The sequence below is a fragment of the Centropristis striata genome, chromosome 14 (assembly GCF_030273125.1).
Source record: "Centropristis striata isolate RG_2023a ecotype Rhode Island chromosome 14, C.striata_1.0, whole genome shotgun sequence".
Classification (NCBI taxonomy): domain Eukaryota; kingdom Metazoa; phylum Chordata; class Actinopteri; order Perciformes; family Serranidae; genus Centropristis; species Centropristis striata.
Genome location: NC_081530.1, coordinates 34,786,155 through 34,858,243, shown reverse-complemented (window position 1 = coordinate 34,858,243; position 72,089 = coordinate 34,786,155). Strand labels below are relative to the sequence as shown.

Here is a 72,089-nt window from a genome sequence, read left to right as displayed (position 1 = left end):
TGTCTTTTTTTGGGTAATTTTGTTTCTTTTTTAAAACAATTCCGTGTATTTTTTGGTCATTTTGTGTCCTTTTTTTATTTATTTTTTTTATTTGAGTTTGAGACCCCTGACTTAAACTTCAATAAAACTACTTGTGATATATCATATATGCTATAAACATTTCGGGATATATATGGTATATCTATATTCAGCCTAAATATATCCAGATATGACTTTTATTCGCCCAGCTCTAAGTCAGCCATAGTTCAGTGTGAGATTCTTCCATCTCTTTGATGTCTGTCTCTGCTGACTGTCCCTGTGTTGTGTCTCAGGCGTCCTCATCTCCAGCATGGTGCTGCTGCTCTCCCAGAAGGCCTTGTTCAAGTTCTACACCCTGTTCTTCGCCGTCCTGCTGGGCGTGGCGGCGGTCCTCATCAACTACTACGCCACCTCCCACATAGACTTCTACAGCGCCTACTACAAGGCGGCGCTGGGCTTCAGGCTGCTGCCCCGGAACGGCCCCACGCTGTGGCTGGGCATGGCCGCCGTGCAGCTGCTCTTCGGCGTGGGCTACGTCTTCCTGCTCAACCTACAGTCGGTGTTCGCCGCGCTGGTGGTCCTGGACATCATGATCCCTCTGTGGGGGCTGATGATCGAGCTGCCGGCCGATGTCCGGCAGCTGGTGGCCGTGTTCTCGGGCCTGGCGCTGGCGCTCAACACGGCCGTGTGCCTGGCCGTGAGGCTGAAATGGTTCTACTACTCGTGCCGCTACGTCTACCTGCTGGTGCGCCACATGTACCGGATCTACGGGCTGCAGCTGCTGCTGGAGGACACCTGGAAGAGGATCCGGTTCCCCGACGTGCTGCGGGTGTTCTGGCTGACACGCGTCACAGCCCAGGCATTGATTCTGGTGTATGTGGTGCGGGCGGTGAGGAGGGAGAGTGGGGACGCCACCGGTGGCGCCGCAGACGGGAGCTCCGACTCACAGGTGAGACTACAACCACTCAGGCCTTAGAGGAGGGGTCTGAAAGTCAAATTACCTGGGGGTCGCTGGAGGCAGTATCAAAATGACTAAAAGAAGACACAAAATGACCAAAAAATACACAGAATTACCAAAAAATACACAGAATTACCAAAAAATACACAGAATTACCAAAAAAGACACAAAATTATTTAAAAAAAAGACACAAAATGACCAAATAAAGACACAAAATGACTAATACAAAGACACAAAATAACCAAAAAAGACACACAAATATTAAAAAAAGACACAAAATTATTTTAAGAAACCCACAAAATTACCAAAAAAGACAAAATTACAAAAAAAGACACAAAATTACCAAACAAAGACACAAAATTACCAAAGAAAGACACACAATTATTAAAAGACAAAATTATTTAAAAAAGTAATTAAAGGGACCTTCCACACAACACGGTAAAGTGCCATTCATATTAAACTCGCATTAAACTTTCATATCAAGGTGGGGGCCACAAAATATCGTCACGAGGGGCACAATTGGCCCTCGGGCCGCGAGTTTGAGACCCCTTCCTTCGAGTGTCTTGAACATTTATTTCCACCTGCTGTAGACGAGTAAAGTAAATGTTCACAAGCTGCTGTAGGAGACTTTACACATCTTTAACTGTAGTGTCAGGAGTGTCTGCTTTAATCTAATTAAGTCCTGTAATTGACAGTTTTATACAGCTGGCTGAAATGTTAACTGTTCCTGAAGTCATATTTAATGAATAATTATAAGGCTTTCTGTCTGTTTCCCGGCAATCTGAGACCGGTATGACTGTAAAAAGACGTATTAAATTGCATGAGGTGTGATTTTAAATGGAATTAGTTGAACGGTGCAGAAAGAAAATGTCTGGGACTAACTCTATTTCGTTGTGAGGCTTAGAGAAATTAAATGTGCTGCCAAAATCTTGCAGCAGTAGTGCCTCAAACCCTGCAAAAACACAGGTGCAGCCACAAAGCATGCAGTGTAATTGTGTGAATAAAGTGATATTTAAGTTCTGGTGGTCGTTTCCAGGGTTACCTGCTGAGCTGGGACGTGTTCTGGGATCTGACCAGTAACCTGATCATCTCCGGCTGTGATTCTACGCTCACCGTGCTGGGGATGAGCGCTGTTATCTCCTCCGTGGCACATTACCTCGGCCTCAGCATCCTGGCCTTCATTGGTACGGCTGTCTGTCTGTGTGGAAACTTTCATAATCTGCCGTGCGGCTGTCTGTCTGTGAAAACGTTTATAATCTGCCGTGCGGCTGTCTGTCTGTGAAAACGTTTATAATCTGCCGTGCATGCAGGATGTAAGAACGCTCCTGGAGTTCAGTGTTTTGTCTCATTGTGGCTCCTCAGGTTCAACAGAGGAGGAGGACAAACGTTTAGGCTTTGTGGCTCCTGTTCTGTTCTTCATCCTGGCTCTGCAGACCGGCCTCAGCAGCCTGGACCCTGAGGAACGCCTGGTACGTCACTGACAGATGACACATTATTTATTTCCTTGTGAACACCATAGGGGCGTGGCACACTGTTTAAGATTCTGCATACTTATTATTTCTTATTCTCCGTCTTCCACCACACATTTTGCCGAAGTACTACGAAGTAGTATTGCAAAGCAATTATCTGTTGTACTTGAAGCAACAAGTATGTACCAGGACAAGGCTGTTTTTCAAAGTAAAAGCCCCACAAAGTCATTGTATCTTAATAGGAAGTTAAGGGTGCGGCTGTATTGTAAAACTCAAGATTTCATGCTGAAAATGTCCTAGTATTGTTAAATTGTTTCCACTGGGTGTTTTGTTGGTGGTTGTTTGTTTATGCCCACCTATACCTGACCTAACCTGTCCAAAATTGTCAAATTTTGAAACACCTAAAAGTGCTTCAAATGGGTCAATTATAGTCTGTTATACATGTAGATTCAGAGTCAGATTTTCCTTTTTTTGTCATTGCACAGAGTAACAAGTACTAGTACAAACAAAATTAGCCATCCACCTGTCCAAATGTATACTTAAAACACATATAATACGATAGAGATGGACAAATCCGGTTGATTTACTGATATATTATAAAGAAAATCTGCAGTATTGCTTGCTGTTAAACACTTGCAGAGGTTATGTTTGATCTTTCTATATATAAATGACTGTTGTTTGATCTGAAGGTCCGTCTGAGCCGGAACATGTGCCTTCTGCTGACGGCTATCCTGCACTTCATCCACGGCATGACCGACCCTGTCCTGATGTCCCTCAGCGCCTCCCACGTCTCCTCTTTCCGCCGACATTTCCCTGTCCTCCTGGTGTCCCTGGCGCTCTTTGTGCTCCCCGTGGCGCTCAGCTACGCCCTCTGGCACCACTACGCCCTCAACACGTGGCTCTTCGCCGTCACCGCCTTCTGCGTGGAGCTCTGCCTCAAGGTGAGGATGAAGAAGATCTGATGTTGTATATTAGTTTGGAAAACTCCAGGTCTCATTAGCCCCCTTCACAACAACTTTTCTTCTCTAAAAGCTGGAAATGTCAGATATTTTCTAGGATGCTGTTTGAAGGTATAAATAGCTTTGGAACAGCCGTGGATCATTTGCAGAACACACGTGTAGGTGGAGACAGAAGCTGTAAAAGTATCAGAAGAACAGAAGTTTTTTTTTCTGTGGGTGTCGTTACCTAAAGGGAGAACTACTAAAATGAGCCAGAAAGCATTTCTCTTTATCATCTGTTCACTTCATCTCCTTAGTTATAGCCGTGTTTCCTTTAGGGGGAAGAGTGTCCACCAGGAAAGTCTCAGGCCACGCCCTCTCTGATGTCGCTCACTCAGCGTGTCTCCATTACAAAAAGGCCTCCAGAGGGATTTAGAGACTCTGGAGGTGACGTATGGTTTTAGATCGTCGCGACGGATTAAACACGGGAGACGCAACTGTGGCCGCCGTCGCTAACCGTGCACAATGTCAGCAGCTGATCATAAACAAAGCAGCATGGCTAATTATGCACATCGTCTCCGCTGATCATAAGCATAGTGATCGTAAATGAACCGGCATCACTAACTGTGCACTGAGTGTCTGGTGCTTGTTGTATACAAACAGAGATCGCTAAGTGAACACCTCCTGCAGCAGCAGCACATACACACTATACCGCTACAGAGCTAACTGTTAGCCTGTTAGCAATTTGCAGACTGGACACTAAGGGGTTAACATACCCTCTGGCCCTGCAGCTGGGAGAGACTGCTGCAGGAGGACTGTGCCGCTTCCACTCGTTCTTACTCTTCTTAACGTTAAGAAGAGTAAGAACGAGTCTCCAAAAGTCTCCAATAACACCAGAAAAAGTCGCTGGATTTGTCTCCAGTCGCTTTCTTGAAAAATAGTTGCTAAATATAGCAACAAAGTAGCTAAGTTGGCAACACGGCTTCGCCGGCTTTTACAAATGGCGCGTGTTGTTGTGGCGTCGACTACTACGTCACATCCTGCTTAGCGTTCTATCCAATCAGCAACCAGGCTTTTTTCAGGGGAGAAAAACGGCCCTGCTCTTCTACAGGGACAAAAAAAGTTCCGTCAAAAGACCCTCAGTACGGCTCGTGTTCAAATTAGGGGCGTTTCGGTGATTGAGACCTGCCTCAGTGTGGGTATTGGACTGTAGTGGAAACAGCCTTATTGTTCCTATTGATCTCTCAGATGTTTTTAGTGTCTGCTTCGTCCTCCGTACGGCTCACAGTACGATGTATCTGATCTGTTTCCTCCCCTCCAGGTGGTCGTGTCTCTGACGGTCTATGGCCTCTTCATGGTGGACGGCTTCTCCAACGTGCTGTGGGAGAAGCTGGACGACTACGTCTACTACGTGCGCTCCACGGGGAACATCATCGAGTTCCTGTTCGGCGTCATCATGTTCGGGAACGGCGCCTACACAATGATGTTCGAGTCGGGCAGCAAGATCCGCGCCTGCATGATGTGCCTGCACGCCTACTTCAACATCTACCTGCAGGCCAAGAACGGCTGGAAGACCTTCATCAACCGCCGCACCGCTGTCAAGAAGATCAACTCTCTGCCGGAGATGCGCGGCGACCAGCTGCGAGACATCGAGGACGTGTGCGCCATCTGCTACCAGGAGTTCGCCACCTCGGCGCGCATCACGCCGTGCCACCACTACTTCCACGCGCTGTGCCTGAGGAAGTGGCTCTACATCCAGGACACGTGTCCCATGTGCCACCAGAGGGTTTACGTCGAGGATGAGAGCCGGGACAGAGCCGCCTTTTCTAACAACAACGGGGGCTACGCGGCGCCGCAGGACGTCGCTGCCGCAGCCCCGCCCGCACCGGGCGACGACCCACATGGACAGCCGGACGCCGAGCTGCCGGCGGAGGGAGCGGTAGCGGCCGGCGGCGGCGTCCAGGCAGCGGGAGGAGGGACGGGGGAGCTGGACAACGAGCTGCTGGAGGACAACGACAGCATAGAGTACGACGAAGACGAGTGGGGGACTCAAAACGGCAACACGCCGATAGAAGAAGACTATATCAACGATGACACAGACTCCACCGAGGACTGACAGGAAGAGATCTATAGAAAACAAATATATACATATATCTTTATTATATTTAAGTTAAAAAAATAATTATAAAACACAACAGCATCTTAATTTGTTCTTGAAAAATGTCAGGGATGTCATTCTCTTTTTTCTTGATAGTTTCTTTTCGTTTGATTTTTTGAGTTTGGGTTTTACTCTATAAGGGCTCGTGGAAAGAGTAACTGCTGCTCTCATTCTGTGTGTGTGTCCGACTGTGCGTGTGTGTCGACTGTGCGTGTGTCGACTGTGCGTGTGTCGACTGTGCGTGTGTCGACTGTGCGTGTGTGTCGACTGTGTGTGTGTCGACTGTGTGTGTGTGTGTGCGCGCTGGGGCTGCATGACGTAGACCAAAAACTCATACTGTTATTTTTATTATGTTTGCGATGATCCCAAATTTATTGGAGATCCCGCAAAAACAAATCTCGCCGTGTTGTCTCTCCATGTTTAATTTCCCAAAGCCTCAAAGCCGACACACACACACAAATCTGTAAGTGATTTATCTGATTTTGTGCAGCGTATATCTTCCAGATTCTGCATAGCACAAGTCTACCACGTTGAGATTAACGTGGAACTATTTTTTTCTTGGAGAAAGTAAAAAAGAAGCAACACTTTCACAACTTTGTTTTGGTTTTGTCACTTATGTTGCCCCGATGTGTATTTGTGTGTGTGTGTGTGTGTGTGTGTGTGTGTGTGCCTGCCGACTTGTAATGTGCTTAGACGATGTCTTAAAGATGCAGTTCATGTTCCCTAGCAGTAAATTATCGGGGAAATGCTGGAGTGTGTTAATGACACATGACATGTGTACGGGCTGAAATATGTGCCACCAGAAACTGGATTTGAATTATTTATATTTGAATTTGAATCGCTTAACTTGAATAGTTGCATTAAAAAAAATATGAATTTCACATCATTTGAATTTGTATTGTTCAATGCGAATCATTGCATTGAAAAACAAACAAAAATTGTAATTTGAAATTTAAATGTATTAGTTTGGAACTGAACATTCAGTTCTCACAATTAAAATTCAGTAAGCGAAATTCAATTTCAATTTTCTGCGACGAAGATGCACATAGCGCCTCTTCGGACAATCAGTACCTCCGTTTTTTTAAGTAACATTTGTTCCTACCCGGTTGCCATAGCGCCTCTTCGGCCAATCAACGGTCAAGTCAGTCTAACTTCTTCCGGGTGGCAACCGGGTGGCAACAAATGTTCCAAAAGAAAACGGGGGTGCTGATTGGCCGAAGAGGCGCTATGGCAACCGGGTGGCAACAGATGTTACAAAAGAGAACGGAGGTGCTGATTGGCCGAAGAGCTGCTATGGCAACCGGGTGGCAACAAATGTTACAAAAGAAAACAGAGGTGCTCAATATCAAATTACAATTCAGATTCAGTTTTTCAATGCAACAATTCAAACTGAACAATACAAATTCAAATTATGCGATTCAAATTCAGTTTTTTAATGCAATTATTCAAGTTGAGCGATTCAAATTCAAATATAAATAATTCAAATTCAGCTTCTGATGGCACATATTTCAGCCCGTAGATGTGGAGAGCAACTAAAGGAATTCAAGCTTTTAATCTTCAAGTCGGGATTAGAGGAGTTTGAGAGTTGAGTGTTTTTTTGCACAAAATCACATTTTTGTTTGTTTCTGTTGGAGAACTGCTGTCGTTACTGTCTCTAGCTGTTTTTATTTTTCCAATAAGTACTGTTAAACACTCTCGCTTCGTTGCCATGTGTCAGTGGCAGAGACAGTCGCTTGCTCTCAAATTATTATTTGTCTCTCAAGTCCCGACTTGCAGCCGAAGTTTGCGGTTCGAACAGAGTATTTGTGAACGTGTCCGGAGAGAGAATGAAGGCAGGAGAGTGAAGCAGTTTTCTATCAACTCTGCGCCAACCAGAGAAATTAGAGAGGTGTGTCTGATTTAAAAAGAAGTGACTTGCTACTGTAATCACTGATATACCTCTTACCATTACTTACTACTGGTCTCTTGTGCGACCTCGCTTACATTTGTGTACGTTATTGTACATATAATAAAACAAACACGTGCACATTGTCTCCTTTTTAGAATCAGAGAAGGGTTTCTTTTCTGTTTTTTTTGTTTTTCTCCATTTAATAATGCAAATTTCCACATTTTCTCTTTTTGCATAAATCAGTTTTTAGTTCAGTTAAATTCTAATTTCAAAACCCAGAAATTGTTGTTTGTAATACGAATGCTGGTATTCCAAAAAAAAAAAAAAAATGGGATTGTTGGGTGAAATGATTATTTCTCAGTAAATGTCAGAAATCTACAGAATGAAAAGGTGCCACTTACTTTGTTAATTATCTACTTTTAAGTATTTGAAAAACAAAAAGTACCATTTATTTGTTTTGTGTGTCAGTTCTTCGTCATGTTGCAGATGTCATATCATTCTGAAAATGCACCTTTTTGTTTTTTAATTGCTGGTACGGACGGAAAGCTTTTATGTACGGGCTGAAATATGTGCCACCAGAAACTGAATTTGAATTATTTATATGTGAATTTGAATTGCTTAACTTGAATAATTGCATTAAAAAACTCAATTTGAATCACATAATTTGAATTTGTATTGTTCAATTTGAATCATTGCATTGAAAAAGTGAATCTGAATTGTAATTTGAAATTTAATTTATTAGTTTGGAACTAAACATTCAGTTCTCATAATTAAAATTCAGTTAGCAAAATTCAATTTCAATTTTCTGCGACAAACATTGGTTTAGTTGAGGCAGAGCAATCGAGTGCAGATACACAGAACGCCTCTTCGGCCAATCAGCACCTCCGTTTTCTTTTGTAACATTGGTTGCTACCCGGTTGCCATGGCGCCTCTTCGGCCAATCCACGGTCAAGCCTGTCTAACTTCTTCCTCCGTTTCTTGACGAGTGGCAACCGGAGAGCCGAAGAGGCGCTCTGTGTATCTTCGTCACAGAAAATTGAAATTTAATTTTGCAAACTGAATTTGAATTGTTAAAACTGAATATTCAGTTCCAAATTAATAAATTAAATTTTCTGTGACGAAGATACACAGAGCGCCTCTTCGGCCAATCAGCACCTCCGTTTTCTTTTGTAACATTTGTTGCCACCTGGTTGCCATGGCGCCTCTTCGGCCAATCAACACCCTTGTTTTCTGTGCTCGATTGCTCTGCCTCAACTACCCGGATGTTTGTCGCAGAAAACTGAAATTGAATTTTACGAACTGAATGTTCAGTTCCAGACTAAAAAATTGAATTTCAAATTACAATTCAGATTCACTTTTTCAATGCAATGATTCATATTAGGGCTGCAACTAACGACTATTTTCATTATCGATTAATCTGTCGATTATTTAAACAATTGATCGATTAGTTGTTTAGTCAATAAAATGTCTAAAAATATCAATCAGTGTTTCCCAAACCACAAGATGACGTCTTCAAATCTCTTGTTTTGTCCACAAACCAAAGAGATTAATCGAATAATTGTTGCAGCTCAAATTGATATTGAACAATACAAATTCACAAATGTGATTCAAATTCAGTTTTTTATTGCAATTATTCAAGTTAAACAATTCAAATTCGAATATAAATCATTCAAATTCAGTTTTTTAATGCAATTATTCAAGTTAAACAATTCAAATTCAAATATAAATCATTCAAATTCATTTTCTGGTGGCACATATTTCATATTTCAGCCCGTAAGTTTTCTTGTTCTGGGCGACAAACGGTGACGTCTGCAGCTTTTCTGAAGGCTCAAACTTTGTTCTTCTAGTCTCAGGGTGCGAGAGCACGTAAAAAATACATAAATGGTGAATTTCCAAATCTGCAGGAAAAGGAGCTGGTGGGAAATCCAGACATTTTCTGTTATGTATTAGACTACGATTTCTGCAGTCTGTGATGTTTATTTTAAGAAGCAGATCCTCCGTTTGTTCTCCTACTGAACACTGATCCAACATTTTAAACTACTGGAAGGAAAGAAAAAGAGCCAGAGAATATTTAGGAGGCGTGTTTTCAACCTTTTCAGACAGTAGGAGGCGCGTTTTCAACCTTTTCAGACAGTTGGAGGCGGGTTTTCAACCTTTTGAGACAGTAGGAGGCGTGTTTTCAACCTTTTGAGACAGTTGGAGGCGTGTTTTCAACCTTTTGAGACAGTTGGAGGCGTGTTTTCAACCTTTTGAGAGAGTTGGAGGCGCGTTTTCAACCTTTTGAGACGGAGGCGTGTTTTCAACATTTTGAGACAGTTGGAGGCATGTTTTCAACCTTTTCACACAGTTGGAGGCGTGTTTTCAACCTTTTCAGACAGTTGGAGGCGTGTTTTCAACCTTTTGAGACAGTTGAAGGCGTGTTTTCAACCTTTTGAGACAGTTGGAGGCGCGTTTTCAACCTTTTGAGACAATTGGAGGCGCGTTTTCAACCTTTTGAGACAGTTGGAGGTGCGTTTTCAACCTTTTGAGACAGTTGGAGACGTGTTTTCAACCTTTTCAGACAGTTGGAGGCGTGTTTTCAACCTTTTCAGACAGTTGGAGGCGTGTTTTCAACCTTTTCAGACAGTTGGAGGCGTGTTTTCAACCTTTTCAGACAGTCCAGAGCCCTCAGTAACTCCAGAGGTATTGATTGTTAATTTGTATTTAAAATGCTTTTTAAAAGCACAACTCCTCCTCCGAGTATTACCTTGTTTAGACTTCCACAGCCTGAACGTCTTAAGGGTTTGACTACAAACTCAGTAAGTTCATTACTGTTGTAATTACTGGTCGCAGAAAATAAGCTGCAAGGAATCCATGAAGTTCTTTTTTCGATGATGATGATGATGATGATGAGAGATTTGGGGTCTGATTTGATTAGAAAGCTGTGCTTTTTGACATGTTTGAGCTATGAAGGATTTTGATTATTAGTTTGATTGTTCTGGAAGCTTTTTAAAAGGTGAAAGCTGTTCATTTTGCCTTTTGTTTTAAAAAGAGATTTATGTAAATAAAATCATCTTTGATATTGAGTCTGGACTTTGTCTCAAACATCACAAACAACAACCATGAAAAGACTTTTAGTCAGTACATAATTAGTGTGGAGACGCTGTTGGCTGATTCGACCAGCAGGTGGCGATATTTCACCATTTTCAGTTATTTCTCAGTCGACTCGAGACAGTTTTAGTTACAGTTTACAGATTTAGTAAGTAGTAAAAATGTAAGTAGATGCTCTGATAAATTCTGCAATACAATTTTTATTTTATTAATATTTTTTATTTATTTTGATTTTAATATACAGAACAGACAATAACAGGTAAGACATTACAAGGTATGAGTCGATGTATGGAAAATAAAAATGAAAATAAAATAACTATAAAAAGTAAATAATGAGTGGCCAGTACATAAAAACGATCACATTTACACTTCCAACGGATACAGTACTATCCATCTAATACAGTTTTTTTAAAAATAGTTTCCAAGAAAACTGCAGCCTTCCTCCAAGTCTTCAGTCAACAGAAATGTTTTAAAATTAGATGTATTTAGTCGTTTTCTGCATGAGTTTGTCAGAAAATGTTTGCAGCTGTCGTCAGACTAAGTGAGACGTTCTGCAGCTGAAGACGTAACAGAAGTCTGATGACATTATGATTCTCTTGTTGTGTAATAATAGGTAGTGAGTAGCGTCTCATCCTGGTTTAAATTATGAAAAGGATTCTCTCTTAAAAGCTCCGAACAAATACACAAGTGTATTATGGCTGATTAGACTTCAGCAGACAGGTGAAGCTCGGCTGAGGTCACCAAACCCCCATGTGCTTTATATATATATATATATATATATATATATATATATAATATATATATATATTTATATTTATACATATATATCACACATGGTTTTGATGTGTTTTCTTGTGTGTTTTTTTATTATGATTTTTTGTGTTTTTATTTGTGTTTTTTGTAATGTTTTGTTTTTTGTATTTTTTTTGTTTTTTATGTGTTTTTATGTATGTTTTTTGTGTGTTTTTATGTGTTTTTTGTCATTTATAATAAAATGAAGTAGAATAGAAACAAAGAAAAGTAAATATATATATATATATATATATATATATATATACATAAAGAATAGCCATGCAGAAATGACGTTGTCCCATTCTGAGTAAGTGCATCAGTAAGTAGCAGCACTGTAGCCAAAGCTTGTTAAAAAGCAGCAATTTTTAAAACATGCGAATGGCACAGATGGATCATGCAAGCTGTCTGCTGATTTTTTATTTACTTCTGATTCATCAGGCGTTCATGGCAGTCTGACAAGCCTCAAGATTGAAACTGTTCAATCTGAGACAGACTGGTTTTATTACATGAACATGTGTAGTGGCCTAAAAACTGAACATGTACAAGACAAACCAACCGCTCTCACCTGCAGGTTTTATTTTCTTAAAGCAAACTATGTTTTCTGTATTTTTATTTAATGATGTGCAGCTGTAATATGAAGGTAACAAACAACAGACCCTAAGGCATATTGTTGGTTTAGTTTGGTAGATACATAATACTAAAATACTGATAAGGATCTAAAGTGATCAGGGCATCAAACTAAGAAAACGAAGAAAAGTTAAAATTTAAATTAAATTAAAATAAAAAAAAATACATATACATATAAAACATTTTTTTGCAGAAATTTAGCGAAATGACAATGAACTAAATAATGAAGCCCAAATAAATATTTAATGATACACTTTTATGTTTTTGTGTGTTTTTTTGTTGTTTTTTTTCCTCAGTTTTTTGTGATTTCATGTGTTTTTTGTCATTTCTTGTGTTTTTCATGTGGTTTTATGTGTGTTTTTTGTAATTTTTGTGTTGTATGTGTGTTTTTATGAGTATTTTTTACGTGTTTTTAGTGTGTTTTTGTGTTTTTCATGTGGTTTTATGCCTGTTTTTTGTAATTTTTGTGTTTGTGTTTTTATGTGTGTTTTTGTATTTTTTGTGTTTTTATGTATTTTTTGTGTGTTTTTATGTGTTTTTTGTATTTTTTTGTTTCTTTTAAGTGTGTTATTTGTCATTTTTTGTGTTTTTATGAGTGTTTTTGTAATTGTAGTGTTTTTTGTGTGTTTTTATTTGCGTGTATTTAACAATTATTTGTGTTTTTGTGTGTGTTTTTTGTAATTATTTTTGTATTTCTTTTAACCAGTGTATTTAACCCATTGAGGCCTGAAACGCCTGTAAAACCTCTGGGTGATTTTAAAACAAGCCCCTAAAACCTGAAGTTTTTCTGGAAATTCAACAGAAGTGTCAACTCTTCTACTAAATAATAGATTTTTCAGCCTCTGTAGCAGATAGAAATGAAATTCAAAAAGTATTTGAGAGCTTATACAAATACTACAAAACGACGTATCCGCTGTCCAGGCTTCAATGGGTTAATAGGAACGGTTTGACCGGAAGCGGCGCCTTTTATTCTGAAAGCCGCCGCCGGAAGCGAGCTTTTAAATTCCGGCCGACTTGACGCAGCTCAGTTGTTGTTCTTCAGCTCGAACTTGACGAGTCAAAAACTCCTGAGAGCCGAGTCACAAAGACCATGAGACCCGGAGGAGAGGACCTGTCCGGAGACTCCCGAGTTAACCCGAGTCACAGAGTTAACCCGAGTCACACAGAAGCTCTTATTCTCTCTTTTCTCTCCCGCTGAGAGCGGCTCTAGTCGCGGTAGTAGACCGGGAGGAGGAGGAAGTTGTGGCCGAGCGGAGCCGCTGCTGAGCGGATAGACGACGGCGGAGGCTCGGAACATTTCACACTTTACTCGGAGTTATTTATCTGGATCTGTTCCGCCGCCATGCTGAAGCTCTTCCTCCAGAGAGCTCTCCTCCGACCCGCCGGACACGTGTTCCCGTCCGGACCGAGGCAGGCGGCGCCTCTGCTGGGGCTGCCCGGGACCCGCATGGGGACCCACGGGAGGAAGGAGCCCCGAGAGCCGCTCAACTCCCCGCAGAGAGCCCGGGAGTTCATCTACCGCCTCCAGCCGGCCGAGAGGAGCTGCTTACTGAGGCAGCTGCAGAGCTTCGAGTCCATAGCCATAGCCCAAGGTGAGACCGAGCCAGAGATTAGACGGAGCCCAGAGAGCAAGGTTATTATAGTTAACGAAAACTAGAATTGAAAAAACATTTTCGTTAACTGAAATAAAAATAAAAACTAGAGTTTTTAAAAAAAGATAACTACCTAAAACTGTATTGTGTGGTTACAAAACTAACTAAAACTAACTAAAATTGTAGTGAAAATGTCCTTAGTTTTCGTTTTTGTCAACTTTTTTCATTCATAATTCAGTGTTTCTATTTGAACATGCAACACATGGTGAATATGTTTACTGAGACTGGGATGTTTACACTAGAACCAAAATACAAAACAGTTAATAACCTTATTGGGGCTGAGATGATAAACCAAAGGAAATAAAGGAAACATTTATTATGACCTATTTGAATCTGGCACCCAACACATAGCCCATTACAAAAAAACTAAAACTAACACTAAAACTAATAAAAACCAAAATAAAACTAAGCATTTTCAAAAAAATAAAAACTAAACTAAAACTAGAAAACTCACTCTAAAAACTAACTGAATTTGAAAACAAAAATTCACAACGAAATTAAAACTAAAACTAATGAAAAATCCAAAACTATTATAACCTTGCCAGAGATTAGACAGAGCCAGAGATTAGACAGAGCCCACAGGGGTTAAAGGTCACACAAGAAGCTTTAAGAGTGAATGAGAAGTGACAGAAACAAGTCATGTGAGCTATATCGGTATGAATTATGATTTCACCCAGGCTGGAAGTCAGGGGATGCCCTTAATCTGTCACACTTGGTGACAAATCCCTGGGTGGAGTTTGTTTGAATGGAAACCTCCAAGGCAACATGTTGGCCACACCTGAAACAAGTAAAGGTAGTCATCACCTGCGGTGAGGTGTAAGACAGTTGGGCTCTCAGGTGGCAGCTGGAGAAACTGCAACAACACTGGAGAAGAGGCGTGTCACCTGCCAAATATTTTGGTTAGACAATATATTGCTGCAGAAAATATTGCGATGATATTATAGTAAATTTAGAACCAATTTATGCCACTAATAGTATTGTAATGCATATACATAATTTCAAAGAGCAATACACTTTTAATTCTTACAAAACATCGGCCGGCCAATTTGCGGCTTTTTTTTTTTTTTTTTTGTACTTGTATCGGCATCGGCCATTCGTGCGTGCGTTCACCGATCAATTAGCGCATTTCACTGAGCCAACAGCAGACAAGGCTCGGTGCAGCATCTCCATTCTCTGGTGAGCTGCTGCTGATACCGGAGAAAAGAAAAACGCATCAAATATGTGAACTCATACAGGTTTTTAAGGCCGATACCGATTATTTTGACATCAGTCTTAACCGATCCCCGATATCTGCTGCCGATTCTTGAAGCCGATATTGCCTTTTCTCCCTCCATTTACATGATAAAAATGACACAATGGTAGCAAATGTTACATAAGTCTCAATTTAAACAAAAAACTAAATTTTTGACAAAACTAACAAAACAAAACATATTAACAGCTGATTGTTGTTGTGCCCCAAAAATAAGTAGACAATATTTCCACTTTTAATCATAACCTCTTAAAATTCTATAATTCTGCACACCCTGTTTACATTGACCCGAAGCACTGGAATATATACAGAAAGTAAAAAAAACCCTACATATACCTACAACATGGCAATAATGAAATATGATATGTCTCAAAATACCATTCTGGATGAAGTAGTGTGGTGCTGCAGGGATCTTTGTTTAGTAGAAATTCTCACAAAAAATCACACCATGACTGTATTTTTCAATGAAAATGAGAATAATGATGCACCATAATCAGAAATATATATATTTTTCAAAATCATACATCTCTCACTCTTACATCATATTATATTTCAAATGGCTTGTCACGGCTGGATCCAAATGAAAAGGCATTATATTGTCTTTGGCAAAAAAAAGATTTGGTTGCGTATGTTTCATTCAGAAATAGTTTCTCTATATCAATAAGTGAGCAACAGTTAAAAGCTGTTCGGCGGCTTTAGAACCAACCAGAAACTAGCCATTTTAGATACTCCCTGCATAATATGGAAATGACTGTATATTTGGTTTTTCTGTCCAACAATTGATTTTTTTCTTGCAGTTTAAAGTGCCCTCCATTTTTGGGATGCTGCACAAAGCCTGAAAACATGAAGTAGCAGCAGAGTGATCAGCACCTACAAACCCTGAAATATGAGATTTAGATTTGTGCTAGTGAGGCTCAACTCAATCCACCTTTAATTTAAACAATCAATACTGGCACCAACACCTCACTGCACACTTCCCACTGTGTGTGTGTGGTGTGTGTGTGCACGCTCAATCAGTGGTCTTGAACAGGCAGGAGAGTATCTGTGCATAGCCGTGTTTCCTTTAGGAGGAAGAGTGGCCACCGGGAAAGTCTCTGGCCACGCCCTCTCTAAAGTCTCGGGCCACACCTTCTCTAATATCTCAGGCTACGCCCTCTTTAAAGTCTGCTTACTCTGCGTGTCTCCATTACAAAAAGGCCTCCAGAGGGATTTAGAGACGCAACTGTGGCCGCTGTTGCTAACTGTGCACAACGTCAGCAGCTGATCATAAACAAAGCAGCATGGCTAATTATGCACAGCGTCTCCGCTGATCATAAACATCATGATCGTGAATTAACCAGCATCGCTAACTGTGCACAGAGTGTCTGGTGCCACTGTACTGCTACAGAGCTAACTGTTAGCCTGTTAGCACATACACACAGTACTGCTACAAAGCTAACTGTTAGCCTGTTAGCACATACACACTGCACTGCTACAGAGCTAACTGTTAGCCTGTTAGCACATACACACTGTACTGCTACAGAGCTAACTCTTAGCCTGTTAGCATATACACACTGTACTGCTACAGAGCTAACTCTTAGCCTGTTAGCACATACACACTGTACTGCTACAGAGCTAACTGTTAGCCTGTTAGCACATACACACTGTACTGCTACAGAGCTAACTGTTAGCCTGTTAGCACATACACACTGTACTGCTACAGAGCTAACTGTTAGCCTGTTAGCACATACACACTGTACTGCTACAGAGCTAACTGTTAGCCTGTTAGCACATACACACTGTACTGCTACAGAGCTAGCTGTTAGCCTGTTAGCACATACACACTGCACTGCTACAGAGCTAACTGTTAGCCTGTTAGACTGGACGCTAAGGGGTTAACATCCCCTCTGGCTCTGCAGCTGGGAGAGACTGCTGCAGGAGGACTGTGCTGCTTCCACTCGTTAAGAAGAGTAAGAACGAGTCTCCAAAAGTCTCCAATAACACCAGAAAAAGTCGCTGGATTTGTCGCCAGTCGCTTTCTTGAAAAATAGTCTCTAAAGTGGCTATGTTGGCAACACTGCTTCGCCGGCTTTTACAAATGATGAGACCCGCTTCATTCTGGGTATTGGACTGTGGCCTCGTGTAGTTTGAGTGTCTAGTTCCTCTTTCCAGTGATCACAGGGTGTTTTCTGTTTGGTTTTGATTCCTGTTGAGGCATTTTTTCCCTGTTTCATGCAGAGTGACTCACCATAGGACTGAAATAATAAAATCAGTTTCCGAATCAGGAGAACAAAGATATGAGTAATGTCCTCGGAGCGTCTAGGGGGATCTCCTAATTCCTACAAAGAGAATTCAGGGAAAACATTGATAATAAATTCAATAATTTAGTAAATCTCTCAGAATAAGAGCGAGTTCAGTGCAGATGTATATTTGCATAAAGTCCCTGCAGGCAGCTCACCAGGTGCTCTGCATCCTGAGAGTCTAACGGTGCGTTTACTGTCCTCGCTGCTGTTCTCTCCTCTTCTTGTCCAGAACAGTCTGTTAATGCTGAAGGTGGTGAAAGTTTCAGAGCGTCTCCTCATCACTTTGTGCTCTTATTTAGCACTGTGAGCGTCTCTTCCTGTTTATTACGTAACATGATGTGTAAGCTGATTTTTCAGGAATTTGTTCCTCTTTTATGGCTGCTAATCTCTTCGCCTACGATGCAACAGCATTTTAATTCACTTAAATGGATTAAAGGATGTTTTTGCAGCATTTGCATAACCCGTAGTTGCAAGCAAAATGGAAAAACTAACATGTGAGCTCCAGCTGTGAGCCTCCACCCAGTCGAACAAACATTTCTTGTGAAAGACTGTAGGAATGTGTCCGTCACGCTCTCTGCACAGGTATGGAGGGTTTGGAGTGTATGGACTGATTGATTGGTCCCTTAAACATCTTTTTTATATCACGTACAAGTATCTCTTCAAACCAGAAAGATTTGAACAGAAATAATCATAAAGTTTGGCCTCATGTTGTGGCTCAGTCCTGCTCTGGGAAACGAGGAGGAAATAATGCCAGCGAGTGTCCAGAATCTCTGAGAGCTGGACGGTTTTAAAGGTCACTAAAATGTGTTTGTTGTTTAACGGTTAATGTCAGCAGGCAGCAGAGAGCTTTCAGCTCCTCTTGAGAGAGTTTGACCCAAACAGCCAATTTCTCCTCTATATTATAGGGACAGACAGTTTAATTTATTAGGGCCACGGGGCAATCGCCCCAAAGCCCCGAGCACTACTGTTATACTGTGGATTTCTTCTTCTTCCTCTTTTTGGTAATTGTGTCTTTTTTTCGGTCATTCTGTGTATTTTTTGTCATTTTGTGTCTTTTTTTTTTGTCATTTTGTGTCTTTTGTTGTCATTTTGTTTCTTTTTTTGGTCATTTTGTCTTTTTTTGTCATTTTGTGTCTTTTTTTAGTAATTTTGTGTCTTTTTTTGATCCTTTTGATACTGCCTCCAGTGATCTGTTTCAGCTGAATATTCTGTGTTTTTTCCACTACCAAGCCTGTTTTTTAACTGCTTCCGTATCGTTGCCTTCAATTAACCTCAGGTGAGGTGTTAAATGCATCAGGATTGATTGTTGAGAGAGAAAAGCTCAGTGTCAAATCACCAGCAAGCAAATTGGTGAAACGTGGCTTTGAATGAACTGTAAAACTGTTTGGTTTAGATAGCAGACGCTCTATTATCCTGCTGTTATTACAGAAGTGTGAAGTATCCACAACATTTACTGCATTTATCAACCCATAATGAGCCTTAGTTGAATAACTATTTGGCGTTATATGAGGTATTATTTCAGTCTGTCACCACCTTCACTGACTTCCTTCCTTCTTACAGTAACTTCTTGTGTGTTTAATGGTTAAAAAGGTAAAAAATGTGTCTGAGCTCAGAGTATTTGTGTTTAAGTGTTTTAAATAATTGGGACAGTGGAGAGCAGCCTGTCTGTCTGCAGCAGAGTCCACCATATAAAGTCTTTGCTAATAAGCGAGTTGTTTACATCTCAGAGCCCCCACCCAACCCCACCTGCCTTTACTGCTACTACTAATGAGCCCAGCACCAAAGAAGAAGAACAGTTAGAGAAGCTGAAGCGTTTACTGTAAAGCTGTGAAACCGTTTTCAGCCCAGTGAGCTGCAGGCTCATTAAAACATTTCTTCTACATTTCAGACATTTAGCTGACGCTCTTAGCTCCAGACGCTCGCTGTGAAAGAAGACGGAGAAAATATATATACGAGGTTATTATCACAGACGCATATCCAAGTGATTTCAGTCTAGTTTCATGAGTTCTCCTGTCACTTCAAACCTCTCACTCAGTACGTAGGCAGGTCACATTAGCCGGTCGCAATAGCAGGTCACATTAGCCGGTCACATTAGCCGGTCAGTAGTGACGGCACAAAGTGTCTAACTGAGGCCAACAGAAAGGCGCCATATTAACCTGCTGAAACGACGCATATCTCCACCCAGTGGTGAGGAGGAGGACACGTTCCCGTCAGTTATTAGATTTCCTCAGTTGCATGTAAACTGGAACAAGGACAGAAGTCTAGTTTCATGAGTTCTCTTGTCACTTCAAACCTCTCGGTGCCTCTCTTGCTTTCCCCTGAATCAGTTGAACTGAGCAACAAAAGCTTGAAAATGATTCCCGAGTCCTAAAAAGTGGAATCAATAGTTTGGGAACCTCTCTGCTGCCTCAGGCTGGACCTTAATTTCAGCCACTAATTTCTGTGATTATTCATGATGTGAATTTATTGGATTTTTCCTGTTCCAGCTTGACAGCATTTCCCACTGAGTCTAATTAAAAAGAACCATTAAAGTGTGAATCTGCCCTGAACTGGTGTGGCAGTTTGACAGGAAACTAAACGGCTGTAATGTAGATAATAGCAGTGTTTTTTAGGATTGTTCATGGGTACTCTATTAGCTGTTAACATTAAATTGGTTCCTCAAATAAGGGCAACTTAAATTGGAATTTATTTTTATTGCAAATACCTTCCCAAATATGGACAAAACAAGGCACGGTGACTGAAATGATGCCACAGTCCTGTTGAGAAATGAGCTAAAACAGGCAGTTTATCATGATTATCTGTAACCACTGGACTGAAACGCCAGTATTGGCTTCTGAAATTGGAAACTTGGCCTCCCCAGAAGTAAAATTTATTGAATCTGAACACAGGTTTGGCTTTCAACATTTATAATAAACCGAAGTTGCAAATAAGAACTTGTTAAATGTTCATCACCAAGCAGCAGACAATATAAAAAAATGATGATTTAAATAAGTTTCTTCTTGATCTAACAGGCGTAACTTACTCATAAGAGACTTACTTCAAATCCTGGAGGTCCTGATTTAGAATTATGAAGTCGATCAGCTAAAATATTTATTTTATAGACTCTGTTGGACTAGAAATAATCTCTGGCTGCATATGGACACCGGACACTTTGAAAAAAACCACATTAATCAGAAAACAGTGTCTTTATGTTGGCTTCACAAGCCGCCACAGGATATGTTTGTCATTTTTAACGGCTAAAGATAATGTTCAGACGGAGAAACCTGCAAGATAACTGATTTCTAAATTGCTTTTTGCCCAGAAGAGAAAAAGATTCGATAAGCGACTTCTCTACTGGGAACCAGATCCAAAAATGGAACCATTCCATTCATGGAGCCTTGGTGCTGGTGCTGTTGTTTGACCTGGACCAGTTTGAAGGACCAGTTGCTCATTACTGGTTCAGTGTGACTCAACAATGGGCCGATGGAGCCTCCTGCCACACAAAGGAAACTCATCAAACACGCCGAATTATAATGAGAAGATTAAAAATAGTCTTATTTTACATAAAGATAAAGATGTGGCTCAACATTTCCGCACCTTGCATCATTGTTATTCAGAACGTCCTCTCAGGATAACAACAACTCATTTGGTCACTAAAGAAGATATTTTCATAGGGTTTATAATCTGCTCACTGCCTGATGGATTTCTTCATTAGAGCTCATAATTAACCACTGGCTCTGAGCATGTGACACTCTAATGACCCAGCATGGAGCTCAGACTGCAGGTGGGTTAACTCTGCACTTCAGCCCCTTTATCTGTCACACAAAGTCTTTCTCTGGCTTCTACCAGATCTACAGCTGGAACAAAAACTCCTACTGAACCCAACAAAATGCAACTGTGACATTAAGTCCTCCAGTTTCTCCATGAGGTTTTCTGTTTGACTCGCTAAGTATTTACAGCAGGGGTCTCAAACTCAAATTACCTGGGAGCCGCTGGAGGCAGTATCAAAATGACCAAAAATAGACACAAAATGACTAAAATAAGACACAAAATGACCAAAAAAAGACACAAAATGACCACAGAAGACACACAATTACTAATAAAAAGACACAAAATGACCAAAAAAGACACAAAATTACAGAAAAAAAAAATTACTTGTCTTTTTTAAAAATAATTTTGTGTCTTTTTGGGTCATTTTGTGTCTTTTTTTAAGTAATTTAGTGTTTTTTCAGTCAATTTGTGTCTTTTTTTGGTAATTTTGATCCTGCCTCCAGTGGCCCCCAGGTAATTTGAGTTTGAGACTCCTGGATTAGATTATATCATGGCGGTTTAGTTAGCGTGAACGAGTACAATCATAATTGCAAAACACTACAAAAGCAGTTCATGAATGGTAATTTATTAATACTGATGAGCAGGGTAATAAGGTAGCCTCGGCCATCAGGGCGTGAATAATATTAATAATAATGATATGTTGTGTAAAAGTAATTTGAGTGGTCGCTATGACTAGAAAAAGCTCTTTACAAATACAGACCATTTACCATCAGATCTGGAGGACGCCTCGGTCCTATCCCCTAAGGCCCCACCAGGGCTTTAATTAAGACCAAAACTAAAGTAGACTAGAGTTCATATAAAGTCTTGAGAAGTTGGTAAAATACTCTAGTTAAATTTTAATCAGGGTTAGGAATATGCTTGAATTTGAAAACTCCTTAAAACACAATTTATTTTCAACATAATCTGGTGTTTCATCTACATAATCACTTGTGAAAAAAATAAAAAATGTAATATTAGCAGAGAAACACTCATATTGTTGAGTGGACCAGAGCTAGATTGTGTGTTGTTGGAGTGTTATTTTTTTTGGTAATTTTGTGTCTTTTTTTAAATAATTTTGTCTTTTTAAATTTTGTGTCTTTTTAAAATATTTTTGTGTCTGTTTTTAGTAATTTTGTGTATTTTTTTGGTCATTTTGTGTCTTTTTAAAAATAATAATTTTGTGTCTTTTTGGGTCATTTTGTCTTTTTTTAGGGTCATTTTGTGTCTTTTTTTAATGCTTTTGTGTCTCTTTTTGGTAATTCTGTGTATTTTTTGGTCATTATGTGTCTTTTTTAAAGTAATTTAGTGTTTTTTCAGTCTTTTTTTGGTAATTTTGATACTGCCTCCAGCGGCCCCCGGGGCTTTAATTAAGACCAAAACTAAATTAGACTAGAGTTCATATAAAGTCTTGAGACGTTGGGAAAATACTCTAGTTAAATTTTAATCAAGGTTAGGAATATGCTTGAATTTGAAAACTCCTTAAAACACAATTTATTTTCAACATAATCTGGTGTTTCAATCACTCGTGAAAACCAAAAATCTTTTAATATTAGCAGAGAAACACTCATATTGTTGACTGGACCAGAGCTAGATTGTGTGTTGTTGTAGTGTTTTTTGGTAATTTTGTGTCTTTTTTTTAAAATAATTTTGTCTTTTTGAATTTTGTGTCTTTTTTAAAATATTTTTGTGTCTGTTTTTAGTAATTTTGTGCACTTTTTTGGTCATTTTGTGTATTTTTTTGTTCATTTTGTGTCTTTTTAAGAATAATAATTTTGTCTTTTTGGGTCATTTTGTCTTTTTTAGGGTCATTTTGTGTCTTTTTTTAATGATTTTGTGTCTTTTTTGGTAATTCTGTGTACTTTTTGGTCATTTTGTGTCTTTTTTAAAAGTAATTTAGTGTTTTTTCACTCGTGAAAACCAACAATCTTTTAATATTAGCATTAAAACACTCATATTGTTGACTGGACCAGAGCTAGACTGACTGGAAATAAGACTGAAAATAAAAAGAAGGTCGTGTCCTAGAACACCAGACGGTTCCAGTGAAGAACAGCTTTGTACAGTCGATTCCAGTTTCTTCCTTCCGGACAGAGGTTTATAGTCCTGAAGAAGTAGAAAAACATTATAGAAACAGCAGCCATCACTCAGATGAACAAAGTTTTTAAGAACCTGGCTTACTGCAAACCAAATCTACTCGGGGGAGCAAATAAAAGTAACCGGCCCACGTCTAGATAAAGCCCCATCCTGTGGGCTGGATATAGAGTTTATTTATTGTGTTCCTATTTGGAGAGAGTGCTGCAGGTTTGCCTTTCTCTTTTCAGGTTTGTTGTTGCCTCTGTGCAAAGAGTATTCCCCACCAGCGACAATAATAGGTGCCAGAAATTAATTCAAACAAATAGTACAAATCTACATGGAATTAATTAGTGGGAATAGGACACTTCAGTGTGCCGTGGTGAGTACGGGGCTTTTTCTTTTGATGCTTTGCATATAAATCCTGTTGAGTGCGGCGTTACAGGTATTTCCTTTCAGAAATTAGTGTCTCTGTGCAGCTCAGTATTACAAATGCAGGCTACAAATAGATGAAATCATGCTAGTAAAACATCAGTGTTTCCCTTAGGTTTACAGTCTGGGGGGGCAAGGGCGTAAAATTGTACATTTTTACTTAAATGCATCAATCTTGTGCACTTTAAATCTAAACAAAAACAGAAAACATCTCACACAACATTTTTCAATCAGGAGATACTGTGACATGGAACCTTTATGCCCCCCGCAGAATTCGTTTTATCTATAAAAAGCCCAAATTTGGTGCCTCTCACACATTCTAATGCCACTATTCCATCACGTACACTGATCATTGCATATTTTATTAATTATTGTAAAGGAGAACAAAGGTTCTTCTCATTTTTATTTAAGGCGTCTTATTTTGACAGTCTTCTTGTAAATTCTGTGGTGGATTCTGTTGACACATCCATGTGCTCTTATGTGTTTAGCGACAGGAAATAATTCAAATCGTTATTTACGGTTACGTTTTTTGTGATTAAAGCAACATTAATTGTAAGCTAACGTTAGCTGGCGGCTACCAAACGGCGTATCGTGAAAAGTGTAAATATACTTCAAGTAGCTTGAAATGTGACGTTAGCGCAGCAAATTAGCCTAAAGCGGGCCGCCTCAGTCTAGGTCATTAACTCTATGGAGTCTTGGGCTATTGTCCATTTTTTTTTTATCCTTTTTGTGTCTTTTTGTGTCTTTTTAAGTCAAGTCAATGTGTCTGTTTTGGTCATTTGTGTCTTTTTGTTTCTTTTTTGGTCATTTTGTGTCTTCTGTGGGTTTTTTATGTTATTCTGTCTTCTCATTTTGTGTCTTTTTTGGTAATTTTGTGTCTTTTTTTTTGTCATTTTGTGTCTTTTTATGGTCATTTTGTGTCTTTTTTGGTCATTTTGTGTCTTTTTTTGGTCATTTTGTGTCTTCTTTTACTCTTTGTGTCTTTTTTTGGTCATTTTGTGTCGTTTTTGTCATTTTGTGTCTTTTTTTTGGTCATTTTGTGTCTTTTTTTACTCATTTTGTGTCTTTTTTTGGTCATTTTGTGTCTTTTTTGTCATTTTGTGTCTTTTTTTTTGGTCATTTTGTGTCGTTTTTAGTCCTTTAGTCAAACATAAAATGTGATTTTGATTTTTTTAACTTACAAAACACTATCATGCTCAATGAAGAATTTTAAATGTGTCAAATGTGACCAAAGGTGTCAAATCTACCATATAAGAGGGTTCCATCCAGTTCTATCATTTGATACTAAATCTATTTGAGCTTGTCTCCAGTTTTACTTGGTATATCATCATCAAACTGAAACTGGCCTCATGGAGTTTACAGCCAGAACTTTAGAGGTAAATTTACAGTAGGGCTCCACGCTGCTTTGTTTTCTAGTCTGATGGAGGCAACAAGTCTGGATTATTTGGAGCTGCCGGACACTACACAGGGTTAATTGCCCCCATGACTTAACTTGTTATCAGTGTGATGTTGGTAAGTCATTTTGTGTCCTTTTTTTAGTCATTTTGTGTCTTTTTTTAGTCATTTGGTGTCTTTTTTTGGTCATTTGGTGTCTTTTGTCATCATTGTGTGTCTTTTTTTAGTCATTTTGTCTCTTTGTTGTCCTTTTGTCTCTTTTTTAGTCAATTTGTGTCTTTTTTTTGTCATTTTGTGTCATTTTTTAGCCATTTTGTGTCTTTTTTGCGTCATTTTGTGTCATTTTTAGTTCTTTAGTCCAACATAAAATCATCATCAAACTGAAACTGGCCTCATGGAGTTTACAGCCAGAACTTTAGAGGTAAATTTACAGTAGGGCTCCACGCTGCTTTGTTTTCTAGTCTGATGGAGGCAACAAGTCTGGATTATTTGGAGCTTTTGGACACTCCACAGGGTTAATGGGAAACTGCAGGTGTGTGCGTATCACACCCTCGCGTGGCGCCCTCCTAATATAATGGTAGGGGGAACACTGAACATTACATAGTTAGAGAGCTGAACCTAAAGTCTATATAATGCCACAAAGCCCAATGCTGGAGTACTTCTCAAAGCCTCATTAACTTCATTGTCCCTGCACTGTCAGCGTAGAGAATGAGACGGGCGTTTATCCTCCATATCTCTATAATAACAGAAATAAATCCCGGAGCCACATACACCGCACAGTGTGCTTTCAGTCACCCACTCGGTGGACTCCCTGCTGTGTGCCGGCACACCTCAGGAACTTGTCAATCTCACTGTGAGTTGGAGGGAGCTGGGAATAGAGCGGTTATTTCCCCCGAGACTTGAGACGGATGAACAGCGTGTTGAGGATGAGGTTCGAGGCGCTCGGCAGCACCGGGGAAGTTTGAGTAAGATTAAAGGAGAAATGCCGTTTGACTGACAGATAAATTAGGCCTTCAAAACTATAGAGCTGCCCCCTTTAATCAGACTGCCAGGTCGACAACCGCATAACGTCTCTTTGAACTGAGCAGAAAGCGCTGCCTCAGTCAGGGAGATGGAGATATCTCCTCATATCAAAGCTGATAATGACAAAAACAGGTAAAGAGAAAGATAGAGCTGTGGAGAGACTGCTGCAGAAAAAAAGCTCATTATTTTAGACCAGAGCCAGACCGAGACAGATTCAGATATTAGGGAATAAAAAATGTTCCATTACACTATTTATATTTATGTTATGATGTATCAGAATGGATTTAGTTGCTAGTTTATGTTCCAAAATACAAATATTTATTTTATTAATGCTGCCTCTGTTTTGCTATTTTAAGCTCTTGTGAAATTACATGCACACCTGAAATTGTGAAACGGCTTTTTAGACAGAATTTGGAGCTGAGCTCTGCCCAATACGTGATAGCTTTAAAGAAATACAAACAATATAAAATTTGTCTCTAATATATTTTTTATAATGTGTCCATCACAATGTCAAAAAACAGCAGCCAAAATATGCATGTCATTTGTTTATTAAATAACTAGACAACGTGCCACGCTTTGGATAAAATCATGGAGAGACTGACGGCCCTGGAACAGACTGGATCGATCTGGAGACCAGTATGGACAATATGGACAAGATGGTTAGCTGGAAATTGCATGCTGCCACTTTTTCCTAAGCCCAAATTCCAATCTTATCTGGCCTCCCCTAAACAGTTACTTTTTTACTAGAAAAAAGTCAAAATTACCAGAAAAAAAGTCAAAATTACCAGAAAAAAGTCAAAATTACCAGAAAAAAAAGTCAAAATTACCTCCCCTTAACAGCCCTGGTTCAAGGCTGTTACTGGATAATAAATTCCCCTGGATGTGCACTGCAGCGAGACAAATCTTTTCTACTTTTTCTACCTGTTGACTGTCTGCTGCTGTCTGTGCAAGGCTGTCTCCATAGCAACCGCTATGTTATCGTTTTTTGACATTCCAGCGAGCTGAGACGCAGACTGATTAGGTGCAAGGCTAAGGCGGGTCTCAGGCTTACACACTCGAACTCCCACACATACACAGATATGCAAACATATGCAAAGATATCATGATATATATGGGATATCGGAATTGAAGATTTTTGCTATATGATCTCGGTTTAGTTTCGCATTAGAGTTTGATCATAGGTGCAGAATGTAACAGAAGCAGTTCTTCATTCTTAATGTTTCAAGGGTATAATGGCCTGTTAGAACGAGCTATTGTGCCTCTCCCATCAGCCTGGTTTTGCTGTAGGAACCAACAGCCAGTACACTATGCTAGATGGATATAAAGCTTTGTAGATTGAAAACAGCATGTCGTCTGCAGAGATGCATGTTAGCCTCGTAGCCTGTGATTCCACTGAGCCGAGTGTCGTCTCAGACCGCCACCGGCTGTCAGGCAGGAAGTCCTCAGCCGAGCACAAGTCTGCCCGAGGTGTCTGCTTTGTGTTTGAAGCGGAGAAAAACTAAATGTGAATGTCACATTTTTGACAACAGCTCTAACTCCTGGCAGAATCTCCACTCTGGGTCCTTTTTGTTGTGTGCTGCACACATCTGCTGTCCTCCAGTCTCACTGCAGAGCTACACCAGCGTTTGTGTTCTGCCTGTTGCAAACCGCAGAGATATATCCTCCGAGCTTGTTCCCTAAATGGAACTTTGAATAAAAATGAAAGTGTCAGCGTTCCTGCACAGGTCTGAAGAGTTTGGCAATGAGAATTCAAAAGCTCCAGGTTGTATAGGGGCTGAAAGGACAAAATAACAAATAATGACAAGAAAGAAGTATGCCCACAGCAGAAAAGGTGCAGCAAAGCTCCCAAATCTAGTCTCAGACCAGCTCGAACCGTAATCGATTTTCTTCACAGGAAAGCTTTTTCGTTCAAGCTACTCAGGTTTTCTTCACTGGGGACAAATATTTTTTATCACTGATTTATTTATTTCCATGGATTTTTTACATTACTTTGCAAGAGCGAGCGAACATGTCTGTGTCTCAGACAGGTTCAGATCAAAAAGGAGGTAAAGATGCATGTTCAGGTGCAATCAACACAGTCAGTACGTTTACATGACACTTGAAAAAACTGAATTAATTAATCTGACTATAACTGGACAACTGTAGTGCATGTAAATGTGTTAGTCTGACTGATGTGGTTACATTAGCCGGTCGCATCCGGTCGCATTAGCTGGTCGCATCCAGTTGCATTAGCCGGTTGCATAAGCCGGTCGCATCCAGTTGCATTAGCCGGTTGCATAAGCCGGTCGCATTAGCCAGTTACATTAGCTGGTCGCATTCGATCGCATTAGCCGGTCGCATTAGCCGGTCGCATTAGCCGGTTACATTAGCCGGTTACATTAGCTGGTCACATCCAGTCGCATTAGCCGGTTACATTAGCCAGTCGCATTAGCCGGTTACATTAGCCGGACGCATCCGGTCGCATTAGCTGGTCGCCTCCAGTTGCATTAGCCGGTTACATTAGCCGGTCGCATCCGGTCGCATTAGCTGGTCGCATCCGGTCGCATTAGCTGGTTACATTAGCTGGTCTCCTCCGGTTGCATTAGCCGGTCGCATTAGCTGGTTGCACCCGGTTGCATTAGCCGGTCGCATCCGGTCGCATTAGCTGGTTACATTAGCTGGTCTCCTCCGGTTGCATTAGCCGGTCGCATTAGCTGGTTGCACCCGGTTGCATTAGCCGGTCACATTAGCCGGTCACATTAGCCGGTCGCATTCGGTCACATTAGCCGGTCGCATTAGGTGGCATTAGCCGGTTACATTAGCTGTTCGCCGGACAGTAGTGACGGCACAAATATCTCCACCCAGTGGTGAGGAGGAGGACATGTTCCCGTCAGTTATTAGATTTTCTCAGTTGCATGTGAACTGGAACAAGGACAGAAGTCCTATTAGACGGCGATATAGATTTTTAAGCATAGCTCAATTAAACTGTACATGTAAACACACTGAAGTCAAATCATAAAAAGCTTTATTAATGGGTCTGCTCAGTGGCTTTTAATGATAGGAAGAAGGTTTTTATCACATTGATGATGATGTTATCTGGAACAAGAAGACATCCGTCATTAATGCTACAATATAATCTAACATTAATGTGTTAATGTATAACTGACTGCCCAGAGCAGCAGCTTGCCAGATGAAGTTACATTGCATCAAAAGTTGAGCTAAGTTGAACTTTTCCTTTCCTGGATAGACCGGTCTTTGTGTTGTTTGTGTCTCTGGAGCTCTCTGTGTCAGCACCCAGCCGTGCCAATGAAACGAAGGAGGAAGCTGCATTTTGTGACACAGCGCTTTTGTTGCTTTGAACGCAGCATGATGGAGGGAGGGAGTCAGGGAGAGGGTGATGCAGCAAGAGGTAAAGAGTAAACGTGTGTGAGTGTGTGCACGCTAAGTGATGCATATCTCAGCTAGAGGTATGATTAATGATTTATGATATTTGTAGTGCAACACATAGCAACGCAGTGCTTGTATTTCAGTAAAAATGTGTTTCAGCTGTAGTGCTAGCAGCTCAAAGCTGCTCAGGCAGAAACACAAGCAGCAGGAAATCTACTGAACACAAAATCTATTTATGATCCTAAAAAAGTGAGTTTAAAAAGTAGCTCTATAAATAACTGCTACATTGCATTGCCAAAAGTATGTGGTTACTCCAGATTCACTGGAAACTATTAAAGCTGCAAGCAGCGATGAACGCATTTCTTTAACAACAAAATCCTATAGAATAGAAATATAATTAGTTGGAGAACCTGAAATGAAAACGTAAAATATTAATTTTCAGTATGTATGTATTTGAAATATGTATATTTATCACAGCTGTAAGATGCTGGAAAAGCTTGAAAAGTGCACAAGGTGTACGAACTCTGCATGCAAGTCTCTACGAGAAACGGTTCATTAGTTAGGAAAAGGGGGCGTGGCTAATCAAAAAGGGTGGGACTTTATGAGATATTGTTATGTAGAACTGTTCAGTGATGAACCATCATGCATGACAAGTTTGAGGCAGATTGGACAATGTATGGTAAAGTTATACACTCTCGTGTTTTAAGCCAAAGCGCCATATTTTGCCGCCATGCCACGCCCCCATAGTGTGACGCTCTGCAAAGCTTTTAATAACTTTTAATGTCAAAGGCCTTGTGATGGTACTGACCAAGTCTGAAGTCTATCAGATAAAATCTGTAGGAGGAGATTGCTAAAGTTTACGGCGTGGAAATGACAATGATCAAAAAACGTCTAAAATTCCATTTTTGATCCAAGATGGCCGACTTCCTGTTTGTTTTTGGGTATGGCTTCTTGAGACTTTTTGGTGCGTCTTTCCATGATGCATGTATGTACCGAATTTCGTGTCCCTATGACAAACCTTGAGTTTATTTATTTAAAGCAGGGACAATACAACGGCTAATTTCCATCTTTAGTCCCTTTGGCAGGTTGATGTCAATACCATAACAATAACAAAATCAATAAAACAACTGTAACAAGTAGAACAGTTGGCCTTCATGGCCAGAATGATTTTGAAAGTAAAAAAAAAGATTCAAAATCATATTTTATGTTGGACTAAAAAAGACAAAAAATGACCAAAAACAGACACAAAAAGACACAGAATGACTAAAAAAAGACACTAAGACACAAAATGACTAAAAAAGACACAAAATGACTAAAACGGACACAAAATGACAAAAAAGACACAGGAGGACTAAAAAACAAAATGAGAAGACAGAATAACCAAAAAAACCCCACAGAAGACACAAAAAGACACAAAATAACAAAAAAAAAACACATGAGCAGGAGGAGTAATTACCAAGAGAGAAAACATGTCCTTGATAACAAATAGAAAAGCAAGAACAATGAGAAGTATAGTGGGCCTGTTTTAGGGGCTGTATTCTAGGGGGCGCTAGAAGGTCATTTAGCCACGCCCATTTCTGAAACCAATGAAAAACGTACATTTTCGAAGGGATTGAATTTTGTACCAAGTTTGGTGAGTTTTGGAATATGATAAAGTCTTCAAAAATGCGATAAATGAGCTGTTATAATAAACAGACCAGTTTGTTGAAGGGCCTTTCTGGTTTCCACATGGCGAAGCACCAGAGCACAAAGCCAGCAGCCACATAAACAAACGTTCCTCCCAGTCTGCTGTGGTTCAACATGACACACTGACCTCAGTCCCGCCCGCCTCCTCTGGGACGAGCTACTGAATATGAGCCATGTTCATGTGGCCGAATGGCTAAATCTGAATAGAAAACCAGACGAGTGGAGTTTGTTCCAGCTGCAGCCACGGATCATTGCTGTGTGTCTGTCTGTGTGTTGGAGCTAATCTCTCATTCTCGTATTGGTTTTACACATTTCTGACTGCCTGATCACGGACCTCTCGTGGTACCACTGATTCCTAATAAACCTGTTTTATTAACCGTCTTATATCTTAATTTACTGCTGGCTCCTCACTCCTCTGGCTCCAGGAAGCAGCAAGTCAACAACCAGTTCAGTTATATAGCAAAGGCTTTTGTTTTTCAGCTAAAATGAAAAAGTCTTATTGCATCTATGCAGCCTGTGTGCATTGCTGAGTATCGTAGAATATATTTTGCATTTTGTCGCCAAGCAGGTTTGACCGTAGGATCTCATTTAGGTTTATTCATGTAACTTGTGCACCAGTCAGTACGTTTACATGACACTTGAAAAAAACAAATTATTGCCTTAATCTGACTATAACTGGACGACTGAAGTGCATGTAAACGTGTCAGTCTGACTGACAAAAAAGACAAAATGAGAAAACAGAATAACCACAAAAAAAACCCCACAGAAGACACAAAATGACACAAAAAGACACAAAATGACCAAAAAAAGACACAAAAGGACACAAAATGACCAAAAAAAGATTAAAAAAAGACACAAAATGACACAAATTGACCAAAAAAGACAAAATGACAACATAAAAGACACGAAATGACCAAAAAAGACACAAAATGACTAAATAAAGACACAAAATGACACAAAAAGACTAAAAAAGACACAAAATGAAGAAAAAAACCCCACAAAATGACCAAAAAAGGCACAAAATAACCAAAAAAGACACAAAATAACTAAAAAAAAGACACAAATGACAAAAAAAGGCAGAAAATGACAAAAAAAGACATACAATGACCAAAAAAGACAGAATGACTAAAAAATGACACAAAATTACCAAAAAAAGGCACAAAATGACCAAAAAAAACCCACAAAATGACACATAATGACCAAAAAAGACACAAAATAACTAAAAAAAGACACAAAATAACTAAAAAAAGACACAAAATAACTAAAAAGACACAAATGCCTAAAAAAAGACACAAAATGACCAAAAAAGGCACAAAAAGACACAAAATGACCAAAAAAGACACAAAATGACCAAAAAAAGACACAAAATGACTTACAAAGACGAATCCATTGTATAGCCAATATAATATCCTATAATAATACAAGATGAGACAAGAGTTTGTGTCTTGAATGTGGAAGTGGAGAACCCCCCTCAGTTTCACAAGGGTTGTTTTGCCCCCACAGCATCCGTCACTATGGTAACGGCAACTTGTATTCAGAGCATACCCTCATTTTCAGTGACAGATTTAATCACACTGACTAATATTCCATTGTCAACATTCATCACACTGTACGATCTAAAGGAGAATGTGCTGTCTGGAGGATCGAGGTGTAAAAGTGTGGAAACTAATTAGAAGACAGTGATGGGAGCGCTTCAAAAACTGTAGCTGCCAAAAGAGACGCTGCCAATTACTTTCAGTGCACACGAGGGTCTGGCAGCCACAGTATTTAGGATAATGAAACGTCCAAGTGGGGGTGTTTGAAAGCGTTTGGCTGGTGGTCCTGTTAACTCTACTTCCTGTTGGTGTGTTGGTGTGTGACATGTCAGTCTGAGTTGCCTGGATACTCGATGGGACAATCTGCCATTCCCTGATTTATTTTTAATTAAAGCATAATAGTTGTTAACATGTTTATAATAGATTGTTTCTCTAAACTTAACTACTTATTTCCTTACTGACTTACTGACTGACTTACTTACTTAAGTATTTACTTAAGTACTTATTTCCTTACTGACTTACATACTTAAGTACTCACTTAACTACTTATTTCCTTACTGACGTACTTACTTAAGTACTTATTTCCTTACTGACGTACTTACTTAAGTACTTACTTAACTACTTATTTCCTTACTGACTTACTTACTTAAGAATTTACTTAATTACTTATTCCCTTCCTGACTTACTGACTTACTTCCTTAAGTATTTACTTTAGTACTTATTTCCTTACTGACTTACTTACTTAAGTACTTAACTACTTATTTCCTTACTGACTTAATTACTTAAGTACTTAACTACTTATTTCCTTACTGACTTAATTACTTAAGTACTTACTTAAGTACTTATTTCCTTACTGACTTACTTACTTAAGTACTTAACTACTTATTTCCTTACTGACTTAATTACTTAAGTACTTAACTACTTATTTCCTTACTGACTTAATTACTTAAGTACTTACTTAAGTACTTATTTCCTTACTGACTTACTTACTTACTTAAGAATTTACTTAATTACTTATTCCCTTACTTACTTACTTAAGTATTTACTGAACTACTTATTTCCTTACTGACTGACTTCCTTAAGTACTTACTTAACTGCTTATTTCCTTACTGACGTACTTACTTAAGTACTTACTTTAGTACTTATTCCCTTACTGACTTACTTACTTACTTAAGTATTTACTGAACTACTTATTTCCTTACTGACTGACTTACTTAAGAATTTACTTAATTACTTATTCCCTTACTGACTTACTTACTTACTGACTTACTTACTTACTGACTTACTTACTTAAGTAATTGGTTACTTTCTAACAAAGATACTTACTGACTTACTTACCAGCTTAAGTATTTACTTACTTGTGAACTTATTTACGTACTTGCTTATTTCAGTACTTACTTACTTTCCAACAAAGTTAGTTATTTATGTACTTACTTACATACTGACTTACTTACTTACTGACTTACTTACCTAAGTACTTACTTACTTTCCAACAAAGTTACTTACATACTTATTTACTTATTAACTTATTTACATACTTATTAATTCAGTACTTATTTTCTTAAGTACTAACTTGCTTACTTATTTTCTTACTGACTGACTTAAGTACTTACTTTCTAACAAAGTTACTTACATACTTATTTACTTACTTATTATCTCACTACTTACTTATTCCCTGACTTACTTACTTTCCTTTGTGCTTACTTATTTATTTATTTACTGACTTCATTACTTAAGTACTTATGTACTTATTTACTTACTTATGTACATATGTACTTACTTGCTTAGTCATTTATTTATTTATTTCTAAATATTTTTAGCCCAGTGGAAATTTGCCTCCGTCCTCCATCACCTGATGATATTTCCATTTATTTACAACCTATTCCAAAGTGCTGGGAATAAATGGAAAAACTTAAATATCTAATAAATATTCTTAATGATTACATTGCAATTAATCATCCTATGTCAATCAAAATTCAGTTTATATTTACAAAAAAATAAGGTTTATCAGTTTAAACATCACATATCTTGTATTTTCAGTACATTGCAGATCATTGCATTCAGTTTTTATTAATATTTTTCACAGTTTCACAACTTTTTTTTTTGGAATCTGGGTTTGACGTGTCAACTCCCAAACAGCAGCACAATCATCCACTGCTTCTACAAAGACTTGTTTTATTTTGACTCATGTGACAAAGAATAATTGAGTGTTTTGTTTGTAGTCTGATGAAAACACTGAATTGCAAATTCCTTTTTAATTCATTATTCAGTCTGACATTTGTTGGCATTCACCGTTGGCCCCGAGCTGATAATCAGAGCTGACTTAATGTTTCTGTCCCATTTTCAGTGGACACAGAAGCTGCAGAGCTGGTTCCCAGCAGCACTTCAGGTTTGTCGTGTTGATTGAAGGAATATGCAGATTTTTATTTGCAGAGTTGTTGTTTCTGTCCATTGGCATGTTTGTTCTGGTAACAGTTTTCTGCTAACTCTGAGTTTTCTTATTGTTCTCTTCCTTAATATACAAGGGTCCCATTTTTAAAGATTTAGTTTAAATGTATGCATTTTGTAATTTTAATTTATAAGTAAGTAATTCAGTAAGGAAATGACGAGTTAAGTACGTACGTTAAGTAAGTAAGGAAGGGAATACGTCGTTAAGTAAGTACTTAAGGAAGTAAGGAAATAAGTAATCAAGTAAGTACTTAAGTAAGGAAGGAAGGAAATAAGTTATTAAGTACGTACTTAAGTAAGGAAATAAGTAGTTAAGTAAGTACTTAAGGAAGGAAGTAAGGAAATAAGTAATTAAGTAAGTACTTAAGGAAGGAAGTAAGGAAATAAGTAATTAAGTAAGTACTTAAGGAAGTAAGGAAGGAAGTATGGAATTTAGTAAATACAAAAATACACAAAATGACCCAAAAAAGACGCAAAATGACCACAAAGACACAAAATTACTAAAAAAGGACACAAAATGACCAAAAAATTCACAGAATTACCAAAAAAGACACAATTATTAAAATGAGACACAAAATGACAGAAAAAACCCTAAATTACTTTAAAAAGACACTGAATGACCCAAAAATACACAAAATGACCCAAAAAAGATGCAAAATGACCACAAAGACACAAAATTACTAAAAAGAAAAAAAAAAGACAGTTATTAAAGAAGACACAAAATTACCAAAAAAGCAATTAAAGGGACCTTCCACACACAACACGGTAAAGTGCCATTCATATAAAACTCACATTAAACTTTCATATCAATGTGGGGGCCACAAAATATCATCACGAGGGCCACAATTGGCCCGCGGGCCGCCAGTTTGAGACCCCTGTTTTTGATTAATGAAGCAGCATCTTTCCCATCTATTTAAGGATGTTTTTTTGTTTTTATTTAATTTCTTACTGTGAAGTTTTCAAGGGTAAAGACCCTCCTTCTGCCACAACAACACAATAACACAAAAGATGTTTTTTAAAATGTCAGAATAAATGTCATGTTGTTCCCAATCAGCCAGTACTTCAAACTACTGCTCACACAACAACATTTGTGTTGTTTTTGACGTTCTTATCTACACAAACGATCACGTGGACAGTGTGATGGATGCTGGCATCACAGTGGAAAAAAATAATAAACTGCATCAGCTAAAACTCTGAGATAAGATCAGATTTAGGGAGGATTTAATGTGGGATATTCTCCTTTAATCACAGCTAAGACTCAAACTCTGATGGTGTGTGTCTGTCAAGTGTGCAGTGTGTGTTTGTAGTAAATAATACGTAAGTAAGTAACTTTGTTGGAAAGTAAGTACTTAAGTAAGTACTGAATTAATAAGCAAATACGTATATAAGTTCACAAGTAAGTAAATACTTAACTAAGTTAGTAAGTCAGTAAGTATCTTTGTTAGAAAGTAACTAATTAAGTCAGTCAGTAGGTCAGTAAGGAAGTAAGTACTTTAGTAAGTAAGTCAGTCAGTAAGGAAATAAGTACTTAAGTAAGTACGTAAGTAAGTAAGTCAGTAAGGAAATAAGTACTTAAGTAAGTCAGTAAGGAAATAAGTAGTTAAGTACTTAAGTCAGTAAGGAAATAAATACTTAAGTAAGTAAGGGAGTAAGTAAGTAAGGAAATAAGTAGTTAAGTAAGTGAATCAGTAAGGAAATAAGTAGTTAAGTAAGTCAGTAAGGAAATAAGTAATTAAGTAAGTCAGTAAGGAAATAAGTACTTAAGTAAGTACTTAAGTAAGTAAGTAAGTCAGTAAGTAGTTAAGTAAGTAAGTCAGTAAGGAAATAAGTACTTAAGTAAGTACTTAAGTAAGTAAGTAAGTCAGTAAGTAGTTAAGTAAGTAAGTCAGTAAGGAAATAAGTAATTAAGTAAGTAAGTCAGTAAGGAAATAAATACTTAAGTAAGTACTTACAAAAATAAGTAAGTTGGTAGTCCATAATGTTTCCATGCTCCCTAAAATCCAGATCGGAGAATCTTTCTACATATTCTGGCTGAATGAAGGTTATGAAAGCTGGATCAGCTTTCAGCTAAAACTCTGAGATAACATCAGATTTAGGGAGGATTTATTGTGGAATATTCTCCTTTAATCACAGCTAAGCCTCTGTTGGTGTGTGTTCTTCAGGTGTGTGTTTGTGTCTGTCAGGTGTGTGTGTGTGTGTGTCTGTCAGGTGTGTGTGTGTCTGTCAGGTGTGTGTGTGTGTGTGTGTGTTCTTCAGGTGTGTGTGTGTTGCAGGAAGCAGCTCCTCTCTGTTAATCAGCAGTGTGACAGCAGACAGATGATAGAGCATCTGCTGATGTCTAATTATAAACACCAACACAGAGAAGAGAGTCAGCTCTTGATTTAATCACACACTGACATATGTTACACTCACTCTGTTGTACTTTATGTACTTTGTGAAATCCTGCAGCAGACTGAGGTCCACCGAGAGTTACAGCTCTCTGCATTTACTCATCCGACTCCAGATCTGCTGCTATTAGCAGATTGTGCAGCGATATTAATTTTGCCTGCGTCACTCAGACCTATTTCTGGACACGTTTTCCCAGGAGTCACAGTGTTTGTTCTCACTCTGCAGTCATTAGGAAGTCAGAATCCGTCTGAAAGGGTGGAAATGGGTTATTCCCACAGTGTGGCGTGGTATATTTTCAGCGCCACATATTAACCCTTAATAGGACACTCATTGAAATACTTGCAAATTCCAAATTTCAACCCTAGAGAATATTGGAGGATATTACATACTGACAGAATGTGTAAAAAACAAAACAAAAAAAGAAACATACGGACCCGGGGGAGGGGGGTCGTATTTTGAGAAAAAAGTTTACGAGATTTAATTGGCAAATCTAGGAGAAAAAAATTTGCAGATTTATGAGATTTAAAGTGGTGAATCTGGGAGAAAAAAGTTGCTTTTTTCCACTTTTTTTTTCTCGTAAATATGCAACTTTTTTTCAGATCATACAAACTCAATTGATACGACGAATTTTGGACAAATAATGAAGCGGACAACAACTAAAACATCTCTCTGACCAATACATTCCATAAAATTAAGCAAAAAAGGACTCAAATTGACCACAAAATTACAAAAAATGACCACTAAAAGACACAAATTGACCAAAAAAGACACAAATTGACCACAAAATGATCAACAAAAGACACAAATTGACCACAAAATTATCAACTAAAGACACAAATTGACCACAAAATTATCAACAAGAGACACAAAATGACAAAAAATACACAAAATTACAAAAAAAAGACACAAATTGACCACAAAATTATCAACAAAAGACACAAAATGACAACAAAAGACACAAATTGACTGATAAAACTAAAACTAACACATTTTTTTGAGAAAAAAGTTTACGAGATTAAAGTCTACGAGAAAAAATGTGCAGATTTATGAGATTTAAAGTGTTGAATCTACGAGAAAAAAGTTGCTTTTTCCCCACTCTTTTCTCGGGAATCTGCAACTTTTTTTCGTGTAGATTTGCCACTTTAATCTAGTAAATTTGCAACTTTTTTCTCAAAATATTACACCCCCCCCCCAGTGAAGTTACCAAACATAGTTCTTCACCCCATAAAGGGTTAAATGAATTTAAAATGAAACAACCACTCCAGCGGCCCGGCGACACTGCGACGCTCATTATGCAACAGAAAACAAAAGACAAGTGGAGACAGAAGTTTTCTCTCAGATCCTAATAAGGTGAAGCTGGTGAGTGGGCTGCCAGAGGAAAGGTTTAGCCTACATACAGTCTATACAATCACAACTGTATTGTCAGTTTCACTTTGAGTGGATAAAAGCGGCGCAGCGTTTTGCTCCAGGCGGCTCTGACTGAAGGATTCTACGCCAGCTCTAATTTTACATGATTCCAGTCGGCTTCATTGTCGTTTTTTCACCTTATGTAACCAGCGGAGAGTCACCAGGCATGGGTATCTCTGTAATATTTGGCAAAAATAAAATGGAAATGAGTGCTTGTTTCCCTCCACTTCTGTGATGGGGTATGAGGTGTTGAGCGTGCCAAGATAAACAGATGGCGGACCCAATGGAACGCCATTAAAGTATGGTAGAAGAAGAGCGCCAGTCAAAGCTCAAACAATGGGGAACCATGTCGAAAACACGATGGAAATAGACATCTGAGTGAAGTCACAGGCTTTATTTACACCATCATTTATTCTTTAATCCTCTAGCCATTTTGTTTTATCGTGTTCGTCCTCAGCTGAGACGTTTTATCCAAATGTGCCAATTTAAAACGTACATTGAAACGGGTGCATAGACACGCACTTACTGAGACTAATGCTCTCTTTTTTTCAGAAAGTTCAGAGTACAACTACAATCTCTGTCACACTACATCATGTTACTTTACACCAGGGGTCTCAAACTCAAGTTACCTGGGGGCCACTGGAGGCAGTATCAAAATGACCAAAAAAGACACAAAATTACGGAAAGACACAAAATGACCAAAAAAAGACACAAAATGACCAGAAAAAACCTGAATTACTTAAAAAAGACACAAAATTACAAAAAAAAAGACACAAAATTACAAAAAAAAAGACAAAATGACAGAAAAAAACTAAATTACTTAAAAAAGACACGAAATGACCAAAAAAAGACAAAATTACAAAAACAGACAAAATTACAAAAAAATACACAAAATTACTTTAAAAAGACACATTTATTTTAAAAAAAGACACAAAATGACCAAAAAAATACACAGAATTAACAAAAAAGACACAAAATGACAGAAAAAATACACACAATTAACAAAAAAGACACAAAATGACAGAAAAAAACTAAATTACTTAAAAAAAGACACAAAATGACCAAAAAAAAGACAAAATTACAACAACAGAAAGACACAAAATGACCAAAAAGACACAAAATTACTTAAAAAAAGACACAATTATTAAAAAAAAGACACAAAATGACCAAAAAAGTTTGACCTCACTGTGTTCTGTTGATGCAGTTTGGGGTGTCTCATTAACTTTGTGGTGTTAAATAACTGGGACACTGAACACATGAATTTCCTAATCAACCAATTGAAACGTTTTGTTTAATTTGTTTTTTATTAGCAGCTTTAAACTAATGGTAATGCAGTGTGAGCTGTGTGATCAAACGTGTGGAAGGCCTTGGCCCAGCTTTTCTCAGAGAAACGAGCTTTAATGAGCCGACTGTACAAGCGTTTTGTTCTAATCGTTCCACTGGCAAATAGTTTGGATTAATGCAGGCCGGGGCATGAAACTGATTCATGGAGCGGCAGGTTTTCATGGTTCACACCAACGGGGGGTGAAGGTGAAATAAATGGACAGAAGTTGTTTAATGTTTTGGCCGAATGTGTGGATCAATTAGTGCTTTATAATTGGACCCAGAATCAATGTTGACAGGAGGATTTAATGCTGCATCACACTGAATCTGCAATTCATGATGCATTGATCTCAAAGATCGTGCAGCTTCAGATTAAACTGACCTCTTGTTGTTGTTGTTGTTGTTGCAGTATCACAACAAAGGCTAAAAGCTGACTGTTCATATATAAACCGCTCACAGAGAGCTTATGAAGAGCCAGGCATTGGTTATGTAAATATGTTTTTTTTGTGTGAAATGCACCAGCAGCACAATGATGCAACATTCAACAATCCTCATTTAAATTCAGTGGACTTCCATCAGACAGAAATGTCTTTTCTGTGGCCACCAAACTGAAATATGGATACCTTTCTTCTACAAAACATGTTTTAAACATGAGTTGCGTTTTTTTCCCACCCACAGTAATACATTTTTTATTAATTTATGTGATGTAATTTAAGTAAAAAATGGCCCATGTAAACACATTCACATTTTCCTGCTGATTTTTCTGGAAAAAAACATAATGTAACATTAGGAATTATGCAGTTATCTTTACATAAAATAAGTTGGGTTTTTTCCCACCAAAGTAATAATTTGTTAGCCATTTATGTGATGTAATTAGGCCTGTCACAATAACATATTTTTTAGGACGATATAGTTTCCCATAAACTATCACGATAAACGATAATATCATTGTATTGATGTTGTTTTAGATTTTTAACGATATTAGAGCATAAAAAGTACATCCAGAATTACCAAAAAAGACACACAATTATTAAAAAAAGAAACAAAATGACCAAAAAATACACAAAATTACTAAAAAAGACACAAAATTATTTAAAAAGACACAAAATTACTACAAAAAAGACACAAAATTACAAAAAAAAGTAATTAAAGGGAGCTTCCACACACAACACAGTAAAGTGCCATTCATATAAAACTCACATTAAGTGTTTGAGATCCATGTTTTAAAAAAAACGTTCTCTAAACTATCTAGAACTCTGTCTACAGCTAGATCCAAAGAGAGCTTCGCGTCTGTAGCAGCCATGTTGGATCTGTAAGAAAACTACAAAACTACAAGATATCCGTCTGTCCAATAGTACGCGCCATCGTCATTAGCAGGGCTAGTGCTGCGTTCGATAGCACTCGGAACTCGGAAAGAACTGAGTTGGAAATTCAGACTTCCGAGTTAAATGCGTTTCATTGCTCAACCTCGGAAAACATGGCCGACCACAGCAATTTGATGTTTGTTTGGATGTCTTTGGACAACATGATCTCACAGGAATCCGTGAAATAGCCACGGATTTCGCTTAACTCAAAATCCGTGGAATAGCTACGGAATCGCTCAAATTTCCGTGAAACTGAGACAGATTTGGCTACAATGCAAGTTAATGACAGTCATATCCCGTGGCTATTCCAACATACAAAGTGATTATGTACATTCACTGAGTGAATATTTAGAAAATAAAACATATATTTCTCGCTAGAAATGTGATCAAAATCCATTTTTATGCAGAAACTAAGTCAAAATATTAATTTTTTCACTAAAAATGAGAGAACTGTCCGCCATGTTTTTTGTTCTGGGACCTTGAAAGTCACGTGACTTGGAACAAACCAATAGGAACAAATATCAATGGAATAGCCACAGGATATGACTGTCATTAACTTGCATTGTAGCGAAATCCGTGTCAGTTTCACGGAAATTTCAGTGATTCCGTGGCTATTCCACGGATTTAGAGTTAAGCGAAATCCGTGGCTATTTCACGGATTTCTGTGAGACCAGGTTGCTTTGGAGCATTTAAAGATTATTCAGGGGAAGTAGATCAGCTACCTGGTACAACAGACAGTTAAATGGTTGTGTCCTCGCTGGGTCCAAATATAGGACGGAATTGTGGTCTGCAAATACTTAAGAGACAAAAATATTATTAAATCTTATCAATTTCCTGCATAAAATAAAAATAAGTGCAGTATTACACCTTATAGACTAATGTAGTTTAAATATGGGAAAAACAATAATATTTTAGCGCCATTTTGCTGTGACGTTTTCCACATATTTACGACCTACTCGAATTCCCGAGTCGGAATCCCGAGTCCATGCCGCCTTGCAGTTCGGAACAAAATCGAGCGTGGAAGGCAGCACGGGTAAACCAGGCTAATGGAAACCTGCTTTATGTTTTTGTGTCAGTTGACTTAAAGTTTTCTTGACTGTCTGGTGTCTGTAGATCACTGAGCTGTAGCAGTTGCCCTTTATTTGACCCGTCTCGGTTTTGAGGATTTCCTTCAAAATAAGAGCATTAAGATCTGAATAGAAACGCACCTTGGGAAGAGCGTGATTGATGTTTGTTTTTCTCGTCACAAAGAAGGATAAGTGGCCGCGAGCAGCTCAGCTTTCCTCTGCTGCTTCCTTTAGAAGATCTCAGTATTGATGAGTTAGAGTGCAGAGCAAAAGTTGTAACACCAAACTTTCCTGACGCCCCCCAGCGAGCCGCCGTGTCACTTCCTGGGGATGAATGTTGTTGCCAAGTGGAGCTGCTCAGTGAGAATTTGTTGCCTGGTAACTTTATCTGATTGAGCATTCTGCCAGGACGAAGCGTCAGATCCTCGTGTGAATCTGACGACACAAATCTCTCTGGAAGTCGAGCTCTGGAAGAGGGCTTTGATTCTGTAGACGGGAAACTTCTTTCTTCTTTCATATTGAGAAAACAGCTTGTTGAGAGCAAAGAGACGATCTGGGACTTTGGGATAGAGTGAAGGTTGGTTGAATGACGGAGACAGCACGAAATTGAAATGTTGTCCTTTTAAAGTAGAGCGAACAAGTGAGTCATGATTTTATCAAAAATAGTTGTAATGTCCAAATCCCATTCTGAACCAACCAGGGGTCTCAAACTCAAATTAGCTGGGGGCAGCTGGAGGCAGTATCAAAATGACCAAAAAAAGACGCAAAATTACTAAAAAAACAAGACACACAATGACTAAAAAAACGAATTTACTTAAAAAAGACACATAATGACATTACATAACATTTTTTTGTAGACAGGAAGGAGCCTTCAAATTTTTTCTTTTTTAAGTAATTTAGTTTTTTTTCTGTCATTTTGTGTCTTTTTTTTTTCAGGACAGTGTGTATGTGCTAACAGTTGGCTCTGTAGCAGTACAGTGTGTATGTGCTAACAGGCTAACAGTTAGCTCTGTAGCAGTACAGTGTGTATGTGCTAACAGGCTAACAGTTAGCTCTGTAGCAATACAGTGTGTATGTGCTAACAGGCTAACAGTTAGCTCTGTAGCAGTACAGTGTGTATGTGCTAACAGGCTAACAGTTAGCTCTGTAGCAGTACAGTGTGTATGTGCTAACAGGCTAACAGTTAGCTCTGTAGCGGTACAGTGTGTATGTGCTAACAGTTAGCTCTGTAGCGGTACAGTGTGTATGTGCTAACAGGCTAGCAGTTAGCTCTGTAGCAGTACAGTGTGTATGTGCTAACAGGCTAACAGTTAGCTCTGTAACACACAGTGTGTATGTGCTAACAGGCTAACAGTTAGCTCTGTAGCAGTACAGTGTGTATGTGCTAACAGGCTAACAGTTAGCTCTGTAGCAGTACAGTGTGTATGTGCTAACAGGCTAACAGTTAGCTCTGTAGCAGTACAGTGTGTATGTGCTGCTGCTGCAGGAGGTGTTCACTTAACGATCTCTGTTTGTTTACAACAAGCACCAGACACTCTGTGCACAGTTAGTGATGCTGGTTAATTCACGGCTTTAGTCTCTTTGTTTGGCTACATTGAGAGACGATGAGTCAGTATTGGGACCTCCTCCTTCTTCTTCTTCTTCTTCTTCCACTTAACAATGTTGCAGGAGATATATCTGGCCTGTTTTTAATGTGTCGTGGAATAGAGCCTGACCTTTCCTCAGCCACCGGCCGCTCAGAGACGTAAATCTGTCCACAGAGCTGCTGCAGGTTTGTTTTGAAAGATGAGTCTTAAAGCAGTCATACACACACACACACACACACACACATTCTTGTACTTCTATCTTTGTGAGGACCCTCATTGGAACAGTGAATTCCCCTGCAAGGTTATAATAGTTTTGAATTTTTCATTAGTTTTAGTTTTAATTTTGTTGTCAATTTTTGTTTTCAAATCCAGTTAGTTTTAGTTAGTTTTTAGAGTGAGTTTGCTAGTTTTAGTTTAGCATATATATATTTTTTGAAATGCTTTAGTTTTAGTTTAGTTTTTATTAGTTGTAGTTTTTTGTAATGGGGTATTTGTTGGGTGGGAGATTAAAAGAGGTCACAGTAAATTTTGCCTTTATTTCCTTTGTCTTATCCATCTTCATTACGTATGAAAAAAGTTGACAAAGACAAAAAACGAAGGACATTTTCACTATAATTTTAGTTAGTTTTGTAACCACACAATACAGTTTCAGTTAATTATCATTATCATGTAACCTTTAACCCTTAAAACAAAGTCTGAAATCTCAAAAAAAACTTTAAAGAAGAGAGGACCGGCCGAAATGTCCTCACTCTGCAAAAATGTCCTCACTTTGTTGGTTGAAAACATGTTCCGGTCCTCACTATGTAGGGAGTACAAGAACACACACACACACACACACACACACACACACACACACACACACACACACACAGGTATTTCTGTGCTCTTGGCTTCTTTCTGTTGGCAGAAAAGTTGGTGAAACTTATTAACGCACAGACACACGGGGAGGCCAGAGAGTGATGGACTCTCCGGATTAATCTCTTGCTATAATTGACCTGTTCATGTAATTGGTCTACCCAGAATGCATTCTGCTCCAGTGACCCACTTCCCTGGAGTCAGCTCAGTGTCTCAGCAGGGTCCTCCAGTGAACCAGCCTCTCCTCTTGTCTTCTTCCAATTAAAGTCAGACGGGAGTCCCAACTGCTGAATCTCTTAATGTAATGCAGACACATGAACTCCTATTTAGCAGAGTATTTGGCACGGGTCCTAATAGGGCTGCACGATTATGGCCAAATTGATAATAAAGATTATTTTGATCAATATTGTAATCAGCTAATTGTTAGCCTGTTTTACACACTGTCCTGCTACAGAGGTAACTGTTAGCAATTTGCAGACTGGACGCTAAGGGGTTAACATCCCCTCCGTCTCTGCAGTTGGGAAAGACTGCTGCAGGAGGACTAGGCCGCTTCACTCTCACTCTATTCAGATCTTACTGCTCTTATTTTGAAGGAAATCCTCAAAACCGAGATGGGTCAAATAACTGCTACAACTCAGTGTGGTTGACAGACACCAGACAGTCAAGAAAACTTTCAGTCAACTGACACAAAAACGTAAAGCAGTTTTCCATTAGCCTGGGTTTACACCAGAAAAAGTCTCTGGATTTGTCTCCAGTCACTTTCTTGAAAAAATAGTCGCTAAGGAGGACTGAAAAGTCGCTAAATATAGCAACAAAGTGGCTAAGTTGTCAACACTGCTTCCCCGGCTTTTACAAATGCTGCGTGTTGTTGTGGCGTCCACTACTACGTCACATCCTGTTTAGCTTTCGCTCGTTATTTATTCAGGCAGCTACATGAAACCTTAACTATGTGTTCGCCCCCTGGTGGTTGGTGGACTACTGGTGTAGAAAGTGTTGATTAGGTCTGCAGGAGAGACGCATTTTAAAATGGAAATTTCACCGACGATCAGGTTAATTTAATCGTGGCGGCCAAAATTGTGATCACGATTAAAATTTGATTAATTGTGCAGCCCTAGGTCCTAACTTAACACGTTTCCCAGAATGATGGTTATGTCTTGTTTTTTATTTGTTTGTATTTTGTTTGGCCACTTGTTGGCAGCGGAAACAAATTGTGTGTATCAAAATTTGCGTATTTACATATTAAGCAGTTAGAAAGTAACATTATTCACTCTCTTTGAGCTCAGGTTTTGGTCCCTACCACCTGCTGAGGGACATACTTGACTCTTCAGCTGCTAAATGCTCCACTATGTCCACCAGCTGCGTCTGTCAGTTAGTGTCCAGTGGCTTTTTACAGCTTTTCCTGTGATAATAGCTGCACGCTGTGGTCTGTAATGTTACTATGAGAGCTTTGAGAGGGAATTAAACAGTTGTGGGCTGGACAGAAACAAAGAGCTGAAACTCTCTGTAGAGCCGAGGGAGCTGTGGATTCACATGAAACTGTATTTGTAACCACTCTAATATTTGAATTATTAAATTGCTTTAATGTGTTTTACTTGTAATGTGTGTATTCCTGCAATCTACATGTTTAATGGCTGGTTGCAGACCAACAGTTTCCTACAGAACTTCCATCTGAACAGACAATTAATCACTTAAAAATCGTAAAACTCAAAATGATATCTCAATAAAAAATAAAGTAATCTTGAGGATGTCCATACAGTCGTCGATTTAAGAGCTGATATCTAGACATTCTCCATGGTTTTATTGATAATGATTTTGGTTATTAACGAGAAAACCATGGAAAATGTCTATCAGCATCAGAATTAAACTCTTATGAGCTATTTTTGTTGTTCTCATTATATTTGTACCTTTAGTTGCACCAGCCATTAAAATAAACAAGGAATTGAAGAAAATGGATGGCTTAATATTATTTTTCCATGACAGTATGTTCTTCCTGGGTGTCACTTAGAGGGAGTTATGGATAACTTTCTTTTCATTTAAAGTGCTGTACCCTGAGGCTGCCATGTTGGAGACACTCTGCTCTCCACATCTAAAATCGCAGCCTGATCTTTGCTCCTAATGAGACTCTGCAGTGGCTCAGTCAACCTGCTTCTGCAGACGCTCTGGATAAAGTGTCAACGTTGTCCAGTCAAACACATGCAAACAAGCTTCCTTTACAGCTGTTGGTACCTGCTAATGCTTGTCTCATTATCCAACACGGGTAACAAATACAAAACCTTAAATTACATTCTGATGTTAAAACAATAGGCTTGTTTTTTTCCCAACAAATCTATTTGTTATATAAGGCAAGATGAGCCCAGTGCTGCCTTAGCTGACAGTCAGTACGTTTACATGACACTTGAACTAATTATTGCCTTTATCTGACAAAACAAAAACATCCAAGAAAGCCGGTCGCATTAACCGGTCGCAAATTAGCTGGTCGCACATTAGCCGGTTGCACATTTGCCGGTTTTTAACTGTTCGCACATTAGCTGGTCGCACATTAGCCGGTCTCATTAGCTGGTCGCACAATAGCCTGCCGCATTAACTGTTCCCACATTAGCTGGTGGCACATTAGCCGGTCTCATTAGCTGTCGCACATTAGCCGGTCACATTAGCCGGTCGCAAATTAGCTGGTCGCACATTAGCCGGTTGCACATTTGCCGGTTTTTAACTGTTCCCACATTAGCCGGTCGCACATTAGCTGGTCACACATTAGCCGGTCTCATTAGCTGTCGCACATTAGCCGGTCGCAAATTAGCTGGTCGCACATTAGCCGGTTGCACATTTGCCGGTTTTTAACTGTTCCCACATTAGCCGGTCTCATTAGCCGGTCGCACATTAGCATGTCGCCAGTCAGTAGCGATGGCAAAAACTGTCGAATTGAGGTCAAGCAGAAAGGGGACCATATTACAGCGTTCGTACTGGTGCTTGAAATGCTTGAAAATGCTTACATTTAAATGTTGTATTTTAAAGGATTGAAAAGTGCTTGGATTTTGGATACAGTGCTTGAAATTCTTACTGTATTTCTCGTCCAATCTGACTATAGATAATCACATGTTCAATGAAAAAACGAATAAATTGAATATTGAGATTAGCAAACTGTACTTTTAGTTGTTAAACGTGTGAAACCATCGCTGTCGGTATGGTTGAGTCAAATTACCTGTTAGCATGTAAGTACTCATCTAAAACATGCAACAACAACCGTTTTAAGGTCCTGGAAAAGCTTGAAAATGGACCTGGAAAGTCCTTGAAAAGTGCTTGAATGTGACCACTAAAAACCTTGATATTAACCTGCTGAAACGACTCATATCTCCACCCAGTGGTGAGGAGGAGGACACGTTCCCGTCAGTTATTAGATTTTCTCAGTTGCATGTAAACTGGAACAAGGACAGAAGTCCTGTTAGACGCCAGTATCTATTTTTAAGCATAGCTCCATTAAACTGCATGTAAACACACTGAGGGTTGTAAAATCCAGCCAGAGAAAGCAGGTTTAATATCTGTATTCAGGTCTCGAATCACATTTTGTCCAAAGACGCCCGTTGAGACAATTATGTTCTAATTCTAATGAAATTTGAAAAGATGAACTTTAGTCGCTCTTTTGACATTTAAAACTGGACCTGATTGGCACTACGGGGACGCCGTGATTAAAGGTCAGAGTCCTGAAGTGGACAACACATCTGGTCTGATTTATAAGAACGGGACGATGAGTTTTATGGGCGGAGAGGTCCGTTTCCATGGTGACGCAGACACTTCAGCAGTTAGAGAGCAAACTTCTGATGTTTTGATGTTTGTTTCTTCTCCTCAGAGACCCTGGAGACCTCACCGCCATCAGCTGCCCAGATCAGATACGGTGAGAGATTAAAACACACACACACACACACACACACACTCCTTCATATTCTGGACAGAAATTGCATCCCGACGTTCCTCCATCAGTATTTCTTTGTCTTTTTGTGTCTTTTTTGGTCATTTTGTGTTTTTTTTTTTGGTCATTTTGTGTCTTTTTTTAGTCATTTTGTGTCTTTTTTTGGTCATTTTGTGTCTTTCTTTTGGTCACTCTGTGTCTTTTTGTGTCTCTTTTGGTCATTTTGTGTCTTTTTGTGTTTTTTTTTGTCATTTTGTGTCTTTTTGTGTCTTTTTTTAGTCATTTTGTATCTTTTTTTTGTCATTTTGTTTCTTTTTTTGGTCATTTTGTTTTTTGTGTCTTTTTTTTTTAGTCATTTTGTGTCTCTTTTGGTCATTTTGTGTCTTTTTGTGTCTTTTTTTGGTCTTTTTGTCTTTTCAGCCCAGATCAGATACAGTGAGAGATTAAATCTGGCACACACACACACACACACACACACACATAAATTGCATCCTGACGTTCCTCCATCAGTGTTTCTTTGGTGTCAGCAGTTCTGGCTAAAAGACTGTTTATGTATTTCATAAATACTTTCAGTATTTCATCTCTTTTTTTTTTTCTATTTATGGTAGAAATCAAAGCTGAGCAAACTGTAATTATCTTTGTTGATTTTCCTTCTGTGAAGTCTGAAGATCAGAGACGACCTCCTCGCTTCAATAACTGACCTCATAATCACTTTAAAGACGGCAATTTTCTCTTTGAACAGAAGAAGAAAAGCATCATTTTCCAAACAATATTTGTCCACAGTGGGAAACTATATATAGGTTAATATGAAACAGAGAAAATCAACCTGGAGTGGAAAACCCTTTTTCTCATATTACTGAACAAAGAGAACAGATAAAATACTTTAGATTTAGGGAATTTATAAGTACAGCTTCTGGTACATCCAAGTATGTTTTTCAGAATAAAAGCAGGGAATCACTTTTTAAAGGGTTTTAAGTAGACATACGCAGCATTTTCTATTAATACCAGATACTGCTAATTAAATTATAGACTTAAATCAGATAAAAAATAGTTTTTTATGTATCCACACTAGGAGCAAACAGACATTTATCGTTCCCAGAAGATAAAAGCTACTAATTTCAATAATCCCCTGACTTTTCCTTTTTTTTTACATGTGTGATTTTAAGCCATTGGATGGTTTGCCACCAAATTCCAGTTTGTCCAATACTTTGATTTTTGGGTCGCAAAGGGGAAGTTAAACTGGGGAATTTTGGAAAAATTCAAAATAAAAAAAAAAAAAGTGGAACTTTACCAAGTTTTAATGGTTTTATTGAACAATCATTGTTGAGTTAAATATTACTGATTTACCTGCATGAAATCTGATTGTTTTAGTCAAGATTATCCTAAAATATATTTTCCCAAACTATACTTAAGTTCCCTGTTAAGGGTCAACCTTGGACCCTGGATCAGTATGAATGTGAAATGAGTCTTAAATTCTATCATTACGGTCTTAAAAAAGTCTTTAAAAGTCTTAAATTTGACTTGTTGAAACCCTGAAATAATCAAATATTCTTTTGTCCCCTTTTGTGGAAACATGCAGCTAATATTTGTGGGATAAATTAATAACTCGGAGCACATTTGCCAGTAAATAAACATGAATTAAATCATTATCAGCCCGGCTGATTAACACGCTCTTTTTAATTGTCTGAAAGCAACGAGCAGGAATTAAAAGTAAAGCAGCGGAGTGATTCTCACTGATTGGATTGACTTGTTTCTTTGTGTTTGTGTGCAGTTTTGTTCCATAACGCCATCCCCTTTGTTGGCTTTGGGTTCCTGGATAATGCCATCATGATTGCAGCGGTGAGTGAAGTTATTTGCACAGAGACGAAGCTTTTGTTTTAATGGAATTACTGGTGTGAAAGAAAAACCCAGAATCTGTCTCAGCTCCTTCTCTTCTCTCCTCCAGGGAACTCAGATCGAACTTTCTATCGGAGTCACTCTGGGGATCTCCACCATGGCCGGTAAGAACATTCAGACTATCACAGGGCTGACACATAGAGTCAGACGAGCACGCTCTCATTCACTCCTACGGGCAATTTAGAGTCACCAATTAAACCTAAGTGCATGTTTTTGGACTGTGGTGGTAAGCCAGAGAACCTCCGTGCTGTGAGGCGAGACTGATAGATTTTTAGATGAGCTAAATAGCGAAATGTATTTTTTTTCCCAGTGTTCCAATACAGGGGTCTCAAACCTGCGGCCCACGGGCCAATTGTGGCCCTCGTGACGATATTTTGTGTCCCCCACCTTGATATGAAAGTTTAATGTGAGTTTTATATGAATGGCACTTTACCGTGTTGTGTGTGGAAGGTCCCTTTAATTACTTTTTCTGGTTATTTTGTGTATTTTTTTTTTGGTAATTTTGTGTCTTTTTTTTAATAATTTTGTCTTTTTAAAAATAATTTTGTGTCTTTTTTGGTCATTTTGTGTCTTTTTTGATAATTCTTTGTATTTTTTGGTCATTTTGTGTCTTTTTTGGTCATTTTGTGTCTTTTTTAAGAAATGTAGTTATTTTCTGTCATTTTGTGTCTTTTTTAAATCATTTTGTGTCTTTTTTGGTTATTATGTGTATTTTTTTGGTCATTTGCGTCTTTTTTTTTTAGTAATTTTGTGTCTTTTTGGTCATTTTGTGTCTTTTTTTTAAGTAATTTTGTGTCTTTTTTTGGTCATTTTGATACTGCCTCCAGCGGCCCCCAGGTAATTTGAGTTTGAGACCCCTGGCTTAATAGCTAAATTTTTTGTTTGTTTGTTTGTTTTTTTGGGGGGAGGGTTAAATTAGGATTGAGATTAGCTAAATAGCTAAATTTTCTTAACTGTTCTACGAAAATATTACTGCATTATTAATCGTAAAAAATTTAATACATTTCCATGTAAGGATGCATTCACTTAGGAATAAACCAAAATCCTATTAACATGACAAAATAATGATCTGCATATTCCCAGGAAGTAATAACTATAGAATCTTGTTAATGTTGGTGTTTTTTTTCTATTTATTGCTGCTATAACACTGGAAATCTCCTCGTTTTTGGACTATTAAATATCTCAAAATATCCTCCCACACAACAGTTTTGGCCTCACATCAAAAAAAAATCAAACGCTTGGTTCTGTCCTTCATCCTAAAGGAGATGATGATGATGTTTGCTCCCTTTATATAATAAAATCTTAACACCAGGCCAGTGAACCCATCTTAAAGTCCTCCCAGCTGTTATTGCTTTTCCAGGCTGGAGGTCAGAGGTCATGTGTAGGGTGAGAGCAAAGCCTCTTCACCTGGAAGACGTTTTTATTACCTCCAGGTTTATGGACTGAAATATCTTCCTGGATATAGTTGCAGGGTTGTTCTGGGTCCCAGTTCAGGTCTTTATTACGCTGTGGAAACCATCGAGGCATTGGAGCTCGCCTTCATCCCGCTCTTGTCACAGATTATTCAGTTTCCATGGATACTTGGCTCCAATATCTCCTGCAAAGTGCAAATGAAAGAAAGGAGAAAAAAAAGAGGCTCTAGACCAGGGGTCTCAAACTCAAATTACCTGGGGGCCGCTGGAGGCAGTATCAAAATGACCAAAAAAAGACACAAAATGACTGAAAAAACACTAAATTACTTTTAAAAAGACACAAAATGACCAAAAAAAGAAACAAAATTATTTAAAAAGACACAAAATGACCAAAAAGACACAAAATGACCAAAAAAGACACAAAATGACAATAAAAAACCTAAATTATTTAAAAAAAGAAACATAATGACCAAAAAATATACAAAATTATTTTAAAAAAGACACAAAATTACCAAAAAAGACACAAAATTACTAAAAAAGACACAAACTACCAAAAAAGGACACAGAATTACAAAAAAGGACACAATTATTTAAAAAAGACAAAATTATTTTAAAAAGACACAAAATTACCAAAAAAGTAATTAAAGGGACCTTCCACACACAACACGGTAAAGTGCCATTCATATAAAACTCACATTAAACTTTTATATCAAGGTGGGGGCCACAAAATATCGCCACGAGGGCCACAATTGGCCCTCGGGCCCCGAGTTTGAGACCCATGCTCTTGATCAATAGCTCCGCTCTGACGGCTCCATCCATTGAGAACATATTTTTTATCTGAGATGTCCACGTTTCATCATGCTGCACCTCACTGTCGTATCCGATCACGTGGAGGTGTTGCTCACCTCCTTCGGCAGCAGCGAGGAGTTTTCTTTGAGCTCAGACTGAAGTCCTCCATCTGGAGTTTCATCTCCTTCAGGGAACTCGCGGTGCATTCGGCTTCAAGCATTGTTGCTCTGAACGCCTCCGGAGAGCCGCTGAAGGCAAAACAAACATATACTTAGCACTTTTTAATGGCCACGAAACAAATGTATTTTCCCACCACATTGTCAGCCTGTGAAAACCAAGCTGCAGCGTGAATTATTCATCGCTGCCGAGGATCGTTGGTGTCGTACATTAACTGGAATTGTTCTGAAGCTGCTGCTGCTGACAGTAAAGCTGTGGAGGTAGACGCAGAGAAAAAGAAGCTGACTCGTGTCTTGGTGGTTTTCCAAAAGGTGTTCTTTGATGTGGGAAAACTTTCACACCTTCTCTCACTCCTACTGACGCTCATTTTGTGTTTTGCTGCTTTGATCTGTTGTTTGGACTCCTCTCCTCTTTGAATATGCACAGAGTTATGTGGGCCACCTGGCACTGCACGGTTCGGCTTTATTCACTTATTTATTCCTGATGTTGTGTGTGGGCTTTATATCTCGATACCGGCTCTGCAGGTGGATCACAGCCAATTATTTAACCCATCCTTGTACATAAAGACACAAAATGACACAAAAAAAGACACAAAATTACCAAGAAAAGATTTTTTTGTATAAGGTTGGGTTAAATAATTGGCTTTGATCCACCTGCAGAGCTGGTATCGAGATAAAATGCCCACAAAATGACTGAAAAAACACTAAATTACTTTGAAAAGATACAAAATGACCAAAAAAGACATAAAATTACTAAAAAAGACATACAATTCTTACAATTCAATTCTAAAGACACAAAATGACAGAAAAAAATCTAATTTACTCAAAAAAGACACATTACTTAAAAAATACACAAAATGTCCTTAAGAAAACGAAATTACTTAAAAAAAAGACACTATGACCAAAGAAGACACAAAATGACTGAAAAAAGACTAAATTGCTTTGAAAAGACAAAAAATTACTTAAAAAGACACAAAATTACTAGAAAAAAGGACATAAAAAATTACCAAAAAAAGAGACAAAATGACTGAAAAAACATTAAATGACTGTAAAAAGACACAAAATGACCAAAAACGACACAAAATTACAAAAAAAAAAAGAAACAAAATTAGTTTACAGTAAAGCTGTGGAGACAGACGGAGAGAAGGAAGCTGACTCGTGTCTTGGTGGTTTTCCAAAAGTTGCTATTTGATGTGGTAAAAAATACCGGCTCTGCAGGTGGATCACAGCCAATTATTTCCTAAGATTAAGATTAGTTTTTGCATGATGAAGTAGCGAGCATTTAACCCATCCTCATACACACCAGTGAACACACCATGCTCAGGAGCATTTTATCTCCAATCATCCTTCATCTATATTCAGACACTCAGGGGATCCGGAGGCTTTCCAGGGCCAGATGGGATATGAAACACCACCAACCAGCCAGCGTGTTCTGGGTTCCCCCCAAAGTCTCTCAGCAGTCTCAAGTTCTTTGTAGAACCTTTAAAGGAGGCGTCCTCATTAGATTTCTCAAGCTGTCTGCTTTCACTGAACAGGAGTTCTAGTAAAAGGAGAAAGTGAAAGTATCAGGCCTGTCAGGATAATTACAATACGGACTTATTGTCAAAAAAAAAAAAAAAATCAAGTATTGTCTATATATTTACTTGACAAATGTAAAGGGTTGACGCTAGCTGTGCACAACGTCAACAGCTGATCGTAAACAAACCAGCATGGCCAATTATGCACAGCGTCTCCGCTGATCATAAACATAGTGATGGTGAATTAACCAGCATCACTAACTGTGCACAGAGTGTCTGGTGCTTGTTGTAAACAAACAGAGATCACTAAGCGAACACCTCCTGCAGCAGCAGCACATACACATTGTACTGCTACAGAGCTAACTGTTAGCCTGTTAGTACATACACACTGTACTGCTACAGAGCTAACTGTTAGCCTGTTGGCAATTTCCAGACTGGACGCTAAGGGGTTAACATCCCCCCCGGCTCTGTGACTGCAGCTGGGAGAGACTGCTGCAGGAGGACTGTGCCGCTTCGACTCGTTCTTACTTCTTGAGGTTTTTTTTTTGCCATTTTACGTCTTTTTTTTTTTGGTCATTTTGCGTGTTTTTGAGGTTAATTTGGGCTTTTTTTCGGCCATTTTGCTTCTTTCTGTGGTCAATTTGTGTATTTTTGTGGTTAATTTGTGTCTCTTATGGTCATTTTGTGTATTTTTGTGGTTAAGAAGAGTAAGAACAAGTCTCCAAAAGTCTCCAATAACACCAGAAAAAGTCGCTGGATTTGTCACCAGTTCCTTTTTTGAAAAATAGTCGCTAAGGGGGTCTGAAAAGTTGCTAAATATAGCAACAAAGTTGCTAAGTTGCCAACACTGCTTCGCCTCCCCTTGTGTCTAACCTCAATATCTCCTGTTGTGTTTCCTGCAGGTTTTGTTTACTTAATAATGTCAACAACACTTTAACCAACATGATGTTTGGCAAACAGCAGGTTTTACCCACTATTATAAGCACAATGAACAGAAATAAAAGCTCTTCTTTTATTTATTGAGGATATTTGAAATCTGCTACTTTTTTCGAGCAGATTTGCCACTTTAATCTAGTAAATTTGCAACTTTTTTTCTCGAAATATTACCCCCCGGGTTTGTATTTTTATTTTTATTCATACTTGGCGCTAATACGCCATCATAGTCAAGTTCTCCTCGTACAAGTCATTGAAGAATAACACGACTGTTTCTTGCAGATTTTTGTTGTTGTTTGAAGTTACCAAATTTAGTTCTTCGCCCGATAAAGGGTTAAAAAGTAAAACCTTTGGACCATCACAGTTAGTGATCCCTACAAAAAGTTAGAAATGAAAGAAATAAAAGACGAGAGATGTTCAAACTTCCATCAGTAATAAGCGCTGCATGTAGTCGGCTATAATCTCCCAAGTTGTTTGTTTGTTTGTTTGTTGGTCGATCCTTCTTCTGATTTCCATAATTGAAATTTAAAACTCGTTTCAGTGGATTTTCAGTTCAGAATTGAAATCGTGACGCTCCTACTGAGCAGCACTCACATTTTAACTCAGCTTTTCTGTTTTTTTTCCTCCAAACATTCCAGTTGTGTGTCCTCCAGATTCAACCCAGACCTTAAAAAATCTTCAAAAAAGTTGTTGAATCCTTTATTACACGAATGCCTTTTATTCTCTCTGCAGAAATCAAAGCGTTTCTATTCTCTCTTTGTGTTTCTGCAGCTGCGGCTCTGGGGAACCTGGTTTCAGATCTGGCAGGTCTCGGGTAAGCAGCATCATAAACTCTCCCCGAGGCTTCGGCTTTATTTTTAAAGGTAGACGTGTGAAATCTGTTGACGACGAGTGTAGAAGGTACAGCAGAGGCCAGCGTCTGCTGCCTCTTTTTAAATTAAAGCATTAAATTAATGAAGGGAGGCTTCTTGGTCTTGTTGCTCTGCTGTGTGTGATCTTTTTTTTCTTCTTTAGTTTAAAAGTTCATCCACAGCATTTATTTTTGAGTGTTTTTCTGTTTCATTCTGAGGTTTTTTAGCTTTACTCAAACTGCTGCTTTAGGTTTTATGATTCAGCTAATGCCCATACAAATATAATTCCATATCTGTGTTTGTAGTCTTGCAGGTTACGTGGAGGCTCTGGCGTCCAAACTGGGGATGCAGAGTCCAGATCTGACGCCCAAACAGGCCGACATGTGGCAGACCAGGCTCAGCTGTCATATGGTGAGACTTTTACATTTATTGACATGTTAAACTGTTTTTTTCCCAGCGTTTTATGCCTTTTATTATATAGCTATCAGTAGAAAGGTGAGACTAAAATGATATACATATGCTTTCTTTAATAGATCACCAAGAATACAGAGTTTATGGGAGACGGAAAATATAAAAACTGTTATTTTTTCATACTTTCCGACGGTCCTTGAACTGATCATAGGTTACAAAAAAAAACTAAGGTTAAAATGTTGATATTTGTGTCAGAATGTCTTTATTCTACATATGTCATTTAAAATAAAACGTTTGCACGGAGCAGAGAGGAGAGGACAGGAGAGGCTGGAAATATGACAATACCTCAATATGGACAATATTCTGATCTTTTTTTGGTAATTTCACGTCTTTAGTAATTTTGTTTCTTTTTTTTGGTCATTCCTGGAAATTTTGCGTCTTTTTTGGAAATGTACATCTTTTTTGGGTAATTTTGCAAAATGTTTTGGTACTTTTGTGTATTTGGAAAATTATATTATTAATATTATATTATTAATTAATTAAATTATATTGTGTCTTTTATGGTGATTGTAGGTCTTGTTTTGGTAATTTTGTGTCTTTTTCGGAAATTTTGTCGGTCATGAGACAAATATTCACTAAAAAAATCAGTTTACACAGAATAGAGATGAGAGGACAGAGGCTGTTTACACAGAGCTGAGAGGACAGGAGAGGCTGGAAAAATCTAAATAGTGTAATATGTTGAGACACACTTTTTTTCCAATATTCGTGGCACTTCGTGAAAAAATTCCATTTTATTCAAATATGAAAAAAAAATATCAGAGAAATTCAACTCATGTTTATTCCTTTTTTTTAATGATTTCTGTCATTCTAACTGTGTTGTTCTGCACAAAAACATGTTTAAGTTATTCTCGCTTCTAGCCATGACTGTGCTGATTCCATAGAGCTGCAGATTTTATATATATTTTATATTTTGCAGTGTAATACAAAGACACAGAGAGTATAAAATGTAAGAAAAAAGAGCAAACGATGCCCTGAAACAGCTTGTTGGGCTTCAGAGGCTTAATATCTCGATGCAATAACAGAAAGTAGCCTGTAATGTTAAAGGGACGCATGAAACTAGAAACAGGAAGGAAAGTCTGCTGCTGCCAGAGGAAACACATCAGAGGAGACATTTTACAAGGAGAATCTACAGACGCACACAAAAAAAAAAATGAGAGGGAGACTGCCAACAAAATCACTGTCAGCTTAATTCTTGTCATTTGCGTCCCTGAGGAAGCAAAAAGAGCCGCAAGATCAAACCTGTGAGGCTCGTCTGCTGTTAAATGAAAGCAGCAACCTGCAACTTCTGAGCTGGAACTGTTTTTTCTATTCTGGAAGATACATTTATTTATTTTTTTTAAAACGGCTCAGAGGGTGTGTTCCTCACAGCCATCTACCACCAACAGGCTGATCTTATTTTAATGTATTTAAAGGGGAACGCCACCTTAAATAATGTTATTTCCATGGCAGAGGAAAGCCAGTATTTGGGAACAATCAGTCCACGGAGGCCAGATAAGATTGGAATTTGGGCTTAGGCCAGGGGTCTCAAACTCAAATTACCTGGAGGCCGCTGGAGGCAGTATCAAAATGACCAAAAAAAGACACAAAATTACTTTAAAAAAGACACAAAATGACCCAAAAAGACACAAAATGACAAAAAATACACAAAATTACCAAAAAAGACACAAAATGGCCCAAAAAGGACACAAAATGACAAAAAATACACAGAATTACCAAAAAAGACACTAAATTATTTTAAAAAAGACGCAAAATGACCCAAAAAACACACAAAATTACCAAAAAAAGACACAAAATGACCAAAAAGACACAAAGTGACAGAAAAAGACACAAAATGGCAGAAAAAAATAATTACTTAAAAAAGAAACAAAATGACCAAAAAAAAGAATCAAAATTATTAAAAAAGATACTCATAAACAAGACTCATAAACAACTCACATTAAACTTTCATATCAAGGTAGGGGCCACAAAATATCGTCATGAGGGCCACAATTGGCCCGCGGGCCGCCAGCTTGAGACCCATTTCTTAGGCGAAAGTGGCAGCATGAAATTTCCTGCTACTCATATTCACCATACAGTCGCTCCTTGATTTCATCCAAAGTGCCCATCGTATCGATCATCTCAGCAGCCTTATAGGGCTTTGGACAGCTGTCACCGTTTTCTGTGTATCTCGATAAACCAGAGCAAAGCCTAATCCAATCAGCAAAAGACCTGGAATCAAGGCTCTGAATAGATAGAGATCTTCTATATCCTCCACGGAAAGAGCCGGGAAAATGGTATCAATTGCGTTGAGAGAGCAGTTGATCAAATCCATGATTTTTTTTTAGTTTGGAGAGCAGTGTAGAGAAAGTCTTGCAAAGTATAAGACAGAAAAGTGCAACCGCCTCCTTTGAGAGCCAGAGAAGAAGAGTGTCAAGTCTGGAGGGGCCCCAACAAAATGACAAGGAGACAGAAATAGAAAAAAAAAGCTCAATTCTGTTTAAAAAAAGGTCCTCATATACTCAGAAGATTCCCCCGAGTCTCTCAGTGTCATCTATAACATCTTTCCCAATCGATTGGCCCCATTTCAATCTCCCCTCTAAAGCCTGGAATGCACGGGGCTTTAAGGCTTAAAATGGTAAAAGTAGGACTGGGACACTTTGACTGCACCAGAACGTGTTCAGAATCCTTTTATTCACCAGATGTTGACGATGCAGAGCAGTAAAACAAGAAAGTTAGAAGTCACAGAGACACAAAATGACCAAAAAAAACCCAAATTACTTTAAAAAAAAAAGACACAAAATGACCAAAAAAAAATACACAAAATGACAGAAAAAACACTAAATTACTTAAAAAATACAGAAAATTACCAAAAAAAACAACACAAAACTCAAAAAAGACACAAAATGATAGAAAAAAACGAAATTACTTAAAGAAGAAACAAAATGACCAAAAAAGACAGAATTACCAAAAACGACACAAAATTATAAAAAAAAAAAGACACAAAACTATTTAAAAAGGACACAAAACTATTTAAAAAGGACACAAAATTATAAAAAAAAAGACACAGAATTACAAAAAAAAAGACAAAATTATTAGAAAAAAATCACAAAATTACCAAAAATTGTAATTAAACGGACCTTTCACACACAACACGGTAAAAATACAAGAATTATTGTACAGTTAAAATGCAATGCTACATATAGAATTTTGCATTGTGCACAAGTTATAAACAAAAAATATACTGCATTCTGCATTTGCACACATTTCACAGTCCTGGAAGATATTGCATATGCGACTATTTATCTGACCATTTTTTATTTTTACTTTTCTCAAATTAAGATAAGACTTAATTTATCCTGCAGCAGCTCAAGATACAAACACACAGATTTAAAAACAGAATAAAGACATATACACCTTAAATACATAATTTACTTATATGGCTCCTATTTGGCATTCATTTTTAATATTCATTCATTTTTTGTGTTTGTTTGTTTTCCTGAGATTTACTTTGCATTGTAAACGAAGGGTCGGTCCCTGATTTGAACACTTACTGAATTGACGAGAGGAAATTGTCAAATAATCAATTTGCTCATTTTTTGAAAACATTAGGCAAAATTAAAAGGCATAGTTTTCTCTGATTTCATGTGTTTTAATATGTTAAAGGAATAGTTTCTGATTATCCAGTCAACGGTGTGAAACTGCTTCCTGGACACAGATTGAATCTAAATCTCCTCAACAACCCAGACTCTGTCAAAATTGTCAAGCGCTTGAGGGCTTTCTCTCAGACACTTTGAACCATTTCTGCACGTTTTCAGTAAGTTCACAGTTCAGCAGAGATTGAATGAGTGAAACTATCCACAATAATATCAGTGTGCTGTTAAAAGACACCATTAGCAGGGAAGGCCTGGATTAAAATAAAACAGGAAACAAGGACTGGCTCTTCAGCCTCGCATATTCAATTCACAGACACATTAACAAGGATTTAAAGGAATAGTTCGGAATTTTGGAAATAGGACCTCATTTCCAACTTAGCCGGTGTGATATAGGTCGGTGGAGACCGTTTTCAGCACATTTTATGCAGTCCTTATAGTTGCACAAGTCACTGTTGCTAAACTTGTGTTGAGCTAGCGCACGTCAACAGTAACATCCAGCCTGTCACTAAAAACAGCTTTACCTGCTCCGCAGAACACCCGAGACAAATGCATTATAACGTCGGACTATCCATGTACATGTCTGTGTTGATAGAATCAGTTTAGAAATTAAACCAACCTATATCACACCGGCTAAGTTGGAAATGAGGTCCTATTTCCAAAATTCCGAACTATTCCTTTAAATCCTTGTTAATGTGTCTGTGAATTGAATATGCGAGGCTGAAGAGCCAGTCCTTGTTTCCTGTTTTATTTTAATCCAGGCCTTCCCTGCTAATGGTGTCTTTTAACATCACACTGATATTATTGTGGATAGTTTCACTCATGCAATCTCTGCTGAACTGTGAACTTACTGAAAACGTGCAGAAATGGTTCAGAGTGTCTGAGAGAAAGCCCTCAAGCGCTTGACAATTTTGACAGAGTCTGGGTTGTTGAGGAGATTTAGATTCAATCTGTGTCCAGGAAGCAGTTTCACACCGTTGACTGGATAATCAGAAATGTGAGTTTAAGCACTCTAGTTTCTGAATGTTTAAGAAAGTTGTTGATGTCTGCTAACATTTTGCAGCTGTCTTAGATTTAAAAAAAACAAACTCCTTTTTAGTCCAAAAAGGATATAATAAGCCGTGTTTCCTTTAGGGGGAAGATGATAAACAAAGCATCATGGCTAATTATGCACAGCGTCTCCACTGATCATAAACATCGTGATGGTGAATTAACCGGCATCACTAACTGTGCACAGAGTGTCTGGTGCTTGTTGTAAACAAACAGAGATCGCTAAGTGAACACCTCCTGCAGCAGCAGCACATACACACTGTACTGCTACAGAGCTAACTGTTAGCCTGTTAGCACATACACACTGTACTGCTACAGAGCTAACTGTTAGCCTGTTAGCACATACACACTGTACTGCTACAGAGCTAACTGTTAGCCTGTTAGCACATACACACTGTACTGCTACAGAGCTAACTGTTAGCCTGTTAGCACATACACACTGTACTGCTACAGAGCTAACTGTTAGCCTGTTAGCACATACACACTGTACTGCTACAGAGCTAACTGTTAGCCTGTTAGCAATTTGCAGACTGGACGTTAAGGCGTTAACATCCCCTCCAGCTCTGCAGCTGGGAGAGACTGCTGCAGGAGGACTGTGCCGCTTCGACTCGTTCTAACTTCTTGAGGGGTTTTTTTTTTTTTTTGCCATTTTGCGTCTTTTTTGGTCATTTTACGTCTATTTGAGGTTAATTTGGGTCTTTTTTTGGGCCATTTTGCTTCTTTCTGTGGTCAATTTGTGTATTTTTGTGGTTAATTTGGGTCTTTTGTTCATTTTGTGTAATTTTATGGTCAAAAAGAGTAAGAATGAGTCTCCAAAAGTCTCCAATAACACCAGAAAAAGTAGCTGGATTTGTCTCTGGAGTTGCCAGGATTTTTTCAGGGGAGAAAAAAGACCCTGCTCTTCTACAGGGACTAAAAAAGTCCCGACAAAAGTCCATCAGGACGGCTCATATTCAAATTAGGGGCGTTTCAGCGAGTGAGACCCGCCTCATTCTAGGTATTGGACTGTAGTGGAAACAGCCTTATAAAAAGCTTTAATTCTGTGGTTTGTGAGGAGGATAACAAGTAAAAGATTCTTACTTTCTTCTGCTCCTGCAGGGTAAAGGCATCGGCATCACCATCGGCTGTATTCTGGGGATGTTCCCGCTCTTATTTCTGAGTGATGACGACGACAAGGAGGAGAAGAAAGCACAAGCCTGCAGCGACACGGAGTCACACTCCTCCTAACCAGCCACTACAGCCACTACAGCACACTGGATGCTGCTGGTGTCAACTCTAAAGAAGAAGAAGAAAAATCAGTGTGTGCAGTTGGATGTTTCTCTTTGCTGCTGCTGCTCAGGTGGCGTTCACACTCCAAACCCTCGGAAGATGTTTGTGTAAACTGGAAATTTAGCTCCATCACAACTTGCTGCACTACTTTTACACTGTGTGCTCCATCCAACAGGCCATCTGTTTGCTCAGTATGTCACTTTAATGGGTACTAACTCATTTAAATACACTCATTTTAAAAGGTGCAGTAGGGATCTAATCAGCTCTGATTCTTCATATTAATTTCCTTAACTCTGGAGCCCGTTTTTGACCTGTTTGCTGGCCGTTTTGCTGCTTTTCTCTTCTACAAAAGTTATAAAGTCTCACTTGAAAGCTTTTTCGGCATCAAATTAGTTTGATAACTCAGCCTCATTTGACCTTCCAGAGCTGTTTCTGGAGTTGTTCTATAAATAAGCTGGCCTGGATTCATCCTGGACATACAGCATGTCTGCATTTAGACCCCCATATACCTTTCCAATGCTGTAAAATTTCTCTTTTATCATTTCTTGCACAACCATTTCAGTCACTTCTCTAAAGAAAGTCTTCCAGCCTTTGAATGTGGCTGTTCAACTTTAAGCACTTTTTAACCAGTTGGCATTCAAAGTCCAGATCTGAGAGAATGTTTAACCCCCTGAACCTCACATGTGTTTTCTTTAAAAGATCGCTAAGAAATACACCATTTCTTATAGAAAGAAACTTGAATTTGAACTTTCCGATGGTCCTTGAACTGAAGTAGCGAAAGTTAGCGTTAGAAAAAGTAACCTAAACGAAGTAACCTTAAAAAAAAAAAGCTTAAAAAGCACTTAGTCAGTGTTCAAAGTCCTTTTGGCATAGAAGAGGTTGACATCATCTAGGAGTCGTGAACCTGAAGACTAATTTGAGGTGCAGCTCAGCACTGTGTTTTCTGGTCAAAAATATCTAATAAACATGACTTAATGACTTAATTAATTAATAAAGTTAACTTCTTAAGGTGTAAAAGGGTTAATAACACTAATATTTGCCCCTTCGATGCCCATTTCCAGCTCAACTATGTCCCAAAAGTTGTTGCAGCAATTTTTAGGTTACCAATTTTTCCACACATTTGGTGCTGAATTATGCAATTTTATTCATATCAGAATGGATAAAAATGGTCAGAAAAACCTCATATTATACCATCCAGCCAACAGAACGCTAAGCAGTTATAATTTTTGACCACATTCTCTGCCAAGGCTCAGTTCCAAGGAGTTAATAAGAAGAATCGAAGGTGATGAAGCTACATTTTTCTTGTAAATGAGACTCCAGGTGCATCTCAATAAATTAGAATATCATAGGAACGTTTATTTATGTCAGTAATTCAATTCAAAAAGTGGAAATAACACATTATATAGATCCATTACACAGAGAATGAAACAGATCATGTCTTAGTTTATTTGATTTCTTCTAATTATAATGATTGTGGCTTTCATTTAATTAATGAAGACCTAAAATTCAGTCTCTCAAAAAATTGAATATTACAAAAGACCAATTTTAGGAAAGTATGTCCATCTACGGTATATGACTCAATACTTGGTTGGGGCTGTTTGACTTGAACTACTAGAAATGGTCTTTTCCCATCATATTCTAATGTATTGAGATGCTCCAGTATTTGGTTGCCAATCTTAGACTTCCATCTTTCTCAACACAACAAAAGAGTTTTGTGAACGCTGCCTGAGCGGCTCTCAGGATGGGAAATCTGTCTCCACACCTTCAGACGACGGCAGCTGTGATTATTTAGATCCAAATATCGGCTCCAGCTGCTGATCACAGACTAGATCTGTACTGGACTTCCTCTTCTCTTCCTTTTAGAGGCTGTGAATCAAGAATCTAGTCACAGATTTCACCGCTGACCACCGAGCGTTTTCCCGGACTGACAGCCGGACACAAACCGCACGTACTTGAACACTATTTCACCAGACAACTCGACTGTCTTGCTCAGTTTTTAAAAAACCTCAAGTTGACTAAAAGAAACAGCACATGAGTTCTTTTTGGTTGTTTTTCCTCAGCAGACACTTTATACAGTACATTTGTGCGTCTTTTACCAAACGATGTAAAAGAAAAGGTGTCCACTGCTACCTCGACGGGGATATTTTAGGTGTTTTTTTGCATGAAGAACTGACGTCGCTGTGTAATCAGACTGTTTATTGACATTGTCAGGTGGGTTTTAATAAGCTGGAGAGCCTTCGGATGTTCAGACAAACACTACTCGGAAACTGAAGTGGCTTTTTTTTTAGTTTTGGGCTTCACGTTGATGTTTTCTTCCCAAGGACTTTTCTGTATCGATGTTCTAAGTCTTTTTCTTCTCTTTCTCTCTCTCAGCTGACTGGGATCCAGCCGGCTGTGTAATAAGTTTTGTTTTTGTTTTGCTTCATCAGAGTTGAAGCTGCAGTTTGTACCGTGATGTGTCAGTTCAGCAGGATTCACAAACACTCCATGTTTCTGCACACATCTTGGGATTTTTTGTGTAATTCCAGTGAATCCAGTTGATCCTTTTTCCTCCTGTTGAGTCAGAGCTCACACCTGAAATCACTCCCTGATCTCCGCTTAGTTGCAGCTTTAAACTCTGGACACTGAAGTAATGATTATTTACCCCATCGATCAGTTCTTTATTCCGGGTAAATGTCAGAAAACAAACAGGAAATGTCAGAGTGAGCCCAGGTGAATTCTTTTAAGTATTTAATCAATAAACTCAAACACAAAGATGTTTAACTTACAGTAATATCAAAGAGTAAAAACCTCACATTTCAGAAGCTGAAACTAGAGAATCTTTGTGTGATTTTGAACCCAAAAAAAAAGCTTAAAAAGCACCTTTTAACCAGTTAGTGTTCAAAGTCCTTTTGGCATAGAAGAGGTTGACATCATCTAGAAGTAGAACCCGAAGATTAATTTAAGATGGAGCTCTGTGTGTCTACGTTTTCTGGTAAAACTGTTTGTTTTTTTTTGTTCAAAATCACACAAAGATTCTCTAGTTTCACCCTCAAAAATTTGGGTTTTTTACTATTTGATATTATTGTAAGTTAAACATCTTGGTGTTTGAATTTATTGATGAAATACTGTGGAGAATTCAGCTGGGCTCACTCTGACATTTCCTGTTTGTTTTCTGACATTTCACAGAATAAAGAACTGATCGATAAGGTAAATAATCATTACTTCAGTGTTTTGAGGGTGAAACTAGAGAATCTTTGTGTGATTTTGAACCAAAAATGTAGATTATTGTCCCGTTACTTGACTAAAGTTCTAGTCTGAATTCTCCTCGTAACACTTCACTCTCAAATATTCCCACAATGCAACAAAGTAGTGACAGATAGATGCATAAATTACAGCCGTACCATATCACGGCTCACCATAAATTAGCGTTGCACAATACATTATTGGCTGATAAATGAGAAAACTGAATTATTGTTAGTGTTCTGAAAATGTGATTTCATGCACAGCCTTTTTTTTAACGACAGGATTATGGATTTATAAATGCAAGTTTCTGCATAGTGAAAGAGAGGCTGCTGTTAATTATCTGACACATTTAACTATCAACTATTGTTGAATCTTTACATATAAGATCACAATTATCCAGTCGATTGTGTTTAGGGTTGCAAAGGGGGGGAACATTTCTGGTCAGTTTCTAGAAACTTTCCAGGGGTAATTAAGCTCGGGAATATTGGAAATATTAAAAATCAGAAACGACATTTCAACAGATTTATTTGTAGGAAGAACTTTATCAAGTTTTATTTATTTTATTGAAAAACAAAAACATGAATGTTGAGTTAGTTACTCGTCTGCCCCTCGACCCTACCCATTCAAAAAATTGAGTAAAATGGGAAAAATTCCCATGAAAAATTTCCCAACTTTGAAAATTTACAGAATTTTTGCAACCCTAATTGTGTGCAAGATGTTAAAGGTGTAAAGATACAAAGATCAACTTATTTTGTAATCCCAATTTCACAGTTATTCTCATTTAAAAACAATAGATTGATTTTCATTTAAATCCCTGGAAGAGCTCCGGAATAAAAACATATTTAAGATGCTTTTTGAAAGTTGATATAAATGGCCTTTTTCTCTTTTGTGCGTACTGCAGCTGCCCTCATAAAGTACATACTGTTCCATGCAGTATGCATACAGATCGGACATACTTTGTCATAACATTGCACCTTGAACTTTGACCCTCTTTCTCATAAATGCTGTGCAAAGGATTGTGGGTCTGAATAACTGGAATTCCCACTTGCAAGCTGCAGAATGCAACCAGATACACTAGGACACTCTGGTAGTTTTATGCAGGTGTGAAAAATGCAGTAAAGTCATAATGCTTTCAAAAATAGAAATGTTAACTGTAACGCCCACAAACGTAATAAACCATGAGCGGAATAAAAACCTTCAGCTTTTAATGCAATATTCTGATGAACGTAATACATTTTCCACAAACCTAATAAAAGCTGCAGGTTTTTATTCCGTTCATGGTTTAATGCAATAATCCGACAAGCGTAATAACTTTCCCGCAAACGTAATAAACAATGAACGGAATAAAAACCTTCAGCTTTTAATGCAATAATCCGACAAACACAACACATTTCCCACAAACATAAGAAATTTTCCACAAATGGAATAAAAACCTTCAGCTTTTAATGCAATAATCCGACGAACGTAATGCATTTTCCACAAACGTAACACACAAAGTCCCACAAATGTAATAACTATTACGTTTGTAAAAGTTAGTGTTGCTTGTGGGAAGAGTTAACTATTGAGTGTCTGTAACGAAGGAGCTAGTGAATGAGGGAGTGATTTCTAGTGATTTCAGACTGGTTTCCATTAACCCGCAACTGGTTCTCACAGGAACACATCCACTTGTCATGAACGGCCTTAAAAAGTTTGAAAATTGCCAAAACTTTAACCCTCTGGGGTCTGGGCCTATTTGCCCTTTATATACCACATAATATTTACTATACCCATGTTTGGTATTTGGTATTTTCTCAGCACAACTTCAACATGATCTGACAATTATTTTTTCACTTTAACCCACTTTATTAACATATTGAGCCCAAAAATACACAAAAATCATGAAATCTGAAATAAAATTTTACTATTTATGACAATAAAAGCCACAAATCTGCTCAATGAACTGTTTCAGACCTGAAAAAATGTAAAACATATGTTGCAAATATGAACATATAAATGTAAAATTCAAATATAATGAAATTATACATACAAAATTACCATAAAACATGTTTATTTATAGGAACAGTGTTAGATGATTAGAGCCCTTTTTCCCATTTTTACAGAATGCCACGTCTGCCTCGTCCCATCCTACTTTTACAATTTAATAAATATTTTTGTGCTATCAAATTAAAACGATCATATCTTTGGTTTTACATGACCTCGGAACGTCAAACAAAAAACTGGAGAATGTTTCAAGTCTGTAATTTGAAAAAAGCCCAGAGGATTAAGAGAAAATGACATCACTAACGATTGTGATTTCTGCCGTTGTTTAAGAGTTTGTGATGCTCGTCTTTACAGGCACAAATCCTCAAATCAAAAGGAATTAAAGGCTGGAAAATAAGTTATTAAACAGCAGTGAAACGTGTGAGTTCAGTCTCTCTGGTGACAGAAATGTTTGCACAATGTTTTAATGAGCAGAAGATATTTAACGTTGGATTATATGTAAAAGCCTCGAGGGGGATTTGTCTCATTAGAGGAGAGATTTACTGAGAATCAGGAGCAATAAAGCATCTGTGTGAATCATGTGGAAACATAAGACTAATTAATAATAATAATAATAATAATAATAATCCATCTGTTGTCAGGATGTTTGATGTTTGTTACAACCTGAACTTGTATGTTTTTCTATCATCTCATTATATATTTTGAAGGTTTTTTCAGGCCTGTGGTGAGCAGATTTTATTTGTTTTTATTTACTCTTGATGATATTTTGCCATAATTTCATTCTTTAATGGAAGAAAAGGAAGAAAAAGTGAGATTTTGAAGCGTATGAACAAATGTAATGTGTTTTAATGAATGCTGTGTTGTGCTGCCATCTTGTGGTCGGTCTGGAATATAAACCTGCAACCTGCACTGAAACATGTTGTACTATAGGAACCAGTGATGTGGAAGGATTGATTATTATGCATTTTGCAACATAATGTGCAATTTAAAGTAACTGATAATAAATCTGGGAGTGTTTACCTCTGCAGGTGAAGCTGTTTGTCTCTGACGGAGGAATCAAACTAAAGTCTCAGTTAGTAAAACATAGTTTAGTGTAGAGGGACTTTATTAGTAAATACATATCAAGAATAAATTATTTTATAACAATTTAATCAGGGTTTTAGTTTTTGAAGACATTCTAGGTCAGGGGTCGGCAACTTTTACTAACTAAAGATCCATTGTTGGCCAGAAAAAGAGAAAAAAATAACGGAGCTGCATATCTTATTCTGAGCCTCACTATGAAGATAAAACAGCCTACTAAGTCTAAATAAACCGACCCATAATATAAATAATGGGTCATAATGTTGTGAATATACGTAAGCTGAATAGCAAAATATATTTAAGTACCATTTGAGAATTAACTTTTTAAATTTGTGAGTAGGGAATGGACTATATGAATGTAATACTTGTGAATTTAATAACTTATTTGAATAATTTACAAATAACTGAGGTTAATAATTGACTGTTCTAAGGGTTTCGGCAAATGTTTTTCAAATTATTCGGCAAAAACATGCCCAAAAAAAACCTTGCTGTCAGTTATATTTTGGGCGTAGGACCACAGATGATCCACCAACATGCACCGACAGCCTCATAGACCGCCATGGGGAAAAGGAGGGAACATTTCTGGAGGAAAGCAGAGCTACCAGTATCTTCTGATTGCTCTATAAAAGCATTTTCTTCATTTTTCTTCACAAAACACATATGTAGACGTTCAGGTAGAACTGAGGATGCTCAAAGTGAAGTCGGATCAATGATAGGAGCTACGGTTTGGACTAAAATGCTTTCTGTTCGAGGGGAACTTTCACCAGTTTTCAACCTCTCACAGTGGCGTCAAATGCCACAGCAGCAGCTGATTGCAGTTGATTGCTCTGCTCTGATTGGTTCAAATTGTAATCTGATAATGTATAGGTGAGAGTCAGGGGCCAGAGTCAAGCACACTCAACATTTCTTTAGAAATTGTCTAGTTTTAGTTGATCTAAAAATGATGGAGAGTAAGAAAAAACCAAAGCACAAGTGTGTTCAGTCCTCAGATGCACATCGTATGCTACGATTTTATTATTTAGGCAAAAACAGCTGGTATACATAGAAAATAGGAGACAGTTAGTATTCAGAACTGAACATTAAACATAAAGAGCCAGACGGAAAAAAACAACTTCGGCCCAGAAATAACATTAAAAAAACATGTTGCCATCACTTCTAGTACCACAGACAGGACTGTGTGTGTGTGTGATGCATTCTGGGTAATGGAGTTTAAGTGTTAAAGTGTGAAAATGTCCTGAAACCTGTTAAAATACCTGTCGTCTGGTATCTGATGGAAACATTTGTGTCCTCGCAGCTTTAACAGTCAAGGCTGGTGAGAAATCTGTCTCAAGTTGACAGGTAAAAAAGTTTTACATTCATGTGCTGTTTTGATTAAAAACAAAGAAAAACCTTATCTGTAAATCAGCTAGAAAAATAAACGAGTAAATCAGTCGTTACCTAATTTAAAATGTTTCCATCGTCCAAATTAATACCAGAAATAAGGCTCAGATTAACAGGTTTTACTACTTTAAAAAAAAAAAAAGAAAAATGGCATATTTACATTATCAGCAGCTACATTTTATGTATTTTAGATGATTTATTTAGATTAAATCAGAATCAGGACAGTTCCTGACGGTTTCCTTGATTTTAATTTTCCAATCTTTTATTTTCACACTTTAGAGGAACAAACAAACATTTTAATACCTTTCATTTTTTGTTTCAAGGAAGAAATGAACACATTTTAACACCGTCCCATCTAATATTTTGATCCTGGAGATTTATTTCTTGGAAGCTGGACATTTCACTCTGTTATTGGCTTTAAAAAGTCAGATTATGGGCATCCTGCACTCCAAATTTCATATGTTTTTGTACGTATTTTTGTTGATATGTTCGTTTTATTTTTAATTTTTTTACAGAAGGAAATTGGGATATCTTCTTTTAGAATTTTATCAATAAGAAAATACTGTCAGAAGCCATAAAAAGTCAATTTTCTGAAAGTTTTTGGGAACAAAATATTGTATGAATTGTCAAAACCTTCAGAACATAATTAGGAATAAATCTGGTCAGTTTTATGTCTGTAAGTGGAGCTGAAGTTGAGATTTATGAGAAAAAAATTATTTTGAGAAAACTGACTTTAAAGGTTTTTATACATAACTTTTAGTGAATTTAGGATAAATCTGCAAGTTCACCAAGTAAACACCAAAGTGTTTTGCATGTTTTCTTTTCACTATTCTGATTAAAGACGTTATTGGAGAAAAATAGCCAAAAAAAGACCCCCTCCAAACTAAGAGTGCATGAAAAAATATGTTTTTGCATGTCGTGTCTCATCTTAAAGTCAAAACAATCTAAATTAAATCACGTTTCTTTTATTTCCAAGCACCCAACCACACTAGTTTTCCAACTTGTTACTAAGAACTTTTCTGCTGTAACAAAGTTTCTGAGCCACTGAGAAAATTAAATGTCTGATTTCCATTAGATAGCAAATCCAGGATCATAACACTCAAAATCACCTGAACTCAAAAATGATATACTCCCTACTTTATTAAGGCTTGGAATTGTTTAATTTAGGTCATTTTTATTTCAAATTGGACATGAAAAGTAGCTGCGTCAAGTGACAATTCACCCAAATTTGTAATATTTATCAGTGAAATCCTAATTCTGTAACATGTGCAACACCTTTAGTGAGAATAATACAAGAAAAGAAATAATAAACCCAGGGCACCATTTTTAGCGTATACTGTAGGAAATTTGGCAACTTGTGTCAAAGTAAAAGGCAGAAAGGGCGGGAACACACTGACAGCTGCTTTACGTACAGCTCCGAGACAAGAAATGTCCTCCACACACACTGAGGACTGAAGTGGAGATTTAGAAAAGCTGTGTTTCCTTTTTAGGGGGAAAAGTCTGAGGCCACGCCCCCTCAAATGTCTCCATGACAACAAGGCCTCCAGAGGGATTTAGGTTTGGTTTTAGATTAAACACGGGAGACGCAACTGTGCACAACGTCAGCAGCTGATCATGAACAAAGCAGCATGGCTAATTATGCACAGTGTCTCCACTGATCATAAACATAGTGATG

General features: G+C 38.1%; 2 protein-coding genes across 2 annotated transcripts in view; both read left to right on the top strand.

The window, feature by feature from the left end:
• The window catches only part of rnf139 (ring finger protein 139), a 16,910-nt gene extending 8,818 nt beyond the window's left edge, over nucleotides 1-8,092 (top strand). The window contains exons 2-6 of the mRNA XM_059349783.1: nucleotides 312-967; nucleotides 2,013-2,160; nucleotides 2,339-2,445; nucleotides 3,135-3,386; nucleotides 4,705-8,092. Coding sequence (XP_059205766.1) covers nucleotides 312-967; nucleotides 2,013-2,160; nucleotides 2,339-2,445; nucleotides 3,135-3,386; nucleotides 4,705-5,499 — 1,958 coding nt within the window. The 3' untranslated portion in view covers nucleotides 5,500-8,092. The remainder of the gene's footprint in view (nucleotides 1-311; nucleotides 968-2,012; nucleotides 2,161-2,338; nucleotides 2,446-3,134; nucleotides 3,387-4,704) is intronic.
• Nucleotides 8,093-12,894: 4,802 nt separating this feature from the next.
• On the top strand, nucleotides 12,895-65,116 carry tmem65 (transmembrane protein 65). The gene is made up of 7 exons (XM_059349877.1): nucleotides 12,895-13,530; nucleotides 48,697-48,741; nucleotides 50,528-50,595; nucleotides 50,702-50,756; nucleotides 56,251-56,293; nucleotides 56,636-56,741; nucleotides 62,579-65,116. Exons 1-7 carry the CDS (start codon nucleotides 13,281-13,283, stop codon nucleotides 62,705-62,707), a joined length of 696 nt encoding a protein of 231 aa, XP_059205860.1. The 5' UTR covers nucleotides 12,895-13,280; the 3' UTR covers nucleotides 62,708-65,116.
• Nucleotides 65,117-72,089: the final 6,973 nt, after the last annotated feature.

Excerpts from the sequence above, each read along its gene's own strand:
- tmem65 (XM_059349877.1), top strand. The coding sequence starts at position 13,281 with ATGCTGAAGCTCTTCCTCCAGAGAGCTCTCCTCCGACCCGCCGGACAC. Across the intron at positions 13,531-48,696 it reads GTCCATAGCCATAGCCCAAG|AGACCCTGGAGACCTCACCG; the intron begins GTGAGACCGAGC and ends TCTTCTCCTCAG. Across the intron at positions 48,742-50,527 it reads AGCTGCCCAGATCAGATACG|TTTTGTTCCATAACGCCATC; the intron begins GTGAGAGATTAA and ends GTTTGTGTGCAG.